This window comes from Anas acuta, chromosome 4 (genome assembly GCF_963932015.1).
Source record: "Anas acuta chromosome 4, bAnaAcu1.1, whole genome shotgun sequence".
Lineage (NCBI taxonomy): Eukaryota > Metazoa > Chordata > Aves > Anseriformes > Anatidae > Anas > Anas acuta.
This window is the reverse complement of record NC_088982.1, coordinates 6,177,296-6,248,770: the sequence shown is the minus strand read 5'-3', so window position 1 is coordinate 6,248,770 and position 71,475 is coordinate 6,177,296. Positions and strand designations below refer to the sequence as shown.

The following is a 71,475-nucleotide window of genomic DNA, read 5'->3' as shown; positions in this document are numbered from 1 at the left end:
GGAGATCCTGAGTGGTGTTTAGGGCAGGGAGTGAGTTAGAGGAGGGGACAATGAACCATTTTTACAGTGACTTGAAGTGAGCCCAGCAGTTTTGCTATATTCCCTACATCTTTCATCCCTTGCACTTCACTAAAGGGGTGGGAAGTGCCTTTCTGTGCACGTCAGGGAGCGATGCAACGCAGAGCACGGTGCACAGGTCCCAGGGGTGGCCTCAGACCTGGACACAGCCTGGTCACATCAGCATCATCCAAAAACCAAGACTAATTAGTCCTCGTGGGAGCGTAGCAGTGCTGGGGCACGGATGAGATCAGGAGCTGAGTGGGGACCTGCCCTCTCGGTGCACTAAAGCCTCGCAGACCCTGCCTGGGGACCCCCAACACCTCATCTGTTATGCTCTGCTTGGAAGGGAAGGGCCACGGCTCCACCTGAGCACAATTTTTGCACTATGTTTGTAATTTTTAATTATTAGAGACATTCGTTGTCTGGGATGCATGGAGGGGGGGACTGTGATGTATTGTGCACACCGAAAGTGCAAAACAGAAAGATGCCCCTTGCCACGGCCCCCCCATAAATCTACCACAGATTTCCACCATCCCTATTTTTTTTTCTGCTTTTAAAGAAAAATTAAATTTAATGCAGGAAAAAAATAAAAAAATAAAAAAGAAGAGTTGCAGCTTTTACAGAGGAAAGTGTGCCTGCTCAGGAAGCATGAAATTAAAAGCTCTCAGGCGTGTGTTTGCCCAGCTCCACGCCGCCTGTACCTCGCCAGCTCCGCAGAGGGCTGGGAGCTCACTAATTCCCTCCATGGCCTCATCCTGCAAGCACGCAGCCCCGCGAGCGAGGCTTACTCATGGAAACGCTATGCCTGCATTCCCGGCTGTGAGCAGCTCGGGAGGGACCTGCTGGTGGGCACCCGGGGACACGGCTGGCACCGGCCGAGCCGTCAGCCTGGCACCGTCAGGAGGGCTCCAGCAGCAGGGCAGCAAGCCACCCAGCTCGGTTGAGAGCATGGGATCCCACGTGCTCTGAAGGACACCCTCTGGCCGTGCCCGAGGCCACACTTGGAGGGTTTTTTTCCAGACAATGCAGACAGCAAAACCTGCTCTTGGAAGAAAGGGGATTCAGGCAGCTCTCAGCAAGCTGCTGAGGCACATCCAGGAGTTTTACTGGAAGCAGCTTGCCTGTCTGCCCACCCCTGTGTTATCAGAGCATGTCCTGAGCTGTATTTCCCTTCGGAAAATTCATCTGCTGCACGTCCCGTGGTCCCCTCCAGCAGCCTGCAGGTGCTTGAGGCTGTGTGCGAGACACACAAAGCTGGCTCCTGCCTGCTGCACCCCAATAGTGACACTGCCTTGCTTGGTGCCCTGCTCCTCATCCTTCCAGCTCAAACATAACGGGGCAAGCTGGTCTCTGCTCCTCCGATCACATCTCCTGGCGCAGGAGAGGACCACAGGGGTCTGGAAGCTGCGGCACCTCCCGGGATGCCCAACTCGGGTGATCTCCACGGGAGGCTGTAGCCACATGTTGTGCCACCTGGTTGTAACCCTGACCCTCCTGTGCCCCACTGAGCACCCTCCCTTCCCCTTTCTGGTGGCTCAGTGTGTGTCATATCACGCTTTGGAAGAGAAGAAAGCTGGAGGACCTGCACTTCTCTGAGAGATGGGGGAGCAAACGTTGCATGCTTGCCTTCAAACCCAAAAGGTTTTTAAAAGTTTATCCCCCCTGGGGGCAAATCCCCCTGGGACTGAGGTTTGTATCCATCACGACAGAGGCTGAGGTACTTCCCAGGACCCCAGAAATCCCCCGAGGACCGTGGTGACCCCCCCAGCACAGCCCCAGCCGTATCGGTAACGGTGCGCCAGCGTGCACGTAATGCCTTCCAGACTCCTCCGGTTTGACTGAGCCGTATTTTGACATCTCGGAGAAAACATTTTGCAAGATGCACAGTCAAAGCCTCTTTCAAGCCGAGATGTTGTGGAAAGCGGCGCGAGCTCTCCAAGGCACTATCTCTTTCTCTGCCAGCTGCTCTGATGAAAGCTCCCTGTGCAGGCCAGAAGATAGAGCAGGGAATAACACATTCCTTTAAATAGCATCCTAGCTGGCTTGGGGAGCCCACGGCCATTTGAACTCACTTATAATTTGCCTGTGGTTCAGCCCTCTCTTCTGCTCCAGGCACCACGGCCAAGCAAAGAGATGGGGAACCTTTAAAATGGCATTAGCTGGTCCACGACCATCCAGGGAGTGCTTGTGTCCATGTCCTCGCCTGAGCAATATTGCACGCCGCACCATACCTATCCTGTAATGTGCTGCTCAGACCTTAATTACCCAGAGGTAATTGGCACAGGAAGACACTGAGGTCAGCAGAGGAGGCTTTGTTCCACCAGGGACACATCTCAGTGCACTGATGGCTCCCCTAAGATGTGGCACTGGCCAGAAAATGCTCCCCTAACATCTTCCACGTGATGTTTTCCAGAGGCAATGCCGGCTGAAGAGGTCCCTGAATGTCCTCCTCCTTCAGCCCCGTGCAGCCATCTGTGAACCAGCTCAGTGAGAGAGTCAAATGCTTGGGGCTGTGGGGGGGGGGGGGAACAAAAATAATTGAGATTTTTTAAAAATTACAGACCCCATTTGCAGCATGACCCCAGAGCAATTTCTGTATAGGAGGAGTTATTTAGAGTAGTTCCCAGTCTCCCACTCCACAGGAGATTTTGAATGAAAACTTAAGATTCAGTGGTAGCAAGACTCCAGCTTAAATTAGAAAATAAAAAATATATATAAAAAATAAAAAAGAAATGGGGGGGAGGGCAAAAATATCAAAAAGTTAACTTTCTTCACTGAAATCTGAAATTCTTCCACAAATAACTCATTTTTCCAGTCCCCAGAAAACAAAACAACAACAGCAACAACAACAACAACAACAAAACAGTGTTTTTCCGTGGGCAATTTGGAAATGTTGTGTTCAACTTCCAATATTCTTTCTGCAGAGCCTCCCAGCCCTCACTTTGCTGCATCCACCCTCTGCATGCAGGCTCCCCAGGACAGGGCAGGTTTCTCTGTCACGCAGTTCATAACCCACCCGGCGCAGTGTTGGTGTTTTAATCAGATTACATGACTGAGGGTCAAACCAAAGGTTTGGTATTACAGAAATATTTTGTGGCGCTGTAATATTGTCAGCCAAATGGTGTCAAGCAGCAGTAAAATAAGTGTTCCATGTTTTACATGACCATTTTAGGGATTATCCCTATATTTTTTCTGGTGTCCTTTTGTCCTGACAAAGAAAGCATGTCTTCCATTCAGCACCTCTACAGAGGATAGTTTAAATCACCCATCTTGGCATGTCTCTATTTATTAGCTAGTCTAAAAGTTTTGCATCACATAGGTCTGTAAGCAATATATTCAAGTTCCTCATAGATTATTAGGAAAAAAATATTGCATCCTCAGGAAAGTCTCAGCTGCTGTGTGACAAGTGGATGGCACGTACTTCTCTTAGCTAGTAAGATCTGTTTTCACTATGAGCCTTTACCCTGGGAGGAACAAACAAACAAACAAACAAAACACTATATTTGCTCTACAAGAACTTTGGGCCAAAATCTCCTTTCCTGTCTTATTTGCAGAGCTTGGGAATGAGTTAATTTGCATTGACCCAAACCACAGTTAGGGTTCCTCTGACCCACAGCACAACCCAATTTGGTAGAAACCCATCTCTATGTTGCATTTGCAGCACAGGGAGAGGCCATCGAAACAGCTTTTCATGGGTGCTGAACTGCTTCCACACCCAGCTCTTCTGGAGATTGTGAGGGCAGGTGGCCTTCCTCCACTCCCCAAACTGAAAATGCAGAAGCCTCAACATTTTATTTTTATTTTTATATATATATATATATATTTTTTTTTTTTTTGTGTAAAGCAGCCCTTGGGTAGCTTTTCAATGAGGACGAGCACCGTGCTGGGTCACCGGCACAGCACAATGGGGAGCGGGGCACGCTGACAGCAGCTGCCTTTGGGGTGAACACGACATGGTGGCCACCTCCATCCCACACATGCTGCCACGATGGTGGTGTCAGCACTGGGCACGGACCTGCTGCTGCAGGGCCGCCCTCGCTGGCAGAGGTTTGCAGTGACAGCAGTGGGAACATCTGCCTTTGACTTTCTGTTCCAGACACGGCTGTGTCAAAACCCAGATCCGGAGCAGCCCCGTGCTTGAGGATAAGTAATACTGAGGGCTTGATGAAGGCTCTTGGAGAGATGCAAACCAGCTGGATTAGGTATCAAATCTTATGGCCATTCCTGTCTCATTCCCTCAAATTACACATAGATAACAACTGCTCAGCTCTATGCCTTCCACAGAAAGCCTCCATTCACCCCAATTCTTTCAGTTTTTTCCTCACTTTCCACATTGTTTTCACCCGTTTTCTTCTTCCCCCATCCCACCATTATTCCATGAGGTGGTTCAATCTGCCTTCTTTCTCTCCAATCCAAGGAAGGGAAAGACAGAACTGTTGCAACCGAGGAAAGGAGCCTGTTAACCTAGCAAAGCCTGAAGTGGAGGCGTATTCCTGCTCTGGGAGGGGATCGTGCCAAACCAGTGCCCCGACACGTTTGTTTAATTTGGGGATCTTCCCATGGCACTGCATTCAGCCACCTAAGCCACTGATGGCTTCACACACTGAGAGATGGCACTGCTTTAAACGCGTACACACACCAAAGCATGCTCAACGTGAGGACACCAGGAGGCAGGAGGGAGAAGAGGAGCTGCATGTGGTGGTGCTGCTACACCTGGCCCTCAGACGAAGCCTGGTACCTGCAGAGGTCCCAGCTGGGGACCCCGCCAGGCCTCGCCATCCCCCGGCAGTGTGAGAGCCGCCCGGGAGCACGCGGGCCGCTCACCGCGGCAGCCTGCAGCCCGGCGAATTAAGTATTCAGCAACCACTAAACTCACAAACAGACAGTAGGCGCCAGAATCCTCAGCTGCGGCTCCTTGGCCTACGCTGGCTTTACGCTGATTTAAGCCAGCTGAGGATCCGCGCCACGGGGCCAAGTCCCGCCGGCCTACCTCAAGCTGATGGCTAGCTGACGTGACTGATGACTAAGATTTCCATTTAGCCTAACTCAAAGCATGAGCAGTGCCTATGTAGTGCTACCATTGTTGACTCCAGCCTTTTGTCTCGGGCTGTAACCGATAGGCCTAATAACAGAAATCATACTGCATGCATTCATTCACCCTCTTCGCAAACAGCATGTTATTGAGCTCAGTGGTGAAAAGGCATGCACAAACACAATGGGGCTGGGATTAAGCCCAGCTGCATTACCAAAGTAAATACTTTTGCTGCTGACAGTTTGTCTGTAGGGATTTGGAGAAAAGTTTTGTGCATCTACTTAGGCAACATATGGTTTTATTTTCCCTGTTAACAAAAACAGTAGTGGTCAAAAGTCAACACCCTCTGATGACTGTTCGGTGGCCAATGTGGAATGGACTTGGTGGTCTAAGTCCAGTTCCTAACATGTCCACATTAAAATGATTCTCTTCCTGCATTCCTCTCTCACTTGGCACTGTGGTTTACAGGCTCCGCAAGGAAGCAGAGGGGTTTTTGAGGTTAATCTCATCTGTCCTCCTTCCTGACTGAAAGCCATTGGTGACGTGGTTTGGGTTAAGGTACCTTGCTAGCTTCTTTAATTCTCCTGCTGATGAAAACCCCTCCACAATCTGTTTCCTTGCAGCCTGAAGAGAGTCAGAATTAATCCGCATTAGCCGGCGGCTGGGGCACGCCAGCTAGTCAGACTTCTAAAGCAAACACAGCGCTGATGAGGACGAGGATCATGCCAAGAACACAAATGGTCTGAATTTAGCCCTTCATCTCCAAGCTGAACACATACAGTTCTCCAAAGACCTCTGCAATACTCAACCAGCAGCTGTTCACCTTTGTGTCTGAAATTGAGAAGAAAATCCTCAAGGGCCTGTCTTTATATTTGGCAACAACTTCCGTGGGGTAGTAGAGGGTAAAAAGTTGGCTGAGCTTCCATTGGTGCCCATCTCCCACAGCTCCAGTGAAGGAGCTGGCAGATACTGGCACTCGGCATCATGGGGAAATAAAAAAAAAACAGCCGCTATCAAACCTTCCCGAGCTGATTCACTTGAAAGATTTTAAAGCTCTCAAGGTGCAAACAGGTCTTGTCTACACTGAGGTAATGAGAGTTACAGCAACTAGAGCTGCTAACACTTAGCATCTGCAGGGTCAGTTAGCTAGAGCACAGCGCAGGGGTGTTAACTAGACCCGCCGCATGAAGTAATTGTTTTTAAGGGAGTGCATCCAAGCTGGAACACAGCAGTGCAGAACATGCACACTAAGACAGGTGTAATCCCAGGCACAGTGGGTGGGAAGGAAGGCTGGAAAATCACAATGAAGAAGCCAAGAGGTGTTGTGTAATCCAGATGTCCTTGCCAATACGAAGGTAGTTTTATTGAGGGCCAGATCCCGTGCTATGCCCAGTTACTCCCACAATGTGTTTACCATCCTCAGGATGCTACCGACGACTCAGGAAGCCAGAGGTCCAAAGTATTTTACAGGGGATGCTCAAACCTGCCCAGGGACAGCCCGCGACGGGCAGGCAGCCAGGGCTGGAGGAGCGAAGCCAGAAAGAGAAGATGCTGGAGCTCAGGTTGACACAAAGAGCCCATCACAATCCCACGCTCATGCAGGCACCATCCACGGAGCACAAGGGCAAAGCCAGATTTTTTTTTTTCTGTTCCTATGAGAGGAACATCAGCGACAACAAAAGCTTATCTTAACGGGTTCCTTTCTGCAGAAGTTTGGGGGTTTTCATTGAAAAAGTAAAAACTGAAAAATGTCTGGTTTCTGGCAATCAAAAAATGGAAACTTTTTGGCCACAAACCAAAACAGTTTGGGGTTTCTGGTTTTTGGCTTTGTTTTGGGATTTTGCCAAACTCCGTTGCCAAAAACAGTGCACATTTTTCAAGTTTTTTCTTTCTCAATGAAAACCCCAAAATTGTTGTTGAAATTGGACATTTCCCACAGAAAATTTTTGATATTAAAAAAAAAAAGACATTTTCGGCAGAAAGAATGTTTTGAATGAATGATTTCATCCAGCTCTGTAAGCACATCCCTTGGAGGGACTATCACACACACCCTCACTTTTATCTCCTCTTCCCAGCTCACTCTTCTCACCCATGGGACTCCAGGGCTGGGACCATGGTCTGGTTTTGACCACCACGTGGCCAAGTTTTGCAGACACAAAGCAGCCGTGCTGGCCCTCCCAGGGACAAACAGCTCTGGGGTGGTTATGGCTTCAGCTTTTCCTGTGAAATACCAACTATCTCTGTGGAAATCAGGATACGCAACAAAAGAAAATAAGTATCTGGAGTTTAGATTCCGCAGATCTTGTTTGGACCACACTGACATTTGGGCCTGTGGGTCTGGGAGGTGGAGGTGCTGGTTCCTGTCCTCCAAAATACCTCAAAGTCGTCTACTCACAGGACCATTGGTGCTGCTCAGTCCCACATAAGTATGGGGCAGATACAGACTGCATTAATATTCAAGGTTTGGCACATAAAAAATGGACAGGAAAATTTCAGCAGTATGAAGTTCTGATGCAAACACAACACTCACGACTAGGAAGAAAATGGAAAACTTTCAGACTTTTCTGCCCCAAACATTGAACTCAGAGATGGAGCTGAAGATACAGCCAAGCAGTGACCCGTCTCAGGACTGGGAAGGTGTTTGCACCCCAGCCCCAGGGATCACTCACACCTGACCCAAGGCTGAAACCAGAAACTGCACAAATGTGATGGAAATCCGAACGGGAGTCTGAGTGCCAGGGTATAGTCTGCACTTTTACGAGGCGGATCCAAACTACAAATCTCAACTGCCTCAAGTTCTGGGCAAATGTGAATTTGGACCGTGTTTTGCATTTCATTTTTCCAACCAATCTTCCATTAAAATGGCAATTGAAAGGACCATTGTTTGCCAGTTAAATCTAGGAGATCTTGGAGTCCTTATAACAAAGTAGAACCATCTTTTTTTTATTTTTTTTCTTGGAAATATCCTCTTTTTTTGCTCTCAAGATCTGTTTGGATGTTTTCTTTGGTTGGGACACTGATCGAGGTATATGATGTCCCTGCCAGAGCCAGAACTTCTGTAAGAAAGGTCAGGAGAAGGAAGGCCAACAAGGGGAGGGCAACCACGCACATTGGTGGCAAGTGAGAGTACGCCAGGAAGAGAGGGAAGGAGAAGAGTCTAAAATTTAGAGAAAAACAGGTTTTCCACACAAAAGAAATGCTGGCCTGGAGGACTTTGGGCAAGACATTTGGAGGGGACGGCCAAGATGAGAACTGCCAAGAGGAAGGGGTGGATTTGGGGAGACTGGAGAAGGGAAGGGGTAAGGGACTGGTGGGTGAGGAGGAGGCAGGCTAGGGGCTGGCCATGAGGAAGTCAGGATATAGGGACAGGCTGGGGACAAGGAGGGTCTGAGGGGTTCTCCAGGTGGTTGGAGAGGAAGAAAAGCAGGTGAGGTTTTGCTTTTGGGGAGGGGGCGTTTGGACCTCACACTATTTTAAAGCTGATTCCCAGCAAAGTTTATTTCAGCCTCGTCACGGTGAAATGCTGCCTGTCAGCTGAGCTGTGGTTCCCAGCATTGTGTCCTGAGCCCAAGGCAAGCAAGGGAGGGGGAATACATTAGCTTAAATCTCTGCAAAAGGTTTCCCAGCGGCAGCAGGCTGACAGCACAGGCACTGTTACTGCTGTTCAGCTCACAGCATGCGAAGTCGAGCGTCTGAACCCTCCAAATGCAGAAAAGATGCTCTGCCATTAATACAGACTGAGAAACGAGATAAAATGCCAGCGCAGGATGGTTTTAGAGGCCCCTAGGTGCAGCTGCTAGCCTGGAAGGCGAGCTGGGGGCTGCTCATGATGAAAGCCCCACCAAGAGGTGGGTGAAATGCCAGGTAGCCCTGGGAGAGAAGGAGCTATTTATATTGGTTTAATCTGACATTTGAACTTTAGTGTCCTTATAAAAAGCCATGCCCCAGAGCGGGCATTATTTGGGTCACCTCAACACCAGACAGTGGAAAGCCCAGGAAGGGGAAACTGAGGCAGGGCCAAGATTTGACCTGAAGCTGCATGAATGCCTTCTGCGGACTTTTATCGGGGCTGCTTTCATCCATCTCGTACTCACACGGTTAAGAGGATCTCGGAAGCAGCAACCCCTTTGCTTTCCAAAGCCGTTGCTCAGGAAAGGACTAATTAAGTGGTGGTGTTATTACAGCAGGTCCTCCAGGCTCCGAACACAACCAGCAGCGATTAGCCAGGCGTCAGCTACTGGGCGGGATTTCCCACTGCCCAGCTGTGTAATTATCGTGGCAACTAAGCCAAAATCATTTGACAAAGAAAACCAGCTGCGGGCTGTGGGGCTGGGAGATAACATATGTCCAGCAGAGAGAGAAACAATAACATCTTCTCCTCTGTATTTTTCCAAAAGAAGGATCAATTAGGACGAGCATGCCACATTCCTGCAGAGGAGGAGATAGAAATATTGATTTCTGGGGAGCACCTGGAATAAGAATCAGGGGTACAATGTTGTTTACTGCAGTTTTCATGAAGAATTCAATATTCATCACCACCTTCCTTGCAAAACAGCACTGCTAAGGGGGGAGGACAGATGCTCTGCTGTGCTGCTTGGAAATCTGGACCCTGTGCTGCAGCATCCTCCCTGTCGAGAGGGGCTTTAGCACCCCAAATAATGCACTTAGCTGGAGTTAGAGTGGTGGAAAAGCTTTGGGTTTGTCTCCTGAAAGCAAATTTCTGTTGTCTGTGACCTTGTGTAACCTCCTGCCTCAGTTTCCCTACCTACAAAATGGCAGCAGCCGTGTTACCTACCTCACAGGCTGTCACAGCTGTACTTCATGATGCCTCCAGCAAGCTGGGCAGAGCCTGGCCCACAGCTCAAGGGCTTTCTTCCACCCCTTTCTTTGCCACTTTAAAGAGATGTCCTTACCTGTCGATGGTCGATGGTCGCAAGGTTTTAGTTTGCACGTGAAATGGTCATTAGCCTCTTCAAAGTGGTTTCTCCCTCCCAGCTGCCTGCCAGCAGGGATGGATGCTGCACAGAAGGGAGTAAGAGAGACAAACCGGGCTGCCAGTGTGGGAGAGGAGCTGGGTTATTTGGGAGAGCCATGTGCAGCTCCTTGCTATGGAGCAGTGATGCGTTCAGTAGCTTGGCCATGGCCAGGACTGCAGGTGAGACTCACCCAGACCTCCTGGCACAAAGGGTGGTGTGAGAGGCTTGGAGAAGAAGGACAAGGTGGAAGGCTAACCTTGTCCAGAACAGCAGCACAGAGGTATCTATTGCTGTCTATACGCATTTGTTCCCCACCCAATTCCAATTTCCTATCAGCATCCAGTGCTATCTCGTTACTCCCATCCAAATTTACTTGGAGCAATCCTCTCCCTTCCTTCACGGAGCCAGGCGGGACCTTTTCAATAGCTCCCTAATGAGCACGGTTTGCCTGATGGAGCCTGTAAACAGGGATAGACCTCGCTTAATCCGCCGCATGAGGAAGTCATCGCTTTCATGAAGGTCCCAGCCTCAGCCTCTGACTACATCCTCAGTGTCTGTGTAAATCTGCCAACCATTAGCAAATGCCTTCTCAGAGGGCTCTTCAACCTGCAAATCCATTTGCAATTAAATTGCCCGACACACAGCACTTGGCCTAGATGAGTAACGAAGTGTGTGACCTTCCAGCGATCAAGCATTGCTAATATCTCAACTATTTCAAATGTTTAATAACTTAATTTAATGCAGTGAGAATGATTTGATTGAATGCACAATATCTGTAGCAGCTAATTAACCACAGTAGCCCAGAGAGGTCTTGGACTTCATACAACCTTTCAATATAATTACAAATTTTTAACAGCAAAATGAATTTAAATCCAGCCTGACACAGCAATCCATCTTCATCTCCAGATAAAAGGTAGCACACATGGAATTAACATTTAAACAAAAGCCATGGGCGAAGGAGAGAGACAAGGAGCATTAGCAGATGTGCCAGAGGAATTACTATCAGTGCTGTGGGAGGGGTGGAGGAGAGCATTGCGTTGTGAGGTTGAGCTTATAACACGGCTACTCGCTTTGCTGGCTTTGCACGTAATCCATGAGTTTAGACTCTATGACGAGGACAGCGATGGGCTCTGTAGGTCTACCTGCATCTCCTCTGGAGGACCAAGTGTATTGGGACAGCCGTGTCCTCCTCCAGCACATGCAGCGTCCCACGTTCTGGCAGCAAAACAAACATCCCAAACACGAAAATCCCATTCTTCTGTGCTTGGGCAGGCAAGGAAATGGTCTTCTTGCTCCCACCTTTCAGTGTGCCTCTTGTGAGCCACACCAGGACCCTCTCCTGGAGCTTCTTCTCCTCGTCCATCTCACCAGACATGGGTTATGTGCTGTGGCTTGCAGGGGCATGAGGGTTTGGGCATGGAGCTGGCAGGGTCAGGAGGTTTGACTACACTTGTTATAGACGTGGCAGTGATGAAGCTGGACTTTAGGATACTAGGTGGGACTCGTGCCTCCTGATGAGGTGTTTCAAGTAGTTCAAGGGATTTGGAGGTGTCTGTCTCTCTGTTGGCTGTAAAATACACCAGATGTGTGATTCACGAAGGGAATAAGTTCAGGTCCATCCCATGGGCAGAGAAGCTCTGCACACGAAGATGTTGGCATTAATGGAGGTAAGAAGTGCCCCAGGGTCACCACCTTGCGAAAGTCCTGCCACTCAGTAACATCTGACCTGAAAGCTCAAAAACCACGAGGCGCCCTCCCAGCCACCTCCCAGGTAATAATAACAACAGGGGAAAAATATATTTGGAGTTTTAATTTGCCTTCTTGGTTTGAGCCTTCCACATTCACAGCCATGAAGGTGAGAAGCAGATTTTAAGTGAAAGGTGAGATTTCTCCTCCAACAAGCAACTGCCTGCCCACAGCTGCCTGCCCGAGGCATTTTAAGCCTCTCTGGAGCCTGTGCGAGTGCAAAGCCAGTGCAGTTAATTTCTGTGGAAGTGCTCCCAATTTACGCTGGTGGAAATAAGAACAGGATTAGACTGACAGTAGAACAGATAAGAAGACAATGAGAATAAAATACAGATGTCCTACGATCGTGATAGTGAGTAGCATTATTGGATATTAGTAGCTCTGAATAAATAGATAGGACACAAAAGAGCTATTTGTCATTGATCTTAAGATCCTTGCAGATTCCTACTTAGCTCGTATCTGACAAAGACTTTTTTTTCCCCCAACAGTTCGTGAAATGTTTCTATAAATCTGTCCCACGTAGAGCTTTAATTGCTGAGTTCAAAACCAGGCTGACTCTGCCAAATGTGATAGCATCAGCTGGTGGCGTCATTTGTCATTGTTACAGGCAAATAAACCGGCGAGTTAATCAAAGGGGATGAAAAATGAGGTGGCTTCATTCTCTGGAGCTCTGAATCCGATTCCTTCTCCTTTCTTCCCACCAGTCTGCACCAAAATGCCAAGAGCACCAGCTGGCCGAAGGCACTTGTTCAGAAATCCTTTGCAGACAACATATAGCCACATTCTCAGCTGATAAAATCAAGGACAAACGGGAAGAGATAATAAAAAGTAGAAGGCAAAGAAGAAATATATGTATGTATATATTATAAATATAAAAAATAATAAAAACACTCTCTGGACAGTGCAGCTAAAGCAGATAAGCAATCACCATGGCTGAGGCTGCACAGTAACCCAAGGTCCATCCTAGCTCTCCTTGTCAAAGTGACACGAGGACTCGGTGGAAGAGCAGAGCAATGAAACCTATTGTTTCGAGAGCCCCTCAAACTGCTGTGTAAAGTAAGCAGAGCTCAAAATCTGAATGAGTCCTGGTGTTTGGGAATCGCATTTGTCAGCAACATGTTGCCTGGAAGCTCGGCTTTGGGCTCCTGCTAATCCTGCACCAATCCCAGCCACGAGGTGCTGGTGCCTGTGCCACTGCCCCGCTCTTGCAAGCAGAAGCAGGAAATCTTTGCTGCCAAATCATTGCTCTGGTTTTTAGCAGCAACAAAGTAGATGAGAATATAATGGTTTTTGGTTAAAACGTGCCAAAACTCATGAGTGAAGCCCCCCGTGTGCTCCTGCAGTGGCCAGCACACACAACAAGGAGCGAGTTGGAGGGAGGGAGGCCATGGGGAGCTCACGCTGCCACCTTGCCCTGGCTGGTGTCAACCACTGTCCTTGGTGGGGATGGACCTGAACCTGAAGCTAAGGACCTTGCAACATAGGAGGAAGGAGAGAAATACTTTCTTTTCCTCGTCATCTGTCCCACACTAAGTCCCCTAGAAAACTAAGAATCTAACCCCAGTAGTCCTGAGCTTACAAGAATTTGTAGAGAAGTGGAAATAAAAGAGCAAAACAAGGTCTACTCAGCTCTCTCCTTGTCTTCCACATAACTACCCTTACTCCAGCCACAAACACCCCCAAACCTTGCACACATAATAGTTCTCACTCCACCTTTTCCACCTTTTAAATATTTCTCTCTTTAATATGAAAATCACGCTTTACCTTGACCTATTTACTTTTTTTTTCAGACAGGCTCAGAACTGAAAAAGGTGAAGACCAGATATTTCTCCACCATCGTCTGTGACTCCTTCAAACTTCGTCTTTTCATTTTCTCCACATCCAGAGATGAGCAGGTCTGGTAGTGCCCAGGTGTTGCTCTCTTGATCGGTGTGTCAGATGGGGCAAGGTGAGCGGCTGAGCTTTGTGCTTTGAGATGCCAGAAGAAAAAAGCTGTTTTCTTCCTCAGCATATGTGGAATAGCTTCCCCTATAGGTGTGGAAGAGGTGGAGAGAACAGAGTGATATTCTCTTCACTCACAGCTCCCATAGCTTTCAGGAATTTTATACTTTCTCCAGAAAAGCAGATGGGGACTTACCCCAGAACCAAACAGCAATCTGTAAGAAAAAATAATGCTCATTTAAACACAAGCAAAGTCGCCTCTCCTGGGGTCTGATCTTATGTTCTCTGAATTTGACCTGCCGTCCACTAATGAGTATGAAAACCCCTCCACAATGAAACATTTCTTCATGGGTAATTATCTTAATTTTTATTACACAGGAATTCCTTTTCCTGTCAGACGGGGTTTGGGTGAGTGGAGCGCAGCTCATGGTATCTCCAGCTCCTTTAGCAGATATCGCGGTGGATGATCTCACAGAATGTGCATTTCCCCTCCACACGTTTCAAAACGGGACCACATCCCTACCTATTTCCTGCAGCCTGGAAGGAGGGCCCATCTGATTTGCCCTCCAACTCATAAACAGTGGCCAGACGTACTACAACTTCCTTGGAAGTAAAGCATGACACAGAAGAGAGAAATGCCCTCATAATAAGCAAATGGATAGCAAACAGATGCTAGAAGGAAGGTCTAAATTTCAAGAAAGCAGCTGAATGAAGGAAGTTTGGAATAACAACTGGTACAATAGTATGCTCTTGCACATAGGACACAACTGGGATGTCTTCTGCTTGCCTAAAATCAGCAATCAACGTGCTAGCTAAGTGCATGCAATAAAGACCTTTTCTAGCAGCTGCACCCAGGTATCAGATCACCTACAAGGCTCAAGATCACCTCCTTTACCATGAGTGAGAGACACTGCTGCTGAACATTATGAACTTATGTCTACGAGGACAGTCTCTGAATCTGACACCACAGAGCATTGGTCATGGTCTCAGACCCCAGTGCCATGTGCCCGTGGATCACTGCATCGGCATGTTCCCATTCTAAAAGCAGAAACCAAACCAAAACCAAGCTTTTTTCTTGCCAGAACTCACGACTCCATCCCAGCCCTCATGACTTTTGCAATATGAAATCCTAGGAGCAATTCTTATACCTCTACCTGGAAAGAATTCCTCGGTGGAGAGCATCCCGCCCCGTGCACCCATACAAGAAGAAAAACAGCTCATGTTTTCATTCAGCCCTACCAATGAGCTCCCAGCCACGCTGAAGAGAGCCATTGTGGAGCCACTGCATTATAAAAGATGTTAAGACCTCTTCCAGACCATAAAATATGCAACAAAACAGAGTGCCAAATACCAGTCCTTTCCATGGCCCAAGACAAAGAGCCGCCCTGCAAAGCATTAATCCCCGCAGCTGCCTTGAACTATTCATGTCTCTCGGCTTTACGTAAGGAGCCATTCCATTCTGGCTACTGCTCTCCCTGCTACAGAGATTTGCAGAGTCTTTAAAACAATTAAAGGTCATTCTGTGAACAGGGAACCCAAAGATTTGAATGGGAGACTGTGACTTCTCAGTAGAGAAGGCCAGACTATTTATTTTCAGTGGAGAGTAAATTTACCAAAAAATGTCGTTATGATTGTTTCTCCCTCACACACATCAACACCCCTTTCTTTTATCTAATAGCTTCATGGTTAGTACATTCAGTTAAACTGTGAGGGACCCTGCTCCAATTTCCTCATCTTCCCAGGGCTGTCTGAATTCACATCTCCCATCTTCCTGCCCCAAACCACCAGGCTTTGGGACAGAGCTGCACAATTAGGCGTTACAAAAGCAGCTCTGGGCAGGACGTACTCACAGTCCACATCCAGGCAATGTGCCCTTCAAGTCACCCTATTACAAGATCTCCGGTGGTTTTCTTCATTTTCTCTTACTGACACTTCAACTTCTCACATATAAACCTGAATATTTGGAAACCTAACGTACAGGCTTGAGAGAGACAGTCATGATTTCTCCCTTTTTGGGAGAAATAAAAAATAAAAAAAGAATTAAAAAATAAATAAATAAATAAATAGGGTTTCACCATGCTGTGTGCAAAGCTCTAAGAAATAGATTTGAGGAACATCCTCTGTTGGCTACCACGTAGCTTCATGGTGGGACTGACTTGAGATGGGATTTTGAAGCCAGACCCTTCTCCAACTGAGGAAGAAATAGAATCTAAGTTTTTTTTCACTGTGGGCAAAATCCCCAAAAGATGGGCCTTTGGATATAAGGCAACTGCTTCTTCCACACAGCTATTTGGTTCTCTGCTTTCTGCCTGAAAATGAAATGTTTTCCTTTAAACCAAAAGAACATTTGGCTTGACACAAGAATGTATTTTAATTTTGTTGGGTTATTGAAAGAAAGCTAAAAATTTTAAGCTTGGCTGGAGCAAAACCTAAATTTTTTACAAATGTTTGGTTCTGTGACTAAGGCCTACAAACAAACAAACAAAAATCTGTTTCTCACAGCTCAGCTTCTCATCCCAATTAATGGTTTCTCTCCAAACCACCAGTTTTCTGTGGGTCTGAGATGCCACCTTTGTTGGTTTGCTTATTTGGAGGCTTGGAGACCTCTGCCTAAAAGCAACGAGAAGAAAATCTCCGTTGTGACAAGTCTGTGTTTCTTGCACACACACAAAAATATATTTTAATCCTTCAGGTGACATTTTATGACACAATTTCTAATAGCAAAATTCATTCCACCAGCAGCCAGACCTGGGTCTCGTGTATTTTAACTCAAAATGAGGTGAAGTGAGAGCCCGTAATGCTGCACTTCAGCTGGGGTAGGTCGTTTAGAGGGGTCCCAGTGGCAAAAGGCTCTCTCAAAGGTAAGTCCCCAGATGCCACCCAGCACAGTCCCTCTGAGGAGTAAATGATTTGCCCAAACCTCTCCCCAGGGTACCCAGCTGGCACCTTTGGATGAGCACTGAAGCCTCCTGGGCCAAAAAAAATAAAAAATAAAAAACCACTAAGAGCTGGCAATATTGAGCTAATACGTCCTTCCCTGTGAACTGCACCACACATACAAATGAAGCTGATTTTGCAACACCCCATGAGCGCACCCTGGAGAGCTCTGTGGCCTGTTTTCCCCAAATGCCAAACATCTGCCACCTTCCCCAGAGCCCCGAGTGGCAACGTTCAGCTGTCTCCTGGCCAGCTTAAAACCAGGCCACAGGTGACCTCTGCAAACTCTTACAGCGTCCTGTTAATGCAGACAGAAGCGGGACTTGGGGCTCCTGGCTGTCACAAAACCACACGGATCCAGGCTCTTTCAGCCATCGGTGGATTTTGAAACAGACCTTGAATGACACAGCTCTCTTGTAGAGCCCCAGTGGTGGATGAGAGCTCCTGGCCCTGGGCAAAGTCTTCTGGGGAATAAATAGGAAAGAGAAATAAAGTTGTCTCATTAGCGTTGGGACTGGTTTTCCCCACCACTCCAGTTCCTGGCTGTTTTCAAACCCCTAAGAGCTCCAGTGCCCTTACTTGCAACAGCCTGCCTGCTTGGTGACCCAAAATGGCTCGGATAATTACAGATCTGTCGGGACTGTCAGAGCTGCTGGGTGCACGGAAACTTGTCTGTAATGAGCTGTTGGTTGTGAAAGCATTTTCACTCCTAAGTATGTGAATGAGCTGTGTGTGGGAGGGATTCGGATCAGTGTTTTTCCAGTTATTATGGACTTTACGATCTAAACTCTTGGGTAAGCTACCGACAGAAAGCTGGACACGAGAGGAAAAGTTCATGTTGGTGAGGGCTCGTCCCATGCCCTACTGGAAAAGGGAGCCACATCCAGTTATACCCCAGCAATTTGGGAAAAGCCCCTTTCAGAGTCTTCCTCCAGCTATGTCAAAGGGTTATTCAAAGGAGTATATAAAAAAGCCTAACAAACCCCAGAGAGATATATTTTAAGATATATCAAAATGATGGGTGTTGAAGTTTACAGATTAATTGTTTCAACAGTGATGCCAGCTCTCATGAAGACTTTTTCCCTTTTCCCCTATAACATGCCCACCACACTGTCCCACCCTGGTTAAGATGTGATGCATGCAATCCCCACACAGCCTTGCCCCTCCACATCCTTCCTCTCCCTGCCATCAGTTTACACAAATCCAGTAAAATTAATAACAACAACAATAATAATAATAAAATCCATGAGCTCACCTTGCCTTTGTTAAATCTGGTTGACCGAGTAATTAAAGAGGGATGAGTGGATGGCAGAGAGGATGCTGAGGAAAGGAAAAGGACCAAAGAAGGTAGAAAACCAGGACAGGTGGAAAGATCCCTGGGCTCTGAGCTGGCTACTGGTTAAAAATCACAGGTGGTGTGCATTGAGGCAGACTTGGGTATTTCTCCTGCAACAGCCTGCTCAGCAGTGTGCACATTAACGCTATTGAAAAGCCTGGTCAGGACATATTTCATCAATATTTCAATGATTTGTACTAACCAGTCTGAATTTGCAGGGAAGAACTGTATTGAGCTACGAGCCAAGACTCAAACATTATTGGTAAAGGCACTGGAAATCCAGACCAAGCTTTGAAACTATGGGTAACATACATATATGGAACTTCAAGCCCAATTCTCCAAGTGGTCCAGAAATGCACGGCCCAAAGCCACTTTTTGGGGTGAATGAGGCTGAACCTCCAAGCACCACACCGCAGCTCCTTTGGCTTTGGGGTTTGGCTGAACACCTGCCATCAAGAGACTTCTGCATGCTAGGATGAGATAAACACCACTGAAATACAAATGTTAATGTCCAGCAGGGAGCACGTGAGGGTGTAATCCACATGGATTTTTCACCTGATCCCAGAATCAACCCCAAGGCAAAGCTCAGCCACAGAAGCTCAGGGTGGAAAACGTTTCAGCCAGTCAGGTTTCATATGGGATTTTTTTCCCTCTCCTTCACTTCACCTGGGTGCTGCCCCCTGTTCCCATCTCTCCTTGTTTTTCCCTTCCCCAGTCCCGTCTCTCAGCCCACCCTTCCCTCACTTGGGAGGTAAATGGGAGGTTTTGCACCAGTCTCTGGTGCATTCCCAGGATGGAAAACCACAGCAGATCCCACGAAATGGGTTCTCTCTTCCCCAAAATCACAGCCAGCCACCTTCAGTGAGTAAGGCAGATCTGCCCTGGGCACTGCAGGGTTGTGGATCTGAGCATCGCTGGGGTGCTGCTGCCCCAACACCACTCCTTTATCGCCCTGTGCCTCGTGCTCAACAAGCAAAACCCTGAAGAGTGGTTTGGGCACGATGCTCGTGGCTGCTGCTGCCACTACCGAGGGCTTGGCATCGATCTGGTGATGCCACCTCGCCACGACAGACACCGCCACGCAATTAGACAAAAGCACAATGAAGGGAGTCCTAGATAAAGAGGAAAAAAATGGGGAGATCTGGCACACAGCCCGCTGTCCTCTTCCTTTGTTTATAGTACGGACGAGAGAGAAAGGGCGGAGGAGAATGCAGGGTTTTGTGTGTGTGCAACGCACGCGGGTCTCACGGCATTTATTAGGGCTAATGCGATGAGCTGCGGTTTTACATTCTGTTCTTCCCCGGATTTGGGAACGAGTACATGGGACAGGCGAAACGCGGTGTGACGGGACTCTAAATCTCTCTCCAAAGACAATTAACTGCTATGATTATTCCCTAATAATGAGTTCATGTTTGCGAACGGGCCCAACCACAAAATATGCTAAACACGTTATCGTCAGCCCTGAGCACGGGGAAACCTGATATTGCCCCCAAACACACCGGGTTCCTCGCCACAAGGAGCAGCGCTCGCTTTTTTTTTTTTTATCTTCTGCCTTGAAATTTCAGCTTTTTTTTTTTTTTTTTTGAACTGTAATTGAATTTCAGTCCTGTGTGTGTGTGTGTGTGAAGAAAGGAAACACTTCTCTCAAGATTTACTGCATGTCTGTTACTGTGTGGGCTGTTTTGACTCTGCAGCGTAGCAGAGACCAGGCAAACCGCGCACTATTGGAATCGGTTCAAACTTTTACAGTCTTTCAAATTGGGGCTGGAGCCGGAGAGGAAATACTAAAATCCTGTATATACAACTTCTGTCTGTGAGGGGGAGAGAAATTCCATGAAAATTAAGAACTCAATGATGTATAAATTTATATTCTGTTTAAAGGGCGGGTTGTTTTTTTCTCTTTTTCTTTTCTTTTTTGGGTCTTTTTTTTTTTTTTTCCTGTTAAAGAAACAATTGAGCTCTTATGTAAGGATATGCAGGATCTTTAAATAATACTGGATCCTGCAAGCTGATAGTAGAACAGGGGTTCGATCTGCTTAACCGAGCCATCTAATTAACTTGTGAGCCAAGCTTTCTGAAGGCGAGTCAGTTCAGATGTGTCGCTCCTGAGAAAGCCAAACCAATTTCTTTTTAATAGTGTGTTGTGCTGTGAGCAATTAAACCAGATTCTGCAATCAGCAAGCCGGCCGTATCGTCCCTCCTGGCCACTAACAGCCACCGGTGGGCTACGATCCCCGGGGACATCCCCGGCAGCCCCTGCCCAGGAGGAGGGAGCAGCAAGCCCCACGGAGGAGAGGATTGAGGATGCTTTGAGCACCCTCTGATGGTTGCACAGCCTTGCCCCAAAGACTCTTCCCATAGGGAAAAATAAAAAATAAAAAAATCAAAGATGATAACCTCATTATGGGGTTTCTTATCCTGCCAGCTTGGTGCCCTGGGGAGGGACTGGTCCAGCTGAAGCACAGCTCTGGTTTTGGGAAGCCGGCCACCGCGACCTCCCCTCGGTGGCTTTCCAAAGGCATCTCGCAGCTTCCCCGGCTTCTGCGCACGGCTCCCATCCAGAAGGAAGCTGCTCTAAGCAGGACTATTCCCATCTTGTTCCCATTATATTTTTATGACTGTCATGTGGACAGGGGAAAAGGGGAGGCGGGAGGGGGGAGACAAATAAGAGAAAAAGAGAAGCAGGACGTCAAGTTCTGCCTTTGAGGAGGGAGCTGACAAAAATGCTATGGTCAACTCCCTCCAGCACAGACTTGCACACGCTGAAAATCTGAGGGAGCAGAGACAGCCTCATGATGGGAAGGACCAAGTGCTTCCCTCAGACGCAGTTTTACAGCCCTCCTTGCTAGCTAGAAGCTACAACCTCAGTCCTCTTTTCTTCTTTATTTTTTATTTATTTATTTATTTATTTTTCTTTTAGCCTGGGCAATTTGCTCTCCATCCCAGAGGTCAGGAGAAAGTAAGCACTTTGTATGTAAGCAATTTAATGAATTGCTTTCTGCCTGCCTGCAAACCCTGGTGCAGCTCCAGCAGGATGCTCAGCACACCCCCGGCTGATGCCATGTGTGGCTCGGGGATGGCAGCAGATTGTCCCTGCCTGTGCCACAGCAGGGACACCACAACCATGGCACATCCCAGAGGGCCCTGGCACCACTCACAGCTCACATCCATGGGGTCATGCACACCTACACGTACCCAGAGCCTGGTTGGTCACCAGAGAGACCAAGGTGAGCCCTGTCCCCCCATTCCTTGTGACAATCATCTGACCTTGCTGAGCAACATCACAAAATGGGATCATCTTCTTCCAGTAGGGATCCCCGAGCCAGGTTCTGCTGGTGCTCACGGCTTGTGGTGCTGGGGCTCAGCCCCAGGGTGATGCCCTGGAGCTGGAGCTCATCTCTCTTACCCCACACCAGGTTTGGTGCTGCTGTGCTGGTTTCCATTGGTCTCTGTTCTCCCTCCGTACCTTAAAACAGTTCTGGAGTTTGTCCTGGTGCCAAAAGGAAGAAAAATGGGAATCTCACAGAATTTGTCAGAGCAAAAATGAAGCTTGCTGACCTGGTCAGGGCATCAAAGGCAGAACTGGAGACTTCTCGTTCAGCTGAGAAATAGGCAGTGACATCAGGCCTCGTTCTCAAAGCAAGAGACAGATGAAAAGGGGAGTCATCTTCTCCAACTACTTCTGCTTACCAAAAAAAAAAAACCTGCACTGAAAGCAAGCTCTTTCTGCAGCTGATCCTCACTGGTATATTTCTTTGGGATGTGTGTGAACACCTCTCCTTAAATCTCCATTATCTCCTGAAATCAACGATGGGCAATTAACGCCTTTGAATTAGGGTACAGACAAGGTTCAAAGCAGCACATCACAAGCAAAGTGGTTGTGTCCAATACTAGGGTGGACTTTCCAAGCATGGCCACATGTCCACCAATCTTGTTTCCACCTTTCCCTCTGAAAACATCATTTTCATCATGTAAAGTTTTTGACCACACAAAAAAACATCAGCCCTGAAATGCCCATCACAGTGCTTCCTGGGCCTGCATTTTTCTCCCAGGGTTTCCACTTTCTGCAGGCTCAGGAGGCGCAGCCAGGCTGCATCCCCACAAATGCACCACGAGAACAAGCTGCAGCCAAAAAGGAGGCCCCGGGACGGGCAGCCAGGTGGCAGAAACGAAGCGGGGCAGAAAAAGCAAATTACATCTGCCACTTTCAGCAGCTTTTCAGTTCCGTTTGACAGACCTGAAAAGACTTTTGTTTTCATCAACAGTTTCTGCAATAGAAAAATCGCTCTAAGGCAAGGACTCATTGTTTCCTTTCTTTCTGCTGAGTGATGACAGATCTTGCTGAAGCCCTAAGTAGAGGTGGAGTAGGAGACCCAAATAAATACAAGTTAAAATGCAGCAATACTTCCTTCCTGTGGAATACCATCAACTCTAGTAAATTCTGCAACACAAGCAGCTGAGTCAGAGGTGGAGAGAACAACAACCAACAGAGGAACCGATTGCTGGCATTGCTGGAGAAGCTCCTGCAAACCCAACGAGCAGGGTCTCCTGCAGTGCTGTGTGTGTGTGTGCCATGTCCATGAGGTCCCCAGAGGGTCTACAAGCCAAAGAAAGAGATGATGAGAAAGAAAAGAGAGGTGGAATAGCTGCCACGGGGTCACCTAATGCATTCGTGGCAAAGCCACCCTCTCCATCCCTTGACTTGCTGCCTGGAGACCTGTGTAGGCACCAGAATAAGTCAAGGATGGGCAGCCACTTCTTGTTCCCACAGTTTATGCTTCTTACACCTACACGATCCATGATGGATGGAGAAAGCCTTCAATACATCTTTTCAAAAGCCACCCAGAAGTACAGAGTGCAGCACCCCTCCAGCTATGGGACTTATGGTAGAAAGAGGCATTTCTGAATGGAAACCCCATGGGTTGATCTCATGCTTGCACCAATTCTTAAATGTCTTAGAGGAAAAGTAGAATGATTTACTTTGGAGCTTCTCATCTACAGGTTGTACATGGCTCCTGATGCATAGGTACAAGTTCTGCCTGATTCATTAGCAATTTTTTGGCTCACATTTGGATGTAGCACAAAGGCAGCACCATACCTCTTTGGTGTCCTCGTGCTTGGGTGTCAGGCCAGCTGAGATGTGCCTACACATCTCTGCTCCCAAGGTAGTCATCTCCTAAAAAAGCTCATTTAAGCCACAGAATGAAAGCTAAGAGGGGTCATGGTTGCTGTCTATAAATACAACAGGAGCAAGCACCAGGGAGGCAGTAGAGCTATTGAAGCTAAAAGACAATGTTGGCGCAGGAACAAATGGGTATGAAGGGGCCAGGAATAAATTTAGGCAAGAAATTAGAGAAAGAAGACAACCCTCTGAGAGCCTACTGTAAGATTTAGAAGAAGTAGATTTGTGCCTAAATACATATGATGCATAAATATGTATGGGTTCCCTGACACACCCAAGATAACCTGAGTATACTTTAGATAACTCATGTACTGCAACTCAGATCCATCCTATAAGAACTCCTAGGCTCCATTATCTTTCACATCTTTCTTACTCATACTATATTATCGCAGCCATCCCAACCGAGAGCCAGTAAACCCTTCCTACCACACCCCATATCATATGTTCCTCATATACTACATATTTAACACACAAAGTTCACTAGGGATGCTTTAATCTGACCAAATTTTTAAAAATTCCTCTCTAAAGCCAAGTCAGGGCAGATGGGTAGGTGAAAAGTCTGTGAACTTAGAATTCATATGCAGCTCTCAAGTCCTCCATACATTTAGGATAGATCCTGGGAATGCTGTTACCAAGCAGAGCACTCATGGCATGTTATGGCTCAATAAAAATCACAGGCACAGAATCATCTCGCATAAAACCCCTCAGTCTCTTCTGGCCCACTGTATTCAAGTATTTTCAGGATCTTTCTGACCATTGGAGACTCAGAAAATGTGAGAAATTAAATCAGGTACAAGAGACATTGGATGAGGGACCTTCAGGAGAGCATCTTTTTCGTGTAGCTCACCTGATTCCAAGAGATTCATGAGAGGCTCCACCACATCTACAGCTACATCAGGAGAAAAATAACTGAATTTGACTGAGAGAAATGCACTCCCACAGCTGTGCAATGATCAACTGAGCAACAGCTTGTGTATTACAGGCTTAATATTTACTCCAAAGCCATTTTCACCTCAGATGCACTTGGTTTGCAGACTCCAGGAACATGTTCCCACTCCTCCCAAAGGAGACAAAGGCAGGGGGCATCTGAAAGTCCTCTCCGTTTTGCAGGGCCTGATGACTTCTCCCCCTCACTGCACACCCTGAAGGAGAGTAGCACAAGTCCAGGAGCTAACCCCACACTTGTGAATTGAGACCATCTTCCCCTTCCAGCACACAGCTCTCGCACATTTTTGTTTCGAAATGAAACGGTGTTAAGGAGGCCTTTGGGAAATGAAACAAAAATGGCGTTTTATTTCTTTTTTTTTTTTTTTTCTTTCCTATCCATCACGTCTCCTCAAGACGCTGAGTCCCAGGACATCCTGGCTGACACAATCCAGAGCTGGCCCCTTCAGGCTCAAAATGAAGTCACAGCTTCAGGGTCTCCAGGCAGAAAGTTCACTGGGAGGGCCATGGGAGGGGTTTAGTTCTTCTAAGCCAAGGGTGAGGAGTTGCACAAGAAACCTGGATGCCAGTTCCAGAGGTAGGAACCAAATTCTGGCTTCTCAAAAAAGGAAATGAGACATGGGAGAAACAAGCCAATGACAAATATTCCTTCTTGCGCCTATATTGATGGTGTTTTAGCAAGATTTAGCTTAATTTGGAAGTGCTCACAGTAGTGACAAGCACAACTGAGCCGTGACATTTTACTCTGAGCAATAGATGGGGAATTCATAGATGGGCCTTTGTGGAACCTGGGTGATCCCTCCGTGTTTTTTGTACACTATAAGTAAAGGAGCAGAGCTGGGGCACACCGCAGCTAAGCGTGCTTCTATTTCTGGAGATTTTCTCCTCTCTGTGATCACACATCACTTCCCTGTCACTGTGCAGCTCCTCCACGGGGACCTCAGTAGGTGGATCTGCCACGTGCCCAAGCATAACTCTGGAGAGCTATTGGATGACTCACAAGTCCCTACATTTTAATCCCAATTCAATTTCAATTTCCGTGCTACGCATATCTTCCTGTGCAGGAAGAAAAAGGGACCCACCTTGAAACCTAGTGACAGCAAGTGAGTTCATTTCACCCCTTCTCCAATCACGCAGGAACATGCATTCTGGAAATCACCATCGCCTTGGAAGAGCAGCCATGCATGTTGAAGACCCAGTAAGTCAGGGTTTGCTTCCTATGTGAAGCTTGGCTCAGCTTTCCTCCCAACTTTTCTGTATGAAATTTTAGGCTTAACACTTCCTTCTTTTTTCTTTTTTTTCTGCAAACTTTACTCGTGAGCATTCATCAGCTAAAGATTGCCTCACGCTGAGCTATGAAAATCAAGGATTTTGGCTTAAAATGGATTGCTGAGGTCAGGAAGTTCCTGTAGACCTCAAACTCCATAGATTTAAGTGAATTAGGCTACAACCCCTGTGTTTTTGAGCCAACGGAGACTGTCACTTCAGAAGACATTTTACAATTCGAGATGGATTTCAAGATGGTGGCTCTGACAGAAACATCTACTGTGCAGCATGGGCTTTTGGAAAAAAAAGGTTGTTGCAGCAACATTGTGTTGTTCTACCATAATCTGTACATTGAAACAGTGCAAGAAGGGAGGAAGGATGCCTCCATGGGCCTCTCTCCTCAGTCTCTGCTTCTCAGCATCACAGGCACACCATGCTCACCTTGTTTCCTTTCAGAGCATTGTGAGCTCAAATTCATTCTTACAAATCCTTCACCATTTCCCTCCAAAACCCTCTCCTCTCCCTGCTGGACGGCGGCTCCCTCTCCTCCAATGATGGGATGCAGAGGGCCACGCGCCCCAGCGCAGCCACCTGGGGGCCGGCAGCCACGCAGGGTGCCAGGGCTGCGGTTTCCAGCACAACAAAAATAACATCAAGACTATCAGCCCTATTTCAGGACCGTTCTCTCATGCAGGGCTGCCCGGCCAAGCTATTCCAGGCTGCTACTGTACTTGCTGGTGGCCGCTGCCCGCGTGTGCCCGGCATACTGTACATTCCCTTGTAAGGGCTTGCCCCATTCCCTGCTCTGCTCTGAGCTGTCGCCTGGCTGTTTGCCCCACACCTGCTGGTGGGAAGGTCCCCACAGCACCCACTCTCGAAAACCTGCTCCCGAGGCTCTCCTGGGAGCTCCCTGCTTGGCTACGATGGCTTTGAAGGAAAGGAGGCGCTCACAGAGCTGAGCTGAGATGCTGCGTCGTGATGGACAAGCTCTGTGGTGCAGGGTAACACCTCTCCTGTCCTACAACACCCCACACAGCGTGGAGTTTCTTGTCAAAAAAGCACTTTAGAAACCAATCCTGAATTTCCTAGGTCCTCTGCGGTCAGCTAGGGTCTGGGGCACAGGAGGAGGGAGGTGGATGTCAGACCAGGACCCGCATGGGATCTCCCTCCTTGGGTCTGCGTTGGAGGGCCTGGAGTTGGAGCTTCGCTCAGGGTTTATCATTGCAGATGTCAGCAATCTTTAAACAGCAAAATCTAACTTTTATGGGGTTCCTGGAAGCATTTTCATCATCACTCAGGAGCAGGATGGCAACAGGACGTGTGGGCGATGCCTCATGCGATAGGATCCTGGGCCACGCCAAGAACAACAGGGATGAGTAATATTAGTGAGAAATAGGTAAAAGCTGGTGGATGTGGTGCTTCCTGAGAGGCAAAACATTTCACATCTCAAGGCACTAAGGACTGGGGACAGGCTTCATCCTATCCAGCTGTAATTTTAATTAGATGTCTCACAGTTCTGTGTTTTCTTTATAGCCTGGGAAGGTGATGCACTCTAGGTCCAGTGTGATCCCTGAGGGACACCCACCTGCAAGCCAACAGGTTGGCTCTGAACTTTGGGAACCGTTCAGACCACTCCAAATTCACACCCTTAACAATGGCAGTAATAAAAACATGTATTTATTTTCCCACCTGCATTTTTGCCCGACTGAAAGTGCTGAAAACACAATGCTCAAGTTGTATTTTTGGCTGTCCTCTTCCTCACCGCATTTTGTCCAAAACCTGCCCTGAATTCAAGCTGCTCCTTCCCTCTTCAGCTTTTTAAGGGCACATCTTCTTTAGGGGTATGCACCCAGCAAAGACATAAGGCATCTAAGAGATCAATAACAGGCACTTTTAGTGCTTAATTCAAAATCCTACAATTATTGCAGATGCCTGACATTTGTAGGGACCAGGATTCCCACTAGCAAGGTGCTACTTACTGGTTTTGGGCACCTGCTCTCTCTATAATGCTGTTTTTTCCTTTTGTTTTAAGGCTTTTCCTCACAAGAAAATGTTGGAGCACCCCCTTTAAAAACAAGTATGGTTTTTACCACGCACTGCACATCAGGCTAAAGGCCAGCATGAGCAGAGAGGGATGCACACTACAAACATCCCTACCCACAGCCACAAACCTCACGAAGGACCCAAAACACATTGTGATGTTGCACATTTCTCACACCACGCACAACAACAGCCAGGGTGCTGTCAAATGCTCGGGTTTTGCTCAGGAAATGGATCCCTCATCAGTGGCAAGCACAGAGGCCGTGACAACTCGTGTCACCAAACGCCTGCCAAGTGCAACAGCAACGCAGGGAGAGGAGACCTTGCAGCAGGAGATGCTGCCTGTTCTTTCCAGTGATCCACAATCATCTCGCACTCGTATCCGAGGAGCTGACAACGTCAATAGCTGGCGTTTAAGCATGAAATTTTACATCTAAAGAGCCCCTGCTGCTCGTTTGCTCCAGAACCTCCTTCCCAGTTGCCGTCCGCAGGGGTAAGTCAATCAGGATAGTTAAGCTTTCAAAACCTGACAGATGCTCAGCAGCTTTTTGGCAGCAGTGCGGCCCTGCTGTCTCTGCAGCGCCGCTTCCCACCACGCACAACCTTCGGCTGAAAGCACCACTCAACGCTGGGCACCTACCAAAGTTCAGCAAGCAACCCCCGGCCAGCTCGCTGCCTCATCACCCTGATTTTGGATGAGCTGCTCTGCAAAATCTGGAAGCCGTTGCCTTGACCCATCAGATAAGGCTGCTGCTGGAGCCAATTTCTCAGCAACACTCCTGGCCTGCAGCTGAAGCAATTCCTGCAGTAGCCCAGCCTGATAAAACTGCTGCTAGATTCCTCCCTTCTTGGCTGAAGATTTAATTTGAGATCTAGTATCCCACTGTGCACTCCCCCAGACTTCCAAAATGTTCTCCTCCAAACAGCCTTCCCGTCTTGCACTGCCAGGCTTTGCACATCTGGAGTCCAGACTTCATTGTCACTGACCCAGGACTCACCATAGTTCTCCTCCTCCAGCTCAAAATTAAACACATGCAGTCGTCCCGATCTGAGCACAGCCCTTCTGCCAGGTGTTGTCAGCATCCCACTGCGCCAGCCCCAGCAGCTCACGTTCTCTTTTAAAACAAAGCAGACCCAGCTCGAGGCGCTCACGCTGGATTTCTAGGACCCCCTAAAAAAAAAACCCTCAGATGTGTCCTTAGCAATCTCTGCAGCCTTTCCACCCACGTCAGTCTGGGGATGAAATCAGGGAAAAATCTATTATCAGGCTTTTTATTTCTCCCTAAGGTGGAGAAAAACAAAAATAGATGATGGAAATGGAGCATAACCATGCCTCTGCAGAAGCACTGGTGGTCACTGGTTAACTCTCCACTGGTGGGAAGCCTCCACAGGAGAACATGTCAGTGGGTGCAATTTCTGTCCCCGGCCACGTGAGCCCATGGACCATTTGGAGTCACTGAGCGATTAGGGTCTGGCCCCAGAAGCCAGGATGTTCCCAGCACTGTAGGAAGAGAAAAAACACCCTCTATTTTGTCTTATTTATTTCTGAGGAGGAGGAGGAGTTATCCATCTCCATGCCTTCTTTGTGCAGGATCCCTCCTGCTTATACATCACCATGCCCAGAGCTACTGGGCAGGACCCCCTGCGCCTTTAGGCCCTTGTGCTGGCACAGGATCCACAGAGAAAAAAAGGATCCACATCATGCAGCTTCTTTGCTCTGACACAGAAACTTTCCCCTGCTCCAAATTCTGCTGTGCAAGCAGGTCTGGATTTGTCTGCAGCTTCTGGTGACTTTCAGGGTATCCTTGGAAACATTCGGGAGAATTTCTGGTGAATTAAGCTCCTCCTGTTGGCTCAGCAAGATGAACCCCTTCGCTTCTGGAGCTTGGTCCCTCCGTGCACCCAGCTTACCCAAGTGAAGGAAGGCTCTAGGTGTAACTTTTCATGCTCCTGCTTGAGGAGAACAACTTCTGCTCTGCATCATCAGGCGTAAATCAGCAATAATATTGCCCGTGGGGAAGAATCTGGTGCAAATACAGACTGGACAGACAGTTTCCTTTTCTGCAAGAGCAACAGGCACTGTGAGAGGGGTGAGGCAGCCCTTGAAGAAACAGGCAGGACCAGCTACCATGAGCTCAGTGCTACCAAGCCAAAGAGAAAAGCACCGAGAGCCCTCAGTCCCTCCTTCCACAGCTCCTTCCTCTGGCATTGCCTCGCCTGACCATTGCTGGATTAAAAATAAAACATTTTTTTGCTCTAACCTTGAGCACAAGGGTCCCATCTGTCACTGAGGGCTCTGACGGGGCCATGCCCTCTCCTCCTAACAGGCACCCCGAGCATCTCAGCGCGTCTGATGCTGACAAGACGGGCTCTAACTCTGCAGAGCTTTTGGGTGCCAGAACGACAGTGCTGAAGCATGACATCTGCTGCCGGAATGGGCGCTTGTTCAACACTGACTCAAGAGAGGAGAATGCCCCTTAGTGAGCCTCCAAGACTCGTTTCCCAACAACCCGAAGCTCCTGGAGGTCTCCCATCTAAATCCCCAGCCCCGGTGCTGCACGGCTTCCGAGACCTCACAGGAACAGTACAAGGAGGATGCTGAACTATTTGGGGCAACCCAGGAGAGAATCAATTTAGAGAAAGACCCTGATTTCCCACATGGATGTGTTATCTGAGCTGTCCTGCCTCAAGTTTCACCCTTTGGTGGGTTGGGGTTGTGTGCGTTTTTTTCTGTGTAAGGCTTTGAGCGAGGGGGTCTGAGGCCAGCAGGGAAAGGAAAGGGAGGAAGAGGTGGCTAGGAAAGGAAAAAGGCAATTATTATTATAAATTATTATATAAATGCATTTTTGGGAGGCAGTTTTCTTCTGCCATCACCTCCCAAGTGATCAGGCAAAAACCTACGGTCAGAACAAGCCTCCCCAAACCCCAAACCCTCCGCATTCACTCCAAATAAATTATGTCAGAGACAAATCCTCCCTGACCACGAATTGTGCAAGACTTAGCATCCTGCAGAGACCTCTTTAACCCACCCCAATCCTACAGCAAGCTCCGATTTTACGGGCTGGAGCCTCCGGCACCATCCCCGTCAGCTGGGGAAACGGGAGACCGAGCCTTGATCCTGCCAGCTCCCGAGCAGCCCAGCAAAGCAGCTCAGTATGCGGCTTCTGCTGCAGCTTAACTGGCTCGGCATCCCTGGCCGAAGCAAAATAGAGCAAACCAGCGCTTGGCTGTGCTGTGCGGGCGTCTGTCCGTCCGTCTGTCTGTCACTGCCCTCTGCCGGGGGAGCTTCGAGGCTTCGGGACCGAGTGGGACACGGGTGGGTGCTGAGCGTGGAGAGGGGAGGATGCAAACCTGGTCCTGATGCCTTGCACCCCATAAAGACGAAATGCAAAGCGGAGCAGCCAGCCACACAGCCGTGCACAGAGCCTGCACAGCCAACGCAGACACCTGTGAATTATACACACTGAAAAAAACACTCTTAACTTGCTTTGAGCCTAATAAAATAGTGGATCTGTTTCACACGCAGGTTTTTGTAACGCCGGTGGCATGCTCAGATGGGATTCAGCGTGCGTATGTGAACGCTGCCGTCAGCAAGGGGGAAGGCTGGGGTGGTGGAGGTGCACCCAGGAAACAAAAGGTGCCGGAGGGAGGACAAGATAAACAAAGTGGCTGCAAAAAGGCAGAGCTTCCCCCCAAAATGTGAGGCAGATGGCTGGCAAAACAAAGAAAACAAGTTACGCAGTATCAGGAGGGGAGGAGACTGCCCACTAGCAAGAAACCTGTTGAAAATTTAATGAAGTTTAATTTTACAGTTCGAAAACCGGTCTGATGTGCCAGCCTTCTAAATACTCCCATCAGAGTCGCCTCTAACCCCACCATGGATGGGCAGATGGGTGGATGGACTCACTTGTAACACAGGGCTCAGTGGCTGATGGTCAGCACTGTTTCACTCCATCCCAAGTTGTTTCGGTACCGACTGCCTCCTTCCCTCTCCCCAGGGCAAAGGGATGACTCCAGGACCCAGGCAGAGGATGGCAGCTGTGAGTTTTACTCCTCTCACCACTCTCCTGTGTTGTCTGCAGATCCCTCCTGCCCCCTTTGATGGCTCTATTTGTACCGGGGACACAGCTATGGTGGCCATCCGAGGGACTTGTCTGTCTGGGAGAGCTGGGGCATTTTTCAGGAGCATCTCACAACGCTTCAGCTGGTCCACGGACACTGCAAATGGAAGTTTCAGTCACAGCAAAGAAAACACAGCACACGTTGCATCAGAGCCGTGCTTCCTCCAGCATGGGAAGGTGCAAGAGGACAACGGGGAGGCAGATGTAAGGGAATGCCTTGCCCATGGGGTTATCCAGAGAATAGTTACAGCCTGAAAGCACTATCCAGATCCAGACCTGCTCCAAAACTTGCTAGCATAATCCCTTACAGGTCTGGACTGATGCAATCCATACCAATATCCTTCCTCCTTTTTGAATTGTGCTAAGTGCCTGGATTTGGTAACACTCTGCAGCAACAGCCTCCAGAAAGCGACTGCACATTTCATGAGAAAACTGCCCCTTCAATGAGGTGTGCAGCATAAAAATAAAAATGCAACAAGGTCACATAAATCAGGGGGAGATGCTTACTTTGGGGGGTGCAGCAACAGTTAGCTCATCTCAGGGAGGAAATCCTTGATGCTGAGGCCAGGTCGTCATCTGGGATTTTTCCTGAGCTCTGCACTTCTCTATCTCCAGGGTCTAGGAAGAGCCATAATTGATAAAGAAGTGAAAGCTGCAGCTTCTTAGCTCCTCATCCTTCCCTTTCTGGATTGCAGCGCCGAGATCCAGGATCTAAAGGCCACAGAGCTGGGTGACAATCAATGAAAAGTAGATCCTAGGGTGTGAAGGAAAAGGAATACATTTGCACGGGGAAATCTGGCATGGGTAGAAGCAGCAAACGAGACAGAGAATAAGGTTTCCTCTCACTCGGGGGGAAAAAACACACGAGCTCTCCCAGGAACTTTTATGGGCTGAGGTCTCGCAGCCAAACCTGGGATCTCCTGGCTGCTGCTGAGGACTTTATGAGGTTCCCCCCCAACACGGGCGCTGAAGTAGCCTGTTCCGTGCACTCTGCTTGTCACTTTTGATTTATATCCCTGTCTACGGGAAGAAAACTCATAAATGAGGCATTTCAAGGAGAGTGTGACTGTCAGTAGGAGTGCCTTTTTCACATCGGTTTGAAAAGGCTTTGAAGGAGCAGCAGCTCAAGCTGCAAAGTCACAGCAGCAAGAGCATCCAAGCACTTCTGCAAACACAACGTGAAGGGCACCAGAAGGTGAGTGTGGTCCTTCCAGCCCCTTCCAGCCCAACCTGCTGATGAGGCTGGCTGTGTTTCCTGACCCCCAACGCAATCCCCTGCTCGTCCCTAGCAAGGAATCCATCAAATCTACCTGTTCCCCCGTGTGAAAACAAAACTCCTACCTGTAAGGGCTCCCTGGTGTAATTTCAAGCCTACCCTTTCCAAACAAAATGAAAAAAAAACAAAAGTCCTGGGCCATGCTCCTGGATCTCTAAAGTCCCTCCTAAAAAAAATAAATAAGAGTTAGAAGCTCAGTGAGCAGCACAGTTGAGCAAGCCTGGATTCCCAGCCCCTACTGCAGCCAGAGCCAGCTGGCCAAAACAGGGTAGGAAATGACCTACCCTTCTCTTCCCCCGTCCAGGCACAGGTTTTTACATTGTTTATGAACTTGTAATCCCTTTCACAGCTCTCCCCATCTGTAACGTTTGTTTGGAATTGGCCAGGAGCTACTTGCGGGGCCAACAGGCAGAGGTCAGGCTGTGGAGCCTTTGTTCCTTCAGGAAAAAAAAGAAAAAAAAAAAAAAAAAAGATTCTTCAAAAAATCTTTGTTCCTGATGAAGAAGAAAGAAAGGGGGGGGAAACACACAAGTAAGAAATTCATTTGTCATTCAAAGCAGCAGCAGCTTGTGCGAGAACCAAGGGGAAGCCAGGCGCAGGCCCCGCAGCCTCATCCCCTCTTCCCCATCTCAAATGTCCTCGCAGTGAGATGGAGACCATGCAAAAGCAAAATTCGACCTGATAAAAGCTCCTTCCATCCCAAAGGCTCTTGGGGATAGCCAGGGGTGCTGCACAACAAAACCCTACACATCCTTACTGCCTTCCCCGCAGGCTGGCAGCACAAGGGATGGCCGCAGGCTTTGGGGCACACCGCTGGCTTGGGGTTTCAGCTGCTGTTAGCTCCCCTCTTCCTTTCATCCAGCCCTTTGATGAGATGAATTGAGCAACGTTTACTTCTCATCGAGCCAGAACAACCCTCTGCAGGTGTGTGTGCTGCACTCAGCATTTCCAGCCCTGACGCTTCACGACGTGCTCCTGGCTCTCACATTTCGGGGCAGCATCGCGCTGGGATCACTCTGATCTCCGTCAGAGGACCGAAAGCCACACGGGGACGTGTTTTATTTGGAGCTCTGCACGTTGACGGCTGCCATCTGCTGGGCCCAACATCAGGATCTCCTCACGGGTACCTCAGGAGGTTGCTGTGCTACCAGGTGTGATCGTTTTATGGCAGTTCTCTCTTTTCGGGGGCCACAGAGAGAAATGACAGCAAAACCCTGCTCTGGGATGAGCTGTTTGGAGGGAGAAGGGTGGGAATCCAGGCTGCAGAAGTGAATTGCTCATGGGGAACTGCATTAAACTGGCAACTATCCCTGGCCAGCCTATCTATGCTCAGGAATCAGCTTTGGGTTAAAAGGGTGAGACCGCCAAGCAATGCCAGCTGGAGTAAGGGCACAAAAGGTGTCACTGCATTGCTGGTTACCAGCAGAAAACCAGTTCAAAATTGAGTGTGGGAGAGAGACCCGACTGTCACAAGTGCTAGAGCAGGGACAGGCACCATCCCCTAGGAGCTTACAGCACAGCAGGCTCATGAGATGCCAAGAAGGAATAACATGGGGTCCCGCTTCCAAGTGCGTCCCAAAACAAACCCAGGAGCGGTATGCACATAATCCCTTTATAGCCAAGGATTAGGCTGAGGGTCAGAGATAAGCAGCTTGGGAAAAACACTCGAGTTTTGCAGTCCCATGCTTCAACCAACTATGTTTTAACTCTCTTCTCTCCCGTATTAAATGGGGAAATAAGACAGCAATCAGAACATTTGAGGTAGGGGAAAAGCAGTGGTCCTTCCAACACAAGCCAGAGATTCTCCAGGGACATCAGATGGGGCAGTCGCTATCAACCCGTCCTTATTTCTGGTGAGTTTGCACAATGTGGAACCTGCTTTTGTCCCCAGGTCTCCTCCCCTCAGCCGACATTCCCAATCACCAACACAAGACGAAGAGAAATCCAAGCCCTGGTGCTCAAACATACCTGGAGATGGATCTCCAGTGAAATACCGGCTGATAAGCTGCTTTCTCCAAGGCTGGGAATTTTAGAGCCAGTTAGTGCTCTAAAATTTAGGGCTCTAATTTTGGTCAGGGTGGGGTTTGACACACAGCTCCTTCTGAATCAAGAGCCTTTCATTCCCTCCCCTCTGCCCCCAGCATCCCTGTTTGACTCCATGGGGGAGCCTGTCCCCAGCTTTATGGCTGCGTTTTGCTTTTTCACAGCACATTGTGTAAGCAGAGCTGAAAATCCTTGAGGAGGAAGGGTGAGTAACTGCAAGCTCAGCATCGGCACATAATATCATGCTTCTAGCTGAAAGGGCAGAGAGAGGGGGGCTGGAAAGGACCCTCCCTCCCTCCCCACAGGGCACCTAAACCCATGCCCACGGTGGGATCAGCTACAGCTGAAGCCATCCCTGCTGGAGTTGCTCCCACTCCTGTCAAGGAATTTGAGGATGAAGACTTCATGGTCGCCCTGCACAAGCCAGGCCAACCCTTCTCTAATCTCATGTTAGAAAAATCTACTTGAGATGAACCTGAACGCCCCAAGGATGCTGTTTGTGTCTGGGGTGATGCAGAAGGAAGAAAGGAATTACTCCCCCTCTCACTGACCTTCTGGTCTTCTCAGGACCCACTGGTCTGTGTTCATTCATGTACCCGTGTTTTTGGGTGTCTCAGAGTTTTGGTCGCCCTCCAAGTCCCTCTGGTGGGATGGAGAGGCCTGGTTTGGAGAGGACTGGTTTTGGCACAACACTTTCTGTCCTGCAACACCATACCTGTGGGAAGCCAGCATGTGCAGGAGTGTTTTACTGCTCTATAAAGTCCCCTCCAGTACAGCTGCCCATGAAGATAAACCTCAGCTTGTCTCAGGTCCAGAGGATTCCTGCTCTTCACAGATCTCTGGGAATCGTGAACAACTGCCTGAATGTCCATGGAGGCTGCAGGAGGGGGCATCAGCAGTCCTGCATACGTTTCTATGGCCAGAGAAATGAAAATCTGTCATAAAGCTGCTGTCTCTCATGAATTCTTCCACTTATAGAATCATTAAGGTTGGAAAAGACCCCCAGGATCATCTGGTCCAACCACCCCCCGACCACCACTGTCACCACCAAACCATGTCCCCAAGCACCAGGCCCAACCTCTCCTTGAACACCCCCAGGGACGGTGACGCCACCACTTCCCTGGGCAACCCGTCCCAACACCTGACTGCTCCTTCTGACAGAAATGTCTCCTCATTTCCAACCTGAACCTCCCCTGGCACAACTTGAGGCCATTCCCTCTGGTCCTATCACTGGTTACCTGTGAGAAGAGGCCGACCCCCAGCTCCCTGCAACCTCCTTTCAGTCAGTTGCAGAGAGCAATAAGGTCTGCCTTGAGCTTCCTCTTCTCCAGATTAAACCCCAGTTCCCACAGCTGTTCCTCACAGGACTTGTGTCCCAGGCCCTTCACCAGCTCCGTAGCCCTGCTCTGGACACGCTCCAGGGCCTCGATGTCTTTCTGGTACTGAGGGGCCCAAAGCTGAGCACAGCACTGAGGTGCGGCCTCACCAGGGCCGAGCACAGGGGGATGAGCACCCCCAGGTCCTGCTGGCTGCACTGTTCCTGATACAGGCCAGGATGCCGCTGGCCTTCTCATCCAAATCATCATGCTGGAAGGGAAAAAAAAAATACACAGAAAATTCCTTCAAATGATATAAAACCCCACTGCCCCATGAATGCTAGGAGAACAGCCTCCAGCCCTCATTTTTTCCTCAGGAAAAGCAGACAAGGAGCTCATCTAGGTCCCCAACCAAACACCTGGACTCCTCCAGAGATTTTCCTCTGTGAACTCAAAACCCCACACCTCCCCCAAACCACCTGTGAAATCCTCCCGGCACCACCTCTGCCTCCTTCTGTGTTGCCACAGGGAAGAATTCCCTCGCCCCCTATGGCTTCGAGTCCGAGGAAAGGGGATTTAGAAATATTGTTAGGTACTGGCTTTGCTGTGTTTAATCCTAGGCAGATGAAAAAACTGAGCATACAATAAAATAAATAAATAAGTTAATTAATTAATTAATTAATCTGAAAGGCATTTTTGCAGTTCTGGTAGCCCACTAGCCAGGGATTAGGGTGACACTTGCCACGTCAGCTCGCAGCCTATTTAACAGCTGCTGGCTCATCAATAGCTGCCTGTAATTAACACTCACTAATGGGATGCAAGTATTTCCAGCTCCACTTGCTGGAGGAAAACTGCTCATCCCTGCAGCCTGCACTTCAGGGTTGACTTCTGGCACCCAGCACAGGCGTGTTGCATCAGCGGTGAAGGATTTTTGGGGGTTTTGACCCTTTTAGCGGTGCGGTGCAGCTGGAGGAAGGGCCGGTCCAAGCCTGTGCACATCCCGGCTGGCAGCAGGGCTCTCTGAGCACTAGATGGGGCTACGAGCCCGCTTCTCATCTCCAACCCTCTGCAAACCAGAAATGCTGCCCTCAGGCTCAACCCTCCCAGGGCTGCTGTAGGGCTTGGGGGCATCTCCCTGGTACCCAGGTGTTTCAAAGCACCGAAATTCCTAATCCAGCCTGAGCGTGAGCCTTTACACGGCTCGTGACCACCTCATGGGGTGTTCAAGGTTGGACGTGGGTTAGTGGGTGATGGTGGTGGTAGGGGGTGGTTGGACCAGATGATCCTGGAGGGATTTTCCAACCTTAATGATGCTATAGCAGCGAAACCCTATAAACATCTGCCTGAGCCACTGCCTGCCATCTATCCATCCATCCACCCACCCAGAGCAGCAGCCAGGCCCAGGGACACACCAGGATGAATTACTGGCTGGTAACACGAGGGACAGTCCCCTCGGAGAGAAAAGTCAGGTTAGAAACCAAGGAGGATAAATTCAGACCAGAGAAATAGTCACAGGGTTCAGAGACTCGTGACCTCGCAGAGGAAAACCCCTTGGGGTTTTGAAATAAGCTGCAACCTGTCCTAGTTAGCTGCCTCTACGAAGAGGAAAGAACCTGCTTAAAAATAACCCCCCTTCACCCAGGCCTGAAACCAAACCTGCTCGTGGTAATCTCGATACCGTCGGCACAAACCAGCCCTTCTTTCCAGACTTTGCATAGCAGGATAGGCGATAAGTTACCACTCCAACATGCAAACTTCTCTCCCGGATAGAGCAGCACAGAGAGGTCCCGAAGCTGCTCTGGACCCAGATCCTGCTCTTCCCTCGTGGGTACAAAGAGGTGAGCACCCAAAAATTGCCAGCACCCTCACCAGCATCCGCGGTCCTCTGCAGAAGAGCCGCTGTGCCTGGCAAAGATGGCAGGGAGACACCGCAACCCCACGGGGCATCCATCTGGGGACAGGAAGAGGAAAATAGCAGGGGAAAATAAAAATTAAAATATGGAAGAATTAAAAAAAAAAAAAAAAAAAAAAAAAAAAAAGAGGAGGTAGAACTGATGACAACATATAGGGAAAAGCTGGAAGCAACAGCCCAGCTCTTAAGAACCCCTCTGCAGTCGGTCTGTGGGATCTGCCCAGGTCCTCGCATCCCTTCCCCAGCTCACGCCGCGGTGGTGGGGAGGAAAGGGCTGCACCCCGTGGAGGTGTGCTGTGTGCCTGGTTTAGCTGGGATCAGGCAGAACCAGGCTTGAGAAAAGGATTGGCTTGCAGGGAGCCTTGTTTCGTGCTCCCCTCTTACCCTACCATTGCTTACATACTCTGGCTTCCATACTCAAGGCTTCCTTGGGCTATAGCAAATACGTTTACGCACAGCAGGAGAGGGAAGTAAGGGGCTAGGGAAACCACGCACTGTCTGCTTTCTAGCTTTCCTTGTACAGGAAGATTAAAAGTTTTTTTTTTCCTGAAGAAAAACCTTCACCTTTTTCCCATCACCTTCCTGCTGGCCCTTGGCAGCCCCTCGCAACGAGCAGCTCGAGCGCCCAGCCGCATACCGAGGGTGCTGAGCTCTGGGGACAGGAGAAAGGAGTAGGAGCGGCTGCACTGAACAGAAAGGCTTTGTTCTCCACAAAGGCGTAGGTCAGGGGTCAGGAACAAGTTGGTTTTGGCCTGAGCACAAGAGAAGCAGGGAGGGAGAATGAACGAAGCAGGCAGATGCCGCAGGAGCGCGGCACCTCAGCAGAGAAGCTGCTCCAGTTCCAGGAGGTCATAGGCTGGAACAAGCAAGGTGGCAGGGTTTTGGTTAAGATTATTTATTTTTTGTTAAAGTACGAAGAGGTGAAGCACAAGTGCTTGGGCGAGCAGAAAAAGGCCAGCCAGCTGGAACAGGCAGGCACCTGGCGAGCTTAGCAAAACCTCAGGGCGCTGCATCTCCGCTCTCCCACCTCAAAACTCAGTCCGGGCAAATCCAGGCCTTGCATTATCAATATAAACCACAAAAGTTGTCATAACACTGCTGATTTAATGCTCGAGCAGCTCGACCGTCAGAGCTGTCACTGGTGTTGTGACCTTGCAAGTCATTCACACATGGTAAAGCTTCAACTCCAGCTCCTGAGGCTCATACCAGGTCTGCAGCAGATCCATTTTTGCTTGAAGGCTTTTTTTTCTTTTTTTAAATTAAAAAAAGAATGCGAGTCACATTGCTCTGAGCACATAGGTACTGCATGCTTCACCCAGCAAGGTGCAAGGAATGAAGGTGGAGTTTGAGCAGTAGGATTCCCACGCCGCAGGAATGCGGTGGGTCCCTTAGGGGCGATACGGGGAGCACCACGGAGCCAGGAGCTGTTGCTGATCCTTCCCGGGAAGGAAGGGAGGATCCTACATAACACACACAGCCTGGGGACTTGGGGTCAGGCAGGAGGAGCACCCACCTTGCATCCCGCAGCTGGAGACACGCTGAGATGTGGGCGAGCATTGATTACCTGAGGTCGTGATCCACACCACCCATGGGGCTGTGGGTGGCTGCTTCAGCCCGTGCTTGCAGGAACATTGAAGGCAAAATAAAATAGCTGAGGAGGTGGAGAACACGAGGATCTGCTTTTAGCAAGAAAAGTGCTTTTTTTTGTGCCCTCCGCCCTGAGGGAAGTTGAGGAGCCCATCTTCCAACGCCCCATGAGACATGGGGCAAGGCTGATGACAGACTGCTCCAACCTGTTGCAACCAGGACGTTCCTACACAGCCCAAAACCACCCCTTCCAGCACTACCCCACGCTGCAGACAAGTGGCTTGCTCTCCTCGTGTACCTCTGGCATGTTTGTGGTATCATAAAAAAAAGAATTGTGACCTTACCCACGGTACTTTTCCAACATGGCATCGTTTTATCTCCAGCTCCAGATAAACTGCCTGGGTGCAGGATTCATATAGACTTGAAAGACAGCACCGTAAATTCGCACTTGGCAATTCAAAGCTCCCAGCGTTTGTTTGAACAAACAGGACCCAGCCAAAATAAGCAAGCTGCTCATCTCTTTTGCCATTCTCTAAAGAGCCATACAATTCAGAAAAAAAAAAAAAATAGTGAAGAAAAAGTTTCACAAGTTTTTAAAATCCTCCAAATGCTTTCAGAAATGTTTAGTCCTGGTGTGAAAATTCCTATTTATGTCATCTAAAGGTGACAACTAAAGTATAAGAGATTATGCAAGTACTCACAACCACTCTAGAGCGGAAGGAGAAGAAAGTTGAAGCTGTTTAAAACACACACAGACACATCCCTGCACAGGAACCAGGAAAAAAAAATCACCCTCATCACAGGTCAGACAAACACATGACTGATTCCTCCTAGGACAGTTACCAAGAACAAGTCTGTTGTGCAACACAACAGGTCCAGCGCAGCTCCCAGATTCTTTGTTGATGTTTTTAAACAAACATTAGTAATGCACATGGACAAGCAACAAGGCACTCTTTGCAAAGGCTAAGTTCTGGGACACAGCGGCACAGACACACAGCTCTTCTTGTTAACTCACCTCGAGCAAGACTGAGGAGACACAGACCAGAAGACACAGACCTGTCTCCACCTCCTTAAGGAGACCCATCGTTGAGTTTAATGCCAGTGCTAAAACCCAGTCTGAAATCTTCTCATCCACATTAACTTCAGGAACCTGGATGCTTGTGGAATGGTCATTGTTAAGATGGATTAAGATGGGTTCCCTCCTTCCAGGTACCAGAGATGGAATTCCAATGACAGGTACCAAAAAGGCACAGAAGAAAGGAGACGGACTGAAGAACCAGCCTGAGATCTTCAGTGCCTGGGATCGCACTGAAACTTTAAGCTGGCTCCGTAAAACATGCAAGAACATTAATAAGCGAGGCAAAACAAATGACAAACTAAGACAAATACGTAAATAGAAAGTGGTTTCATCAGTTTATTGCTTTTAGCAACCCGAACTTTGCTGCCATTTCACATATGGTCGAGTCTGTGCAGGAATACTCAATGCCATAAACACTACAACAAAAAACAACGTTTTATCACGAGCCATACAACTGGTGGGAAAACAATCTAACCCCACATGGACATCATTTGAGAATCTGACAATAAATACATCATATCTCCAAAAAGCTACTGGCATTTACATTAATCAACTGATTATTTTTCAAGTTACTGAATAAAGCAAAACTGGTGAGGGATCAAGTGCTCTGAAACGCATGCTTCTGGTGTACTCAAGACATCCTCCCAACGCACACGTTCTGAACTCTTCCATAATTTCATTAATGCCTAAATAAAATTAAGGTACTTTGTTTCCAGTTTAAATACCAGGAGAAAATAATTAGCACATTTCAATATATTAACTAAAAGACCATCTGTATAAAACTCTTCACACATGAAATATTTTAAATTAAACAATATAATTATTATACTTACAGGAAAAAAAAAACTAGAAATTTATTGCTAGTACAAAAATTAATGTGTTTTGAGGAGGAGAAGTTAGATTAATATTATTGCTATAAACACAAACAGTGCCAGAGACAAGAATCTGATTTTCATATTTGTTTATCATCCACAACTGGCTTTCAAGGACACGCAGGTACATGGGACTTGGGAAAGTTGAGGTCCACAACTTCTTTCAGAATTCTGCTTTACGATCTGATGTCATTTTATTGCCTTTCAGTGTAACGGCCAGAACCAGTCTGCTGCTCCTGTGGCCTAACATTATCGTTCATTAGATCTCCTCTCTGTGGAGAAAATAACCCCTGAAAAATCGGCAACCACCATGATCTTGCTTTCCCTCATTAGCTGCTTGAATATTTTAAACTCAATACTGCTCTTAGGTTAGCCCATAGCAAAAATAAAGAAGTGGGAATGTTCACTATGTGGAGAGTCCATATCAGTATTTCAATGCCAAACTTTGATCAATTTTGAAAAGACTGAAAGCTAAAAAGCTTTCAATCCTCCCCAAAAAAATCATTTTTCACATCCAGTGGATTGCGTAACAATGTTACTCAGTGCAAACCGGCACCCCTGCTACTCCGCTGGTAACAGAACCAAAAGGAACTACACCTGCTCGCAGGTCTGCGCGGTCCGGCTTCTTTGCAATGCACTGATTTCCAGTCACAAGAGCATATATTCACATCAGCTGTTATTTTTTTGTTGTTATTTTAGAAAAGCACGGTGTTTTTAACAGCCATTTAGCTTGCTGCTAGGTCACATGTTCTCACCGTGCTTTTGTGATTTTCTTCTTACACGCACTCAGCTAGTTGCTGACTTACAAGCAGATCTGGAAAAACTAACAGTTCAGCCTCTCCATTCAATTACACAGTCAACACTGGAGTTCACACGGGTTATCGTCACTGTAAACTATTAAGATTACAATAGCTGTAATTAATTACTAAAGGATTGTGAAGTAAATCAATAGAAATTTTAGCCTAGTCATAGATTGTATTATTGCTAAATGAAAGGTTTATACAAACTGGTGTATTATGGACCTAGCAATTCTCAAGTCACTCAAAAAAAAAGAGGTATTAAAGCCACTTCTTTAATCGGGGTGGCTGAAGTCTGGTGCAAATTAAGTATTTAGGATATTTAGAAATAATTGTCTAGGTCTGAAAGAACGGAAATGTCCAAGACCAGGTTCAGGTGAAAGCCTTCTACTGGTTACATCACCTTACAACATGCCCTGGGATCCAAACATGCCTCATGATAAAGCAGGATTCTAACTCGACACATTAATGCACCAATGATTTTAACATCAAGCGTGAACGCTAGAGTACTTACTAGACAGTTGTTGCCACAACAGTTCCTTTTCCTTCGCCCCCACTCCCACATTCCTCCTTCCAAAAGAAATATTAGCACAAAAACAAAGGAATATTTATATTTGAAGGAGAAACAAAACGGTCAAGTTGCAAGTGAGAGACTTGAGAAGCACACGCCTTGCTTTTCTTTTGAAAAGGAGTCATACAGCAGGAGCCGGATCCACAGCAACAGTAGTTCAATGGAAGAGAATTACTGTATACTGTCAGACAACTCAGGCTAGAATTGTGCATACCTTATACATCTGAAAACAACTCTTCCACAACTTAAAACATTAAATATTTTAAATGGATCTCTTTGAACTCCACGTTGTATTTACATAGCTATCCACAATAACGTGCAAAAGTAAAATTCAACATCAAAATAAAGTCCAACAAATTCAATTTGACATTAAAAAAGGCAGCAGAGGTTCCGAGTCCATTTTGTACACACTTTAAAGAGCTACTGAGGACAGTGAAAAAGTTGTTCCAATGAAGCTTCTGGGATTTATCAAATCCAACCGTTGGGCACTTCTACCACTAGCTGTCTTTGCTGCAGAATTCACAATGTATCCCACCAGTGAGGTCTTTAATAACTTTTTCTTTGACCAGTTTTCGCAGTAATTTTGTTTCGCCTGTCACATTGTGCATAGTTTGTCTGTTCATGGCAGCCATGCAGAGGTTGTTGTAATAGTGCAAAGGAGTGCTGGGCTGATCGAGGTCATATCCAAATCCTGCTATGCTCACTTCATCACATAAATGCGTGGCTAGAATAACCGCCATGACCCCGATCGTGGGTACATTCTAAAAAGCAGAGAGGGGAAAAAAGAAAAGCCTGTTGAATTCAAATGGCTTCACATATTCTCCTTTACCAGTTCCATAACACTTCACAGTATTTAATACATTTGACTACTCCTTCTACTCACTTAAAAGTTAATATCAATTAAAATTATAATCGGTTAAAATTAAAAAATAAGTAAAGATCAAGTGAAACTAAACATTTCAGGGCCAAATATCGATACAATTTGACTAACTGCCTTTAGCAGTAATTTTGGCTTTCAATGCTACATTTTTTACTGTAAACCGAAGGCAAGACACCCTATTACTAAGTAAATTTAAACTGCAAGTAAGCTCTTGTTCCAAACACTCAAACAATTGTCAGGCAGTTACAACTTGGCATTGCCCAATATGTGCTTGCTTCAGTCTTGGACAACAAGCACTCCAGCAGTAATCTTCAGGAAATTACTTTTCACTGAACAGCCTTTGAATGTGAGTATACTTGGATACACACAGAAAATAAATAGCTCGGTATAGTACATTATTTAGATAAATAAACATTCCAAGAGGTGAAAATCCTTCAAAACATTTGTGCAGCGCGTTACCATTAACAGCCTTCCCGCAAAGTAAAACGGCTATTGTTATGCAGCACTTCTCATAGCTCAAGAGAACTACTGATGTCCAATTTGTCAAATAGTTGAAATTTAACAAAAATGCAGTGCTTAATTAAATCAGGCAATTCATCACTGCTAAAGGTCAGGACACAGCAGGAGGATATAGCAGTAGTTCACTGCAGTGGTGTTGAGCAGGAGGGCATACGCAGCAATTCCCATATTTGGAAGCACCTGCCAGAGGGAAGCTTGCTTTACACTTCTCATGCTCTCCCCACTGCTGGAGACAGATCTGACTGCAGGTGATCTTATTAAGGTGATTGCCTTAACAGGGCTGCTCTTAACACACCAGTCAGTCAGAAGTCTGTTCTGAATATTTAACACCAGCCAAAATGATGTGTAAGTGAACACCCTACTGGAGTGAATTTGGGTCTTGCTGCTCCGTAAAGCAGGACATCTCATGTCAGCGTGCACAGGCGTAAGGCCTCATCTGAAAAAGGTGAACTGAAATCCTGACTTAATTTTTCACAAATAGAGAAAATGCAAGTCTTCTGAGAGACAGTTAATATTCCATTACTTCAGACCAGCTGACATCCCACAGAAGATCTATACTGAAAGAACTGCCAAAACCTTTTTTCAGTTTCTTATTTTATTCTTTTATACAGTTTCTCTCCTAAAATGAAACTTCTTACCTTATCCCAACCCCAGAATATTGATCGAGGCTTGGGGAATTGTAAAATGTCCAGAGCTGTCTCTTTAACGATGACTGGATTCAGAATCCGAAACTGTTTTGATGTAAAAGGAATTTTCTTAGCAACCTCCTTCCAAAAGAAAAGTCGTATCCACAGAGACTAAGAGAAAGAAAAAAAAAAAAAAAAAACAGTTGACCAAACGGAAACTCTGACACTATCAAGCGTACAGCAAACATGGTACATCAGTTATAGAATTCGCTACTGATACTGAGAAACTCAGGAAACAGCTTAGAGCTGATTTTGTTCTGAAATACCAGCATCCTGTTCAAGCAATTGGCCTAGAAGAGGAAAAACCTTCAAAGTGTTTGGAATTGCAGAGGGTAGCGGGGGAAAGTTTGCTCATTCTGAATGTTTGACTGAACTTGGTGTTTAATCAGCCAACATATCCACCAGCTCTTCTGGGTTCTCCGGACCTTCCCCAGCACAACCGAGCAGCAGCAGTATTTGAAGAAATGGGAAAGGGAATCAGCTTTCCACAAACATTAACCAGGTCATGCTGAAGTGAGCGCTGGACTTAAAACAATTGCTCGGGCTTTGAAGTGAACAGCTGTTGTTTGACAACATCCACCTAGTGATGAATGTACCACTTCAGAAGAGGATTTACACTAGACTCAGCAAACTAGTCTCTGATCTCCTGCCATGTGCAGTCAATGAGATGCACACGAATGAAAAAAAAAACACACACACACACACCTCGCTCAGGCTCGTTTTACAAATCCCTTCACATGATATGTAACACTACACGTATGATAGAACTGACATGGCTGCAGCATAGGCCTGTGTTTTATAAATCTTATAAACAGGCTTTTTTCCTTCTACAAGGTGCAACTCCACAGCAGCTTAAACTGATGGAGTTTGTAAAAAAAAACATATAAAAATAAATAATATATTTTGCTGTGGTCCCATGTTTCTACCTGTGCTCTGAACGCTTCAGTAAAGTACCAGTGCCTGCACTGGAAGCCGACCAACTGAAAGCCTAATATTTGAAACAATAAATAAAAACATTCAGCTTCCAGAGCACTTCCCAAAACTGGCTCTCTGTAACAGCAAAAACACCAGAACACGGAAAAAGGTGGGAATGGACAGACACTGATGGGGACAGCACAGAGACATGGCAGTCTGGTCCAGAATTTTGATTAAGTTCTGCAGAATCCCATTTCTTTATGCTCCTTTCCAGCACAAATATAAACATAGCGTTTAGTCATCTACAGCACATGAACAGTAGGAAGGAGAGAGCTTGGGAAAAGATGAGCATGCCAAGCCTAACAGAGCAGGACAAGGAGACTGGGACCAGACACCAGAAGACCAGTATGGGGATAGACCAGGATTTTTTTTTTTCCTCTTCAATTTTGTATTTATATAATATTGATATATTAATACCCCAGTTCTGCTCTTAAGACATGCAACTCAATAGAAGGTACCTTTTTCATAAAACATATATTTGAACTCCTTGACAGAGGATGTCGTAGATGCCAAAAAGCAACCATATTTTCAATTCCCAAAAAACAGATTTTAATTCAAAAAGGTGTCCTCGTACTAGTCATTCTTGAAAAACAAATCTTTCAAATATGAACAAGCCAGACAGCTTGTACAACGACAGAGGGATTCAACTCAAGTTAGGAAGCTGCTGGTTGGCAAAATGACTGTGTTCCTGCAGGACCAACAGGACAGACCAACATCGTCTTGTCCCTGGTAAAAAAAAATCACTATATAGCAGCAACTCTAGAATTTGCACTCAGGAATATCTTCTCTATACAAAACATACCCTGATTATTCAAAACAAGGCGATATCCCTAGACTAAAGTAGTAGTGGATAGTCATGGTCAATATTAAACAGGCCTTCCATATGCCTTTATGTCATAATAAAAATAAAAATAAATCACAGAATTAAAAAGGGAACTTGGAGTACCTAAACTGTTATGCATCATATTGTTCCGAAATTGGACAGCCTTCCTTCTCAATCTATCTCAAAAAATGTAGAGCAGTTGTTTCCAATCTGTGGACAGAAAACCCTAGCTAGGGGTTTTCAGCTTATGGAAACTACCTGCCTGCAAACTGAAAGAAGCAAAAACCACAAGTTTAAAGAGTTTGGAAACGCAGAGCTCTTCTATCAGTTCCTTAGGAATATCTGTACTTCTGTAAACATTCAGTGAGAAATGAGTAATTTCTAATTCTGGAAGACCACAGACAAATGTGACAACTGCAGTTTTTCAGTTAGTTACAACTGCAAGCATACCACTGAAGGAGCACAGACTTAAATGGTTAAAAATGTGGGACTAGCAGCCAGCAACCTCAGGCTCTGCAGATTCAAAGAAGTCACTGAAACCTAAGGTGAAATTAGTTCTACTTTATTAAACACTCAATATGTCATGTAGCTGAGTGTCTGAAATCTACCAGTATCAGTGGAAAAAACTGTTGCTGTCAGCATGTGGCTTAACCCAAGTGCTGTTACCAACTATAACTAGGAGACATAACTAAAAAAAAAAGTTACATAAAAGATCCCCAGTATGATAAACCAGGAAATAGGGCATCAGTCAACTTCTTAAGCATTAGACAACAAGAACTGAACAGCAAGATCATATAGGTACATGCCACTGCCACTTTACATACCAAGGTTTCATTTTTTACCATTGCTTGTAGCCAATTGAAATCAACACTTTTAAACAAAACAGCCACAAATAAGCTAGCAGGAGGATACTCGAGTTCAGAAAGCGGGGCTCCTTCTGGGTAAGTCATCCGTATCGTCGTTTTGTTACCAACGTGATCTGTGTATCCTTGGACTGGCGCATCATTTAGCCTAACAAAAAAAAGGTTGAGAGAAACTGTATTTAATAAGCAGTGTGCAACCTCATTAAAACATCAGACACTAAGCAAAGAACTTGTATTTGGCCCGCAGATTATTTTTAACAGAGCAGAGTACAGTGTTTTCTCAGTATCTCCATGTTCCTCACCTCTCACACTCATCCATCCCCTATCTTTGATGAGAAGCCAGTTCTATTTCTGGGTTAGCTGGCAAAAGTGCAAAACTTCAAAAGAAAGAACTTGAATAGAAAAGCAACTCAGAAGAGCATTGCAGAATTTCACATTCACTGCCTCGTGCCAACTGAGAATCTTAACAGAAGGGAAAGAAAACACACAGGCAGTTTCCTGTATTCTTTTGTTTACACACACACACACGAGTATTATATACAGCAAAGGCACACAAATTATCCCTTCACAAACACACAGGGCAAAGTAACACATCCTGTGGGTTTGCATCATTCCAGCTCACAAAAAAATAAATAATCACAGAATCACAGAATCACAGAATCACAGAATTTTCTAGGTTGGAAGAGACCTCAAGATCATCGAGTCCAACCTATGATAATAAATAAATCAGAAGCAAGCACACTGCTTACAAGAACAGTGTCACCCAGCTCCATCAGTTCTGCAGAACAGAAGAAACTTTTTCTGTATCAACGGGAAAGCCACTTTCAAGCAGCCAGCCCTAATTTCAAAGAACAACTAATGAAAGTTCTCTGCCCCTCTCCATGTCACGGCTTGTTCACCTTTACGTAAGAGGTATTGACTTGCTGTACCCATTCTTCCCTTTGTAAAAGGCATAAGACTTGTTTACAAAGCTACTTATGAGAGTGCTTATATTACAAATTTATGATTTCACATGATTCAAAATACTAAGAACAGCTCCAACAGTAACATTCAGAAAGCACAAATACAGACCATATTCTGGACTTTAGCAAATACAGGTAATCATAGAAACCATGCACTGTTCCTGTAAACATAAGGAAAGATAAGCAGCATGCTCTGCAGTGTGTAAGCAAGCTGTATACTGAAACACTAATGCATTTTTATTGTGCTTAAAACAGCTGTTAAAAAATCAAATAAGCTTCCCAAACAAACAAGGGGGAAAAGACAGTCTTTAGGACTCCTTTCTGTCTCAGAAAGCTTAAATATATGAATAAATAAAAACACTACTGCTTATTTCTCTAAGATCTCATTGGTTTCTGTGCCTGTACTTTTTGGTATCTGAAGTCCACAAATCATTACACTGAATTCCTGCCTCATGAACACAATGTTACTCTGCTCTTAGGACTTTGAATTCTATCAATTCACAAGTAAATTTCGAAAAAGCACTTTCAGAAATAGTCTGATGTATTGCATAAAAAGTTGGGGATATTTTCCCCTCAAAAAGCAACATCAGTTCATAAAGTAAAGCTGAAGTAGTCTGAAGCCTGAAATAGAAAATACATACCTTATAACAATATCGAACTGATTCAGTAAGTGACCTAGCTCTGATCCATAAAGAATTCCACCACTGCCAACAACAACACAACGTTTACAGTGTTTTGACTTCAAATCTTCTGGCAAATCATGCTCAGGTAAGAGTTCAAGGAGATTTTTAAGCTTATTAAAGAACCTGTGAAATCCAAAGGGAGGTCCGTATTTAAATAAAGCTTCATCTTCATCTATGTTTTTTCCTACAAAGGGAGATATGTCCATGCTGTATTTCTCCGCAAATAACTTTCCCATTTCTGTTTTCACGTAAGAAGGTCGGCACTGTTCCTGCAGCACAGCACTGGCATATTGTTGTGCTCTCTAAAAGAAAACAAACATGATTTCTGTTAGGAAAGCTAGCTTCAGGAACAGAAAAAGCCCTCTTAGAGCAACCCGCCAGGTGACAACCAGCAGTTAAGCGAACACTGGGTTTTGTAAAGAAAACTTAAACATGGAAATACAAAACATTTTCAAACAGCACAAGGTAAAAGCAGCACAAGGTAAAAACCTGCAAGTGAATGTCTCTCCATCCAATCATTTAAATCTGGATAGGAGGTGTTCGTTTTTTTGTTTGTTTTTTTTTTTCTTTTTTTTTTTTTACTAGGCTAATTTGTTTTTTAGGAAACAGGGAAGTGAAAATGCTACCTTTATTCAAGAAAGACCTGCCCCAAAAGCTGCTGGAGAATGCCTGTACTGTTACTTACAAAAATTAAAATTACCTTCTCCTATCTAATTCAGCAGTGAGACAGCAAGAGGAATTCTACTCCACTGCTCAACTGCATGACCCAAATTCTGCCTGTCATAGGTTTTTACCAGAGACATACCAGCTGGTTAGAAGTTGTGTCAAATGGCAGGTTGGACTTGCTTACTAATCAAAATAAAGCAACGCTTCTTCCAGAAGTATTGCTAATGACTAAACCACAACTCGAAGAATGCAAGGGGGATGGGGAGTGGGGGCGTTTTATGTCTTCTTTCAAAGACACGTCACCAAAATTAAAGGCTGTGTTTACAAACTCCATAAAAAATACTAAGCTGTAAGATAAACCACAAAAATCGATCTGTCTCATTAAAAAGAGTTAATCATACACATTTTTCAGAAATGGGGGCAAACTGGTATCTAAAGCAAGGAAGAAGAGAAATAGCAAAGATTATTTTTAGTCACTTGAAATAATCCTTTTGCATATCTTCTTCCCCGATGTAATTCTGCTTATCTTTCCTCCACTTTAATCAAAACAAGCAAAAAAAAACTACATTAGGCAAACACACAGGTCAGAGAAAGATTCAAATCTAGTGCTAATGCAGTTCCCCTTTTGTACTTCTACAGAAGGGGAACTGCATATCTGGGTGCACAAAAGGTGGCATGGGAAGCAAGCTGTTTATGTATTTTATTTAAATAAAGAGATCAATCTGCAGAACTACTTCTGCCACAACAGGCTCTGCAAATCTGGGCATAAACACCAAACTTCTTCCTGGGCACACAGTCTTTTAGGCTTGCTTCGATTAGGGTTGTAGTTGTTTGGGAGCACGAATGTGTTACTGAGAAAAGAAGTCAAATGAAATGCAAAGGGAAGGCAAGGTGAACCTGTAAAAAGCCTTCTGAAGGAGGTGGGGAAGGAAGGATGCTCATGCAGTGATGCTGAGATATTAAATCAGGGCTTCTGCTATATGTAAATAGTGTTTGAGGTCTGAACGTAAAACATTCAAACACAGAAAAGTAACAATTCTAAGCCAAAGTACTGCATTGTAAAGAGCAAGCAGGTTACGTAGCAAAGGCAGAGAAGTGTCAGCAAGAACACCAAGAATGCTTTATTGGCTTCTGTTATGAAAGCTTAAAAGACACGTGCAAAACTGCAGATGTGCTACCTTAAATTAATAAGTAAATGCACAAATAAAGAGCTGCACCCTCCTGCACATTAGACTTGTGATTCCAAAAACATCTGAGCAGCTACAAAGTAAAGCAGACTGGGGAACTGGCTTGGGTAAAAACCACCTCTTGGTTGAATGTGTTGAGTCTGATTTTAAAGAAGCGTTACTTTCCATTTGCATTAGTTTCCTGATCATGAGCTTTGCACCAACACCGCAGAAAGGTAACAAGCAAGGAGCAGAGGAGGCAGCTCCTTGAAGCTGAGCATCAGCTGAAAGCTGGCCTGACATTAGTCTCCCTTGGGGCTGTCGCCTCTGGGCAGCACTCACCTGGTGGCAGCCAGGCAACAACTCTGCTCCTGCTGGGGCCAGGAGGGCCCAGCGCTGAGGAGCTGCGACCCTGGGGCTGGGCTCAAAGCACCCCCGGGGGAGCCCTGCTGCAGGTGCCTTTGTGGCTGACCCAGTTCCCAGGGGACTGGAACAACCCCACAGGCTCGCTGCTTTTGGCTTTTCTGGTCTTAATCAGTAACTGTGTTAGGAAGGCGTGGCTATTTCATACATTAATCTTTAACAGGCACACAGTTGGATCATTTCACCCCTAAAAATCTCGTTTCCTTTTGTACTTCCACAGGAAGCAGAAAACAGACAAACAACAGAAAAAAAAAAAACAGTTCTACACCATGAAGAAAACATGAACAAAATATATTTTCCCCTCACAGGATGATCTCAGCATTCAAGTCCTTCATTACAAACCCTTGTAACACTCACACAGAGGACTAACAAAACCTTTTTGTTTTAACCAAGTAGAAAAATACCAAAAAATACCAACCCTTACACGATCGAGGTCCACATACGGTGTTTTTGTTCTGTCACATTCTTCAGGGTAAAAATGTAACTTGAGGATATAAAGGAAGCACCCTCCAACCACAAACAGTACGAGAAGTCTAGAAACAAACAAGTTCATGTAGGGGTTAGGAGAAGGGGAAAACAGCAACCCTCTAACTCCTAAATAGTATTTTTAAACAATTTCAAGACAGTTGAAGAATTTCAAATGAATATCTGCATTTGATTCAAACCAAGATAATTGATGGTTTTGTTTCCTCCAAGTCTTTCACAACTCCTAAGAGCCACTTACAGGGAAGTATGAAAATATACAGATGCTTTGATAAGAAAACCATTGCATACTGATTTTACATATTCCTATACCTGCATCATATATTTTAAATGCATCTCTGATGGATCCAAACACTTCTGATCATATAAAGAAATCATAAAGTGACTTTTCCTACTGTAAAGAAAACGCTATTTTGAAATACGCATTTCCATGCAAGTTGTGTGCTTAAAAAAAAAATAAGAAGAACCTCAAATTGCAAGGTTTTCAGATAACCACCACTCACAAACAAAATTTCAACTCTCTGGCAGGCCAGACCACAGAATTTAGATGCTTGGGTTTATGCTAAGAAGCCTAATATAATTCTTTTTTCTTCTGTACGTTTTGGGGCTATAGCTTATTTCACTCAGTTTCAAAGGGTTATCTGCATTTTTGATCTACTCATTTCTCATTACTAAGGAATCTCACTGTTGACTCAGTGTTGATCTCCGGTGTTGACTCACTTCCAAACTGATTTGCAAAAATTACATCATTATTTGGTTAGACTGTGGTTGTCGCTCAGGTATATAGTTTGAGCTTTATCATTGATTTTCATTTTAAATTAATTATTTCCTATGGTTGCCAGAGGACTTCTTTTAAATGTTCTAAAAAAATACGTAAGCTATAAAGCATTCAGTACTTCTTGAAACTCAGTCAGACAAAATCTAAATGTATATACAGGTTCCCAAGATTTTAGAGAGGGAAGCAAAAAAAAGTTTGTATAGATAAATAAACCCACTAAACCTCACTGGCCTTCATTTTCCCCAATTATCAGACCATGCAAAGGGCTTAACATTGTTACTTATTTGGATCCAAAAAAAGACCGGAAGCACTTGACAGCAAAATACTGGGATCTCACACCAGCTAGGGAAAATACGTGTAATACTATGAGAGCATCGAGGCTCCTCCAAGTATTTTAGGCACCCCAGCAAAAGCTGGGTGCCTAAGCCTCCATTCAGATCCTCTAGTAATCCCATACCTTGATTTTTGCATCCTTTTTGTAACTGCTCAAGCTAGAGGGAGAGCAACTGCCTCTATATTACCACTGCAATGACACTTACTTGGGAGTACCTTTTAAAAACCAGATTGGTCTTCTCATCTTCATGTGCAACTACCTTACACCATTGCACAGGAGGCGAACGATCACTTTTCAGCTTTACAGAGTTAGTGTCACTCAGCATTGCTGTAAAAAAAAAAAAAAAAAAAAAAGAGAGAGAGAGAAAAAGGTTTTATCATGATTTTTTCTGAATGGAGAAAAAGTTCAAAGGACATTCAAATGTTCAAATGACTCAACTTGCCCCATCTGCCAGCAAAGACTGTGATTCTTTCTGTGCATGTCAGGAATACTGAATCACTCCTGACATCCTTATGATCAGGAACATATTCATTTTGGATGCAGTGCCAGGAAATGATTCTAAAAATATGTAAATGTTTCTATATATAAGTCTAATAACTGCAACTCTTGTCAGACACTTGTTTGATCTCAGTCAAGCACCATTTTGCTTGAGCATTCATTACAATCCAGACAGAAAAATCTGTGTAGCATGCTTAGGGTTATTTAGGACGCCTGAATCAAGATGTCCAAGTATTGTGACACCCTGCAGGATTCAAGTGTGCTCCCAGCATACAAAACCTGCGTGCACCATCCCATCCCCAGAACTAGAACCCACAGCTCCAATCAATTTCCCAAGGTTAATTGAACCTAGACTCACAGAATATCCTGAGTTGGAAGGGACCCACTAAGATCAGCAAATCCAACTCCTGGCTCCACACAGGACCACCCAGCAATCAGCCCTTGTGTCTGAGAGCGTTGTTCAAACACTTCTTGAACTGCATCAGGCTCAGTGCCATCACCACTGCCCTGGGGAGCCTGTCCCAGTGCCCGACCACCCTCTGGGTGCTGAACCTTTCCCTAACCCCCAGCCTGACCCTCCCCTCCCAGCTCCATGCCGTTCCCTCGGGTCCTGTCGCTGTCCCCAGAGAGCAGAGCTCAGCACCTGCCCCTCCGCTCCCCTCGTGAGGGAGCTGCAGGCCGCCATGAGGCCTCCCCTCAGCCTGCCAGTGATTGCCCAGCCCTCCAATCCATCAATCTCTCTCTTACCACTGGTCTGACCTCTTCAGAAGCCCCAGCAACACAATCAGCAACTTCAGCAGCAAGCACCAGAAGGGATATGCAGAAAACTCTGCCTGGAGGGCAGCAGGGCCGGGAGGCTGCCAGCACAGCAGCAGTTTCTGTGCCCAGCAGCTCCCCCCAGAACACCCCAAGCCCAGCAGGGATGCACAGCACCCCTGCACAGATGGGCAAGTCATTCACCAAGTGCTAACAAGAAGCAACATCACCACTTGGCAGGAAGGAGACAGTTTGTAAGCTCCCACAAGTTTCTATTGGCATGCTCCAATTCTGATTTTGGAAAGAAAAAAACGCAGGCTGGCACACCAACTTCTCACAGGCTGCTGCCATTAATCTAAGATGGGAGCAAAACCGGAAAGCAAAGTCTAACTACACAAGTCAGCTGTCTTTGTACTGACCAGAAAGGGGCACAGACAAGGTTTTTAGGGCCTTACTGACCTCCCAAAGCAGCTGCCTTTGATCAGCCATCCACAGGACAAACAGCCTGATCCCCTGCAGCAGAGCTCAGCCCTACTCACTGCCTTTGATCTCGGTGCTTAAGGCTCCCTGCTCTGCCCTGCAAGGACGTTCACACTCCTGCTCTCTTGCCAAGAACTGTCACAGGGAAGTTGTTTTTTTAATGAGAAAAAAACATATCAGGTCTAAGAGAAGGCTTTTATCTAGAGGCAATTCCCAATTCTCTTTTCGTCCCCATATAAAGTAAAATGAGGTGGGGCAATTGCCCGTTCAACTTAGCCTGCACTGCCACTCTGAACCACCGTCTATTCGAACAGCCACCCAATGTTCTCAGACACCAGGATGAAGGAGCTGGTGAGATGGACAGGTCCCCTCCTCCAGTCCAACCCACTAAAATCTAGTTCAGCAGATGACACGAAGGCTTCCACACCACCACACGTCGCTTCTCAGTAATGAATCCAGGATTCACCACAGGTCAAAAGCCACAAACAGCAGCAGCGGGGCAGAGATCAGTGCCAGCACCTTCCATCCTTTGAAGAGCAGACAACGGTTAAGTGATGCTCTCTAGAGCCACCTGCAAGCAGTCACATACCACAAAACAGCTTAAAAAGAAGCCTTTTTTTTTTTTTCCAGCAGAAAATTTCACCACTCACCTCTAACGTAACAATATTGAAATAACCAAGCTGCCTAAGAACCTCAAAGTACCCACCTAGCTCTGTTTCTCAATGCCACAGACTCTCTGACCTGTCACAAGCATTTGCAGACCTTTGTAACAGAGCAGCAATACCTTACTCAACACAACACTCCAGCAGGTCTGAAAGCACTGAACAAACAGGTCAGTATCAACATGCTTGCCTTGGAACAATGCAAACCAAAACCCAAGGGTTAAGCAATGGCCAAAGTCCCCCAGAATGCTAGCAGTTAAGCTGGAAATCGATCTATGAGGATACAAAGCTGCAGGTCACAGGGAATTGATCAAGGGAATCAATCAATCGAGCAATATCTTGCCTCCTCTGACTGCATCTACACAATTGAAAAAAATCAGCACAGGGGAGGAAAAATGGGTGTTGACACCACCAGGTACCTACAAATCCATTTTGCTCTCAGCAAACCTATCAAGCCCATGTGGGTAGAGACTTATCAAGTCATGATGGACCCAGCAGCTTTATACCCACATGTCCTGGAGACCAGCTGTCACACGGAAATCACGCTGCCAGCACACACTGGGAGCAGCCCCAGCTCACGGCCAGCATGGTCCCACACGGTGCAAGAGGCAAGCAGCGATCAGAGCCTGCTGCAGAGCGGAAGGAGAGCACGAGCAAAGGCTTGCAGAACACGTGCAAAGTCCAGGATTGCTCCATGCACATGGAGCCGGGTCACTGTGGAGACTGGCTGGGAGCAGCACGAGCAAGGGGCACTCGGTGCTGTTTGACGAGAGGGAAGCAGGTCGCTCCCTGACATGGATGGCTTTACAGCACCGACGTGATCACCCGGTGCTGCACGTACAATAAAACAATAATTCCATCTGGTGCTTCCACTGATGCAGCTGGGGCAAAGTATAAAAAAAAGGGAGCCTTGCTTTGAAAAAGAAAAAAAGCTGATTAAAAAAAGCAGGTAACAAGCTTCGGCAGTTTGCACTACAGAACAATGTAATAATTATCTCTTGGATAAGCAATATAAAAAGGAGCTTTGGTCATAGTCCATAGGAAGCTAGAGCAGAGCATTCTGCATGGAACAGCTACTGCCAGAGTAGGTAGGGGAGGATCCTGCTGGGAAAAAAGTATTGCAACAACACGCCAAGCGATGCAGGGAGTTCTGGCCCTAGTACCAGCAGAATTTATGAAGGAATACGCTCCAGATTAAGCACACGTTATCCAGCAGTTTGAATCAAACCCATAAAGTTTTACGGCTTGAAATACGAGGGTAGGATGAAAGCCTTGCTGCCTTTGCTTTGTTCAGTGCAGATTTTTATTTGTTTGCAGATCGGTCTTTCTGACCCCAGGCCCCAGGTTTCGGTGCAATTTGACGGCAACACTTGTGAAAACCCATGCGATGTATATAAAATGTGATACTGCCTAATGTAACAACGTGCTCCTGCAGCACAGAACGCCACGGCCAGTCTCCTCTGCAGCATAAATCATCAAAAAGCAGTCTGCGAGCAGTCAGCTTTCAAGAATTTCCACAGATGAGAACCTCCTGCTACAGCACTGCACTGAGAGCTCCTCCAAGAGACGCAGGTTTCACGAAGCCTTTCAAAACAAAGAAACGGGGAGGCTGCAGAGATCTGAAAGAGAAGGAACCGAAGAGGTGGAAAGCAGCGAAGACAGAAGGGGATTAGTGAGGAATGCAAGGCTGCTATGAATGGGTACCATCAGTCTTCCCTGGCTCTGAGCAAAATAAATTCCAGTTCACCTCACTCATCCTGGATGTGCAAGAAGAAAGCGAGCTTATTAACAAGGAAACAGAGAATTTCATTAATCATCTCGGCACAGGCTCTTTGAGTCCAACTCTTAGTATTTAGCATACTTAGTATTTTTATTTAGTCTGTTTATATGACAAATAATGTCAGTTTTCATTTCATCTGCAACAGTCTGCTTCAGGCTGACTTTAGTCAGTTCTGTTTACTTAAGACGATCCCTTTGCTGACGAAATAAAAATATACATATCTATATCCAGTAAAGTGATTTATTATTTCTTTTTTGTTACAAATTGTTTGGAGTTCGATCCTGCACTCTGAACTGAGTCAATAAGGCAAGGCTTCCCAAGGGCACATCATGCCTGCCTGATCTGGTGGCCTTCTGTGGTAGAAGGACTTTATCAGCCAACAAGAGAAGACCGACTGATGGCATCTACCTGGACTTCTGTAAGGCCTCTGACACAGTTCCACACAACAACCTACTAATCCCTAAATTAGAAAGAGATTGAAGGGTGGTCCATCCAGTGGATAAGGAATTGGCTCAATGGCACACAGAGTGGTTCCACATCCAGGTGGAGGTTGGTGACGAGCGGTGTCCCTCAGGGGGCTGTCCTGGGACTGGTGCTTTTCGGTATCTTCATCAATGAGACAGAAAATGGGACTGAGAGAACCCGCAACACATCTGCAGAGGGCACCAAGCCGAGCTGATACCCCAGAAGGATGAGGTGCCATCCAAAGGGACCTGGACAGGCTGGAGAAGTGGGCCCATGGAAACCAAATGAGGTTCAACGAGTCCAAGGGCAAGGTGCTGCACCTGGGGGGGGCAATCCCAGACTGGGAGAAGAACTCATGGAGAGCAGCCCTGCAGAGAAGGACTCAGGGGTTGTGGTGGATGATAGAACAAAGGGGAATGGTCTTAAACTGAAAAAGGATAGATGTAGAGTAGACATTAGAAAGAAATTATTCACTGTAAGGGAAGTGAGATGCAGGAACAGGCTGCCCAGAGGAGCTGTGGATGCCCCATCCCTGAAGGTGCTCAAAAGCCCATGCTGGATGGAGCCTTGGGCAGCCTCAGCTGGTGGGAAGTGTCCTAGTAAGTCTTCAAGTTTACAGAGAAAACCAGTTAAGTTGGCAGTTTATAAATTAAGAAAGTGCCAAGCAGCTATGCCTGCAGCACATATATTCAGATGTTGCTGTTTGCATTTAAACACCACTGAGCCCCTTCAGAAAGGGACAGTGCAACATTTGCTTTGAGAGCCCTAAGTGTCTCAATTTGCTTACAAAAGATGCCTCAGTAGTAATGCTGCCTTACAATCACATTTTGCATTGACATTCCCATAGCTACCCATTGTGGTGTAATTAGTGAAGACTCGAGGGACTTAAATTTGCTTTTCATCTACTGAACTTAAGTGATCCCTGCAAAGCTGCTGTGAAAGCTAAATTGTCCATCAGTCGGAACACACTCCAAAGCTTTTTGTGGTGTTATTCTTTTCACCATAATTTACTTTTGTCTCATTGTTATTCTTAAGTAGACAAGATTTCCACACTTAGAGTATTTCAGAAGCAATTAATTTAAGTCTTTGGGACTTAAAGTCTTTTTATGTGGGAATGCTAAGCAACAAAAAGCAGCGTGTGCTGAGTTGCACCCAACCACTGCCACGCCCTGAACAATTGCATTTGGTTATGTGGAGCACCTGGATATACCCGAGGACAAAGGGAAGGACTCTCAGCCCCGCTGTTCAAGCACTACCAGCTGGGTTACAAGGCATGGAGACAGAACCAGAGCAGCCTGTAGACAAGTGCAGGAGGCACGCTTACATCCCTCACCATCCTCTTGTTAAAGACCCTGAGCTGTAACTCCAGGCAGTGGATGCAGTTTCCACTTCCCTCCCTCACCTGTCCAATTCAAGGACATTCCTCTGTCTCCCCACACGCTTACTGTTAGGCAGTAACTCCACTCCTGCAGGAATTTATCCATCCAACCTCAGCAAGTACCTGCACATGGACAGATATCAGCAGCCTGCAACTGCACACGGGATATCCCAAGTTGGAAGGGACCCGCAAGGATCATTGAGTCCATGAGAAAGCTGCCTGAGGCGGAAGGACAAGAGATATCTTGTTTTATAGCTGTATAGCATCTAGCTCAACATTAACTACACCTGAAGCTTGTGGGAGTTGAAAATAGAAATCAATATTCTCTCTCCCGGTACTACCAGGAATAGAAACAGCAAACTTTGAGTCATCCACAAGACAGTCCATCTCAAGGTCTTGGTGCACAGCTTTTGAAGTTCATGTAAGAACACTGGAAAGTTGCAGTATAAAGTCCAGGGCAAATGAAGGAAGACACACCCTATATAAAGCGATCACTAGTCAAGAGCAATAGGGCTTGAACAGGCAGTAAATCAGGTGGTAAAACTAACACAAAACACCCCAGAAGCACCTGCTCATTTCATGTCCCCTTCTCTAAATCAGATATGCACAGATTACTTTAGAAACATGCTTCTAAAAACAGTAAATGATAAAATGAAACTTATTTGATTTTAAGCAACATTTGTATTTCAGAAAACAATGGTGAAATGTAAAAGGAACAGGTGTTTGTACACAGAAGAAACTCTAGCAAGATGTTCTTCACTGAGATGCTGCACACATTACCACTGATGAATTCTGCATGCCCTGTTCAAGGCTGGTTGTTGGAATTGTGTCTTGCTTTTTTAAACACAGACAATATTCCAAAAATTCACACAAAGGGTTAGAAGAGGGAAGTTTCCTTTAAGGAAACTTTAATCGCTTACAGATTGTTTCCTGGGACAGATTTGAGGAAAACAGACAAAAATTAGGGGACAACTACACCACTAACCTCTGTGACTGCTTGCCACGGTTGTGCCCAGGGAATAGATCACACATTTTGTCTGTCTTCCTTACTGACCAAATAGCTGAGATACTATATTCATCTTGAAAGCCTTAATGAAGAGCAATAGGCAAATAGCATGTTATTAAGTAACACAAGAAAAGTTACTTTGGTAAAATTTACAGTTAGGATAAATTTTATTTGCTTCTGCAGTACTAAAACCCAGAGATCAAAGAAGAAAAGATCTTAAAAAAAAAAAAAAAAAAGAAAAAGAAAAAAAGAAAAACCAACCCACAAGGGAAAATTATTAACTGGATAGTAGTTTGTAGTTTGTGGTTTGCCTTTTCCTTCTTCTTCTTTTGAGATGTACGAAATGTTTAAGAGCCATCTGTTAAGCAGAGCCTCTCAGCTGAAAATAGCACCTAAGAAATTAAAAATTTTTAAAAAGAAAAGAAGATAAAGTCAGTAGATACATTAAAAAAAAATGAAATTATACAGATTTCAGAAAACTTGGAAAGCGCTCACAGTTCCATGTCACATCCTCCAAACCTGCTGAGCTCACTGTAGTGGACAAAACAGACTTGACTTGGGGAATTTCTACTTAGCTGAATTTATTTCTAATTAATGCAACTTCTAACCACAGACTCAAACATTGAGGGGGGGAAAAAATGATTAACCCATGAGTAAACACCTCTCTCCTCTTTTTCCCAGACTTCCTCGTCTCCGTTCCCTTTTTTTTTTTTTTGCCCCAGGCTGCACACAGATCCCATCCCAACTCCTCTGGGGAGGCAATGGGCAGTGCAGGAGTTGGGGACCGTGTCCCCCAGAGCATCTCCTGCCCCTCCTGGCTTCTGCTTGCTCTTGAAAATGTCTGAGCAAGGTCACCATCAGCTCTTCCGACCAGAGGTTTTGACACCTGTGGGTTATTTACACAGGTTTCCAAACAAGCTGGTAAACAACGTGGCCCACCCAGGCTCTCTCTGCTATGAGACCCCATCATTTATGCTCAACCTGCTCTCCCTCCCAGGTCTTCTGCATCAATCCATGACTACCTCAGAGCCTTCCTTTGCTTTCAAACTTCATCTCTTGACTGGAAAGAGCAAACCACTATAAAAGAATTTTTGCAAATAAGCTCTATCCTGTTTAAAAGAAATTGTTACAAACAACCTTCTCTTTTAATCAACAGTGGGTGAAGCCCTCTCCCAACACTATTCAAGGAGGAGAAAGATGATGCAAAGAATAAAAAGAGTTGAAGCCAAGTCACGCTCCTACCTTACAACTGCAATAAAGTAGACTATTTTTATCCACCCAAAACACTGGGTTTTTCTTAAATATAAAACCAGTTTGGAACTGGTAACCAACCAGCCTAGAACAACAGACGAGCGTTCTGCAGCACGAGAAACTCCAGAAACTGCACCCTGGCGAAGGACTGCCTTTCTTTCCAACGGCAGCTGCAGAAGTGAATCCAAATTTTTAAGCCAAATCTCAAACACAGGTTTTAAAAGCCAGTTGAAGAGTTGCCCAGATGCTGAAATTGGATCTCAAACCTACACAATGGAAGTCAAAATCCTTTTATCTGAATGGGCCCACTTGTCCAGAGTAACAGAATACACAGGAAAGAGTGGGGAATGAAAAGAAACAGACAATTTGTTCTAAAGGAACTGTTTCCGACTGGGAAATCTCTTTCTGCAACACGTTAAAGTTTTGAATATCTTCCTTAAGACTTTTTTTTTCCAGCAGCACATGACAATAATCCCTTAAAACCAGAAGCATGAGGAAAAATTCCTGAGATATTAAAGATCTGAGGCAGACTTATCAGGGACTTGCAGCAGCATGAAAGGCTGTTGGGTTACAATCTGTAGCAATGGACTAACTATTGGATGTTTATCTTCAAATAATCCTCTGATCATCACCTTACCACTTCTTAGCAGAAATGGTTGTAAATAAGAAGAGAGTAGTCTAAGAGCTGTTGCAATTTCTTCCCAGAGGAGGGAAAAAATGGAACTAAAGGTACAAAATTGGAGACTTCTGTCAAGTATTTCTTCTGTTGCCACTATATAAACCCCACAGTAGCGTGGGTACTTTAACATACCGGGACATTTGATAAACCTTATCAGCTTAGTACATGTTACTACTGAACAGTACAAAGAATGAGTATTTGACAGACATGCCTCTTCTGATGAGCAGTAGAGTCCGTTGCTGCAGCTAATTTAATAAAGTCTGTAGAAACAATACTTCCTTGATGGCAGAGAGAAGTTTAGCCTGTAATACGGTTATAAGCACCTACAACAGACATTGATTACATTACTGCATAATGCGTCTTACCAAATGAACTTTGAATGTTAAGGCTTTTTAATCAGACAATAGAAAGTAAAAAAACAATGTACCCTGTGCAATCTCAAATTCATTTGGTCAAGATCTGTCTTCTCAGAAAGCCAGAATGCAGTAACGTATCCTACACGTGTGGACAGAATCGGCAAAAAAAGCAAAAGGAGGAGTCAAGGAAAACTTCAGGGCAGTTAGCAGGCACTGGCAGAGACAGGTTCACAGGCAGGAGCTTTTGTTTTGCCTGAAGCCAAGAAAACCAGCAAGAAGCAAGAGCAACTCAGAGGCAACATCATTTTTCTCTCCTTGCATTTTCTTCTAATTGTTTAATGGCAGATTCCTACATCCTCTTTGCAACATCAGCCACAAGTAGCTCATGAAATCATTACTAAGCTGAAATTATCGGGTCTATTTGCCCAGTCCTTTCCTCTAGGAAGGATATACATAGTTAGGCTACGATTTGCTCTTAACCTTGGGTCAGCCAGACCTCAACATACAAAAATTTGTTCCAGCTCAAATCCGGTTCAATTATGGACACTATCAGAGATATTCAGAGGCTAACACCTCCCGAAAGAATGCTTCCTTCCAGCAGCATTCCCAGGAAGCTTTCTAGATATTAAGAGCTTCGGTTAAAATAACGTTATGGGCAAAGACATTCAAAACAGGGCTCACCCTCAGTTTCACTCCTGCCTTGGCATCCTCTCCTCTAGTTGAGTGCTCCAAACGTTCCTAAGCCTTGCTGTGAAACCTTCCTCAGGTACTCCTAAGTGAGCGACAGCAAATATCTCCAACACAAACACAAAAATTATCAACAAGATGTCCTTGCAACACCTACAGAGGCAACCGGTGCTCTGTGACAGAAGAAAACTGCCTGAATTTGGAATTTTTCTGACTCTCAAACGAGTTCCACAAAAGGACAGCATTCCAGCCAAGCAGGAACCAACAGGTGAGTCAAAGAACTGCTGTTGTGAACAGCGTGGTATTAAAAAGATAGATTTCTTCCCTGCAAAGGAAACTTTTGAGCCTCCCCCTCCCTTTTTTAATTTAAACAAAATTTAAAAAACCGAAGCCAGCAGATGCCAGTTTTTCTTTGTATAGGTTACCAGTGTAAGAAACGGTAGCCTGTCTGCACAGGATGTTCTGAACCCGAGGTCAGGCGCTCCTCTGAACTCAAGCCGAAGCAGGGGAACGCGCACGAGGAGCAAAGCGCAGCGTCCCCAGCCAGCACTCAGCCACCCCTCCCCTCCCAGGCACATCTCGCACGCTCCTTTCTGCCACATGTTCTCCTCTCCAAACCACAAGCCCTGCATCCGTGCGAGCACCGGTCGGTGCTCTGTGGGTGAACTCAGCAGCCCGGAGAGGAGGAAGAGAGCACGGCACATCAGCACGGCACCCACCCCTAGCTGGGCAAGTTAATCTCACACAGTGGAAGGTATTTCTGAGCCCCTGCAAGGAAGCCAAAACAAACGAGATCTTTCCCCTTACATGGGAAGCTTGGAGAATAAATCATCCCTAGAAGAAACGGTCAGAAAAGACAGGGCATAGCATTAATCTTTACTGGGCTAAGGAAACATGCCAGCAGACTTCCACGGCCAAGATGTTTCGTATTACATCTGAATTATGCAGCAGAATAGCACCGAACAACTAGTAATTATGGAGCAATGTTAATGGTACAGCAGCATTTTTACCACAGTATCATTTGACACCCTAAGAGTTCATGGCAAAACTCACACTTGAGGCTATACAAGCAGAAGAGTCCACGCCAGACGTGTCCCGTGAAGAAAAGCCTTAAAATTCATTACATTATAGCAAAAAACGTTGCTAGAATCAATTTTGGTGGCTAACTTCTGAAGTCAAACCTTCAGGACTTCACAGGTTGCAGAGCAAGCAGGGAATGATGAGCTGCTCCCGAAGAGAACCGAGGGCTCGACTTTTTTTTTAGCTCCACGCAACAAGTTGCGATTTCACCCTGAGACACACCAAGCACGTAAACACCACAGAGGAAAACAAACAGGAGGAGAACGTCAGCACACAGGAAAAAGTGGTCATAAATATATATGAACTAGGAGCACAGGACGCCTGGGCAGCAGAGGAATAATTTTCCCTTAGTCCTACGGGAAGGCAAGAGCCTACAAGACATTCTAAGAAAGTCCTTAATAATTCATGAATGACCTCACAAGAGAGTTGCCTGCAGCAGGGGAGACGTCTCTGTCATCAGGTCCTTCATCTGAATTAGTGCTCTGCGGTTTCAAGGCATCAGGTGCTTTAAGCTGTTGTGTTTGATCAAGTTTTGTCCAGACTCGCCTGTAACGTGAAAATTACTCCACGACAAATTTGAAGTATCGGTTGAGTCTTGTTCAATAACTTCGCCTTGATCAAAGCTCGAGACCTTCAGAAGTTTTCCAGGACTTCTTCCTCAAGCAAAACAACCTTCACATCAAATACCAGAGCTCTACAGCAACCTCAGCACTTAACAGCCCTTTCCACATCTCTCATCTCCAGATACCCGTAAAACAAACAAAATTAAACATTTTTGCCTGTTTCCCTTGCTGAAAGGAAATTGCTTCTACCACGCTCTCTTTTCCTACATCCTGCCCCTAACTGTCTGTCAACCATTTGGCTCATTTAATCACGCTCCACAGAAGGACAGAGGTTACATCCCCAGCAGCTCCAGGAAACCACAGCCCAGGTGAGCCCATTCCTCACCAGCCCAAAGGAAGCGGCCAAGGCACCAAACCATTCTCGCACGCTCTAACTCCTCAGCTGCATTTTGACCTTTCCGTGAAATTCCCTGAGTTTGCTGCCTCAGCAGAGGGGTCGGCAGACAGCTCAAGGTTTCCTGGCGCTTGAGCTGGAAGGGAGATAGCAACCTTGCTGCAGCAGAACGGATGGACGGAGGGAGTAACACACAGCCCGTGGGGAACCGGTGCACACATCTAAGCCAGGTGCTTGCATCTCAACTGTAAGCTGGGTTTAAAAATCCACATCCACTTTAGACACGTAAACATATATCCACACAGGAGCATTTACCTCAAAAAGCCGTCTTCAGGACAAAAAGAAATACGTATCTGTATTTTCCCTTAATCTCCGCGTTATGGCAAAGCCAGCCGTGGGAAAACCATTTACCCCCACCGATTTCATGAACGTTTCCCATTAATTTCCATAACTAAAGAGAAACATAAGATAAACAGCTCTCCTCCATCACCCTTATATTTCGATCTTATCTACCAAAAATAGAAAGAAACAATCCAACTCAGCACGAGAACTCTCCCTGAGCAGCGCCGGAGAAGACAGGAAGGTTTTGGCAGCCGCACCAGAAATAATTGCTGGTTTGCCTCCCGATCGCTCCAGCGCAGAGAGGAGAAAAAAAAAAAAAATGAAAATCACCCGCAAAAACACCATGGCAAGCCACAGGCAAGCAGAAGCCTACACGTTTTATTTCGGCAGAATGGCTCCGAACAGCCCCAGCCGCATTCCTGGCGCTGGGAAGAGGCCCGAAAAAGCCGGGGAATACCTGCATCGCCGCAGCCTTCCCCGGGGCCAGCTCTCCGGAGCCAGGGCTGCCGTGGGGCCAGCTTTAAATAGGGGCAGGGAAGGGGGATGAGACAGGGAAGGGGCTGAAATAGGGGCAGGGATAGGGGCGGGAGGGAGGGAAGGGGGCGGCGGCGCGGCGCTGCCAGGCCTCTCCTCGCCCTGCCCTGACCCTCCCCGGCAGGGCCCCGCACCTGGCGTGGTGGAGGCGACCCCACCCTCAAAATTAATAAAAAATAAAAATAAATAAATAAATAAATAAAAACAGCACGGAGAGATCGGAGCCTTCACGCCTCGGAGGGCAGCGCCTGTGAGGGGAAAGCAGCCCTCTGAGGGAAAAGCCCCCCCCTCTCTGTGAGGGGAAAAGCCCCCGTTTTGAGGAAAAAAAGCCCTTTTCTGAGGGAAAAACACCCTCTTCTTAAGGAATAAGCCCCTCTCTGAGATAAAAAAGCCCTATTCTGAGGGAAAAACACCCCCTTCTGACGGAATAAGCCCCTCCGTGAGGGGAAAAGCCCCCGTTCTGAGGGAAAAAAAGCCCTTTTCTGAGGGAAAAACACCCTCTTCTGAAGGAATAAGCCCCTCTCTGAGGTAAAAAAGCCTTTTTCTGAGGGAAAAACACCCCTTTCTGAAGGAATAAGCCCCTCTCTGAGGTAAAAAAGCCCTTTTCTGAAGGAAAAACACCCCTTTCTGAAGGAATAAGCCCCTCCGTGAGGGGAAAAGCCCCCGTTCTGAGGAAAAAAAGCCCTCCTTTGAGGGAAAAACACCCCTTTCTGAAGGAATAAGCCCCTCTCTGAGGGAATAAACCCCCCTCTCTGACAGAAAACGCCCCTTCTGAGGGAAAAGCCCCCCTCCCCGACCCAATAACCCGCCTCTCCTTACCGCGCAGCGCCCCAATCCTCCCTCAAAACCCTTGGATTTCCCCCAAAACCAACCCCCTTCGCCGCCCTTACCCACCTGCGCTGGGCTCGGCCCGGGCGCCCTGCCTCCGCATCGGGGCGGGCGGCGCGGCCCCGCCGCAGGTAACGGCCCCGGCGGGGGCAGCAGCGGCGGCGGCGGCGGCTGCGGCACGTGGCGGAGCGCAGCCAATGGGCCCCGCACCGCGGGCCGAGGGGCGGGCGGAGGCGGCCGGCGGCGGGGCCTGCGCGCTGCGGCCCTGAGGGGAGCTCTCCGCCCCTGGCGGGGGAGCCCTCCGCCGTGAGGAGGGGGTGGTTACGCTGGGCTTGCCGTCGTGTTGAGGGTTTTTTCTTCCCATTTCTGCTCTTTTAGGAAAGAATAAAATGAGAAAAGCTCGCGTGTATGGGGGTTTTGTGTGTTTTATTTCGCCCTCGCGGCGCTGCGTGCCGGTAGAGGACAGCAGCGCCCGGCGCTGGCTCCCCGCTCTTTTCCCTCCCTTTTGTTTCACAGAATCACAGAATTTCTAGGTTGGAAGAGACCTCAAGATCGTCGAGTCCAACCTCTGACCTAACACTAACAGTCCTCCACCAAACCATATCCCTAAGCTCTACATCTAAACGTCTTTTAAAGACTTGCAGGGATGGTGACTCCACCACTTCCCTGGGCAGCCCGTTCCAATGTCTAACAACCCTTTTGGTAAAGAAGTTCTTCGTTTTTTCACACAGAATCACAGAATTTCTAGGTTCTCTGCAACGTTTTCAGCCTCAGCCGAGGAGAACCCGAGAGATCCGCCACTGAAAAGCATGAAATTTTAATTGCTTTTGTTCGGCTTCCTAATCCCTGCGCCTCGGGTGTGTGGAGGTTTTCAGCCCTCCCCCTGCAGTTGCTAGGGATTTTTTTATTATTATTATTTTTCAACAAAAGCCGCATAAACCCTGCCAACAGGCAGCGTGAAAATGCACCCGAGTTTGTGGCACATCGCAGGCATCCAGCGGGTGCTGAACCTACAGGAGAGGGGAAGGCACCTTGCAGCCCATCTGATGTTACCATGGCACTATCAGAAATTGAACCACAAGGAAAAACAATAAATAAATAAATAAATAAATGAGAAAAAAAATAAATGATCTGAGGGAAAAAAAAAAAAATACTGGTGCAAAGTTATATAGGCTGTGCACCAGCTGTGAGCAAGAGCTGATTAAGCAAGGAAACTGATTAAAGCATTGCGGGTCGTGCTGGCTAGGAGCTTCTCTTTTTGATAGGGTGCTTATCGCTGCGGTGTCTAAAAAAAATTAACCCCAAATCTCGAGGATTACTGGGAAACGGGAACAACAGTCGTGGCTGGGGCAGCCACTGGTCCCTGAGCTCTCTGGGTGCAGATCGGTGACAGGGAAATGGCACTCGTGTGGTGTTTCTCCCCAGGATGTATGGGACTGGTGGTGTCCCAAAGCAGGAAGACTAAAATTCTTTGAAATTGTGAGCTTAACGTAAATGTAGAAGCACTTTTTCGCGGTATGTTGGTCTCTCCTTTACAGCTCTTGCTAAACTGTTTCGCTTAATCTCTGCAACAGACAACATGTCGCTTCTGTGTTCTGTTGGCTGTTGGTATTAGATTTATAGTCAGATCTTTGATTGCTGTTTGTATAATTCTAGGAAAATATATAAGTTTCACATGAAAAAAAAAAAAAAAAAAATCCCTCTCCATTTTTTCAGCCATTGGCATAACCAAACACAGAAGATCCATTGGGATCAGCCCTTATCTCTGCTCCTCCGTGACTGCAAGGAACCATTCATTGCCTCAGACTTACAGATGAAGCCAGAAGATGCAAATAAAGACCCCGACTGTGCAGTCAGGCATGCCCCAGGGTGTCACAGGGCCCGTCACATCAGGCTTCGGCCGGGAAACAACCAGGCTTTGCAAGCAGCCTCGAAGAAGAGCAGCTGCAACAAAGATGCTTTCTATTCTTCCTTTCTCAGAAAACTGCAGGAGTGATCTCAGCGGATTGGCGGTGTGCGCAGAGCTCAAACCGTGGGGCCACGCCGGGAGAGAGGATGGGGGAAGAGATGGGCAGAGTCTCATCAGACGTTGTAATAGGGTCATTCCCATGATCTCTGAGATCTGTGGTTACAGACATAGCGATGCTCAGAGACATTCAGATGATTAAACATATAGCTAGGCGTGGAAAGGGAGTTTTAAGTGCATCTGGTCAATTCTTTGCTGAATCAATGGGAATTAGGCACCAGAGCACTTCTGAAAGCCTCATGATTTGTTTGTCCTCAATATCCTTATTTAAACAACCCTAAAAGCACCATCCCTTTGACATATGCATCAGTTGCTCAAAGAAAATTATTTATTCAGGTCTGGTTTTAGGTTGGTGTGCTTGTGTTATTTTCGATGTTTTGTGTTTGTCCTTTGTTTGTTTGTTTAATTGCCTTCTTACCCCACCTGGATTGCTATTTTAACTGCCTCCTGGGTGAGTTTCTGGCTAACAATTTCTGTAAAATTTCCTGTAGCGGAACTAGGACCTTGGAAACCTTTTGGTTTTTAATGGTGAATCAAAGATCTCAGCTCTGGGCATAATTAGATCCACACCAAGACCTGTTTTAAGGTTTAATGGTCAATTTTGCCCTCTAGGAAAGAGTCTGAATCATGGATTCTGCTGTCTACCACGTCCTAGCTGTCTTACTGGGACTGGGTGGGGTAAGGTAAATGATGCTCCATTTAAGTAAATGGCTCTCTCTTATTACCAGCCTTTGTAATTATTTCTGTGGCACAGTCTAATGGTTTTATTAAGCTGCGTTATGCTTTAATGTTTATTCTGATTGATGATTGAATTACAGAATAGTGGCACTGCTGTTGTACTAGAGAAGAAATGCTTAGACAGTCATGCTGTATTTCACAGGAAAAGCATTTTCTCTACAGAGGGCTTCCGTAACTAGGTGCTTGTTACTATAAAAGCAGGCTGCATTTTCCATGCTAATTTTAAAAAGGTGACATTTCTCCTGTGGTTACACATGAATTGTATAGCTAGAACAGTGCATCTAATGGCATTAGTCATCTGTATAGCTGGAATCTGTCCAATTTGCATGCAAGACAAAGGCAAATTTATTATCTTCATGTCCTATATGACGCTCATATTTGGAAGATAATTTTTTCTGTTACTGGTGGTAGAAGATACTTAGTCACAAAAAAGTTGAAATACATTCCAGAAAAGGTTAAGGATGGACTCATGGAAAGAAGAATCCACCACAGAAACCCACACACCTCAGCTATGCTAATAGAGGACCAATTACCAAAAAAATTATGCAGTGTGCCTACACCCTGTGGACAGCATGTAAAACCATGGCCTGTCAGCCTTCTTCCGAACAGAGGCAGGAGCCAAGATATTATTAATCTCAGTGGGAAGATACCATAATATTATTACCGTAATAATACTATTGACAAGGACACTGTAAGAGTAACCATAATGTCTTTAGATTCAAAACCCTTGTAGCACCAGAAAAAAAAAGAAAATTACTCCTCTTCCTTTCAGAAAAGAGGAGTAATAAAATATATATATATATATATATTTAAAAATATATATATATGTACATGTAATTTTTAATAAAGAGAAACTAAAGGGAATATCTAAAATATTTAAGGGTGGCATGGAGACTGTTTAAAGACGCTGTTCTGGAGGAAGAAGAACTGCACCAGAACAGAGCATTTCTACAAGGCAGACTGTACAACTGAAAGCATGGTACGGAACATTACAGGATGAAGTTGTCTTCCTTCAACAAGTATATGTAGAAGTTGTATCCAAAGTAGGGAAAAAAAGGATCATAAGCTCTGATGGGTTCTATCCCAGAGCATGATAAACAAGTCAGAAAAGGAGATTTAGGAGCAGCTCAGAAAAGATAAAAAAGATAATAAATCTTTCTCTGAACAAAATCAGGAAGCCTCCCAGAGAGTTTGATCAGTCTGTAAGGCAAATAGATAGCAAAAATGCAGAAGGATCACATGGCAAAGATACAGCCACAGAATAAATACTAAATGGATTTTTACATTTACGAATGGCATGGATGAGCTGGGGCAAATTCCAATACTGGGAAGCTTCTTTAAGGGGAGGGATTGGAAGACACATCTCAAGGTGAAGTGTAACTAGAAAAGAGTGCGGAATGTTTGAAAAATGAACAGCAGCAAACTGCTGAGACCAGGTGGCATTCAGCCAGGAGTTTTCAAGCAGCTCAGAGATGAGGAAGAGCAGGTACTAACTTCTGTCCCTAACTTCTCACTTCAAACTACCCCAGCATCACAGGGCACTGAAAGATTGCTCGTGGGACACCAGTTCTTTGAAGGGATTTGGAAACCATTGAACCAGAAGCCTGACATCTTTGCTAGACAAATAAGTAAAAATTATGCCGAAGAACAGAAGAGACTTAGTGGACACATGGATAAGACACATTAGGGGAAGTCAG

At 46.2% G+C, this 71,475-nt stretch overlaps 1 protein-coding gene and 1 long non-coding RNA gene across 11 annotated transcripts; both read right to left on the bottom strand.

Annotated features, from left to right (window-relative positions):
* Positions 1-30,523: 30,523 nt before the first annotated feature.
* LOC137855185 (uncharacterized) lies at positions 30,524-36,718 on the bottom strand. The gene is made up of 4 exons (XR_011095571.1): positions 33,143-36,718; positions 32,924-33,024; positions 32,090-32,200; positions 30,524-31,679 (listed from the first exon to the last, which is right to left on the bottom strand). It is a non-coding gene; the product is annotated as an uncharacterized lncRNA (long non-coding RNA).
* Positions 36,719-41,106: 4,388 nt separating this feature from the next.
* ST3GAL5 (ST3 beta-galactoside alpha-2,3-sialyltransferase 5) lies at positions 41,107-67,241 on the bottom strand. Of its 10 annotated transcripts, none has more exons than XM_068679602.1 (7): positions 67,081-67,241; positions 53,491-53,602; positions 52,099-52,213; positions 49,384-49,727; positions 47,742-47,928; positions 45,072-45,230; positions 41,107-43,795 (listed from the first exon to the last, which is right to left on the bottom strand). In XM_068679602.1, the coding sequence occupies exons 1-7, from the start codon at positions 67,115-67,117 to the stop codon at positions 43,532-43,534; spliced, it is 1,218 nt and encodes a 405-aa protein (XP_068535703.1). In that variant the 5' UTR covers positions 67,118-67,241; the 3' UTR covers positions 41,107-43,531. The 10 variants fall into 10 exon arrangements, with proteins under 10 accessions (XP_068535703.1, XP_068535704.1, XP_068535708.1 ...); XM_068679603.1 differs by having other exon boundaries at positions 52,105-52,213; XM_068679607.1 differs by having other exon boundaries at positions 53,481-53,602; positions 67,081-67,224.
* Between the last annotated feature and the right edge of the window lie 4,234 nt (positions 67,242-71,475).

Excerpts from the sequence above, each read along its gene's own strand:
- ST3GAL5 (XM_068679602.1), bottom strand. The coding sequence starts at position 67,117 with ATGCGGAGGCAGGGCGCCCGGGCCGAGCCCAGCGCAG. Across the intron at positions 49,728-52,098 it reads TGGACCTCGATCGTGTAAGG|AGAGCACAACAATATGCCAG; the intron begins GTTGGTATTTTT and ends GTTTTCTTTTAG. Across the intron at positions 43,796-45,071 it reads TATTCTGGGGTTGGGATAAG|AATGTACCCACGATCGGGGT; the intron begins GTAAGAAGTTTC and ends TCTGCTTTTTAG.